General features: G+C 40.9%; 7 protein-coding genes across 7 annotated transcripts; 4 read left to right on the top strand and 3 right to left on the bottom strand.

Annotated features, from left to right (window-relative positions):
- Positions 1–4,453: 4,453 nt before the first annotated feature.
- LOC120225596 (olfactory receptor 52D1-like) lies at positions 4,454–5,410 on the bottom strand. Its single transcript, XM_039223786.1, has one exon. The coding sequence runs from the start codon at positions 5,408–5,410 to the stop codon at positions 4,454–4,456; it is 957 nt and encodes a 318-aa protein (XP_039079717.1).
- A 6,351-nt stretch (positions 5,411–11,761) lies between these two features.
- LOC120225602 (dnaJ homolog subfamily A member 1-like) lies at positions 11,762–13,204 on the bottom strand. The gene is given in 2 exon segments (XM_039223791.1): positions 11,762–13,069; positions 13,071–13,204. Coding segments are annotated over 2 exon segments (1,194 nt in total). The 5' UTR covers positions 13,104–13,204; the 3' UTR covers positions 11,762–11,908.
- A 4,649-nt stretch (positions 13,205–17,853) lies between these two features.
- Positions 17,854–18,801, top strand: LOC120225603 (olfactory receptor 51I2-like). The gene has a single exon (XM_039223792.1). It carries the CDS (start codon positions 17,854–17,856, stop codon positions 18,799–18,801), a length of 948 nt encoding a protein of 315 aa, XP_039079723.1.
- Positions 18,802–28,265: 9,464 nt separating this feature from the next.
- On the top strand, positions 28,266–29,213 carry LOC120225577 (olfactory receptor 51I2-like). The gene has a single exon (XM_039223761.1). It carries the CDS (start codon positions 28,266–28,268, stop codon positions 29,211–29,213), a length of 948 nt encoding a protein of 315 aa, XP_039079692.1.
- Positions 29,214–38,645: 9,432 nt separating this feature from the next.
- LOC120225595 (olfactory receptor 51I2-like) lies at positions 38,646–39,590 on the top strand. The gene has a single exon (XM_039223785.1). It carries the CDS (start codon positions 38,646–38,648, stop codon positions 39,588–39,590), a length of 945 nt encoding a protein of 314 aa, XP_039079716.1.
- An 8,527-nt stretch (positions 39,591–48,117) lies between these two features.
- On the bottom strand, positions 48,118–49,056 carry LOC120225594 (olfactory receptor 51I2). The gene has a single exon (XM_039223784.1). It carries the CDS (start codon positions 49,054–49,056, stop codon positions 48,118–48,120), a length of 939 nt encoding a protein of 312 aa, XP_039079715.1.
- Positions 49,057–64,634: 15,578 nt separating this feature from the next.
- Positions 64,635–65,579, top strand: LOC120225576 (olfactory receptor 51I1-like). Its single transcript, XM_039223760.1, has one exon. The coding sequence runs from the start codon at positions 64,635–64,637 to the stop codon at positions 65,577–65,579; it is 945 nt and encodes a 314-aa protein (XP_039079691.1).
- Positions 65,580–71,879: the final 6,300 nt, after the last annotated feature.

Here is a 71,879-nt window from a genome sequence, read left to right as displayed (position 1 = left end):
ATCAGGTCTGGTAGGGTTCAGTTGCTGGTGAGGACTCTCTTCCTGGCTTGCAGACAGAGGTCTCCATTTCCTTGACCTTTCCTCTGAGCATGAGCAGAAAGAGGGATCTTCTCAGTTGTATTTCTTAGGACACTAATCCTATCAGCCTAGAGCCTAAACTTCATAACCTCATTTAACTTTAATTATTCTTCTAAATGCTAACTTCCAACACAGTTACATTGGGGGTTAGAACCTCAACATATGAGGGCTTGTTGTTTTTGTTTTTTGTTTTGTTTTTTGGATTTTTTTTTTTGTGGCATACAATCAATACCAAGTAAATACTATGGATAAAAATCATAAATATCCACAAATTAACACAATGAATATCCTTGGCCTTGTTTGAGCTTTGCCTTAGCTTTGTCTAACAATCATTCTCCTTGCTCTGTTAATTTCTCTTAATTATCTCATTAGGTGTCATCTCAAACACTCATTGCACCTTGGGAATTGCTGTCTGACTTATACTGAGGGTGTAAAATATTTAGAGTTTGGTGACTACTGGAATGGATATGAGAAACAAATGAGAAAAATATGTGCAGAATGACACTTGGGTTTTTGCTTTAGTCTGTGTGATAGTTAATTTTATGTGTCAACTGACCGGTTACCCTAGTGCCTGGAGAGTCGGCTAAATAGTTTTCTAGGTGTCTTTGTAAGAGTGTTTCTGGATGAAATTAAGGTTTGAATTGTGGACTCAATAAAGCAAGTTGTCTTTGTCAACAGCTGCGAGCATCATCCAATCCACTGAAGACCTGAATTGAGCAAAGAGTTGGAGGAAGAAAAACCCAAGAGCTTCTTGTCTGTTCGCTTCAGTTAGGACATCTTCTTGTGTCCTTGGTGCTCCTGATACTCGGGCCCTCCGATGTGGACTAGAATCTCTGCCATCAGCTGCTCTGGTTTACAGGCCTTCAGATTTAGACAGCCTTATGTCACTGGATTCCCAGGGTTTCCATCTCTCATGAAAAATCATTAGACTTTTCAACCTCCATAATTACATGAACATAGGTCAATTCCTTAATATAAATCTATCCTTATATCTATATCTATCTATCTATCTATCTATCTATCTATCTATCTATCTATCAATTCTGACTCTTCAGAAAAGCCTAGGTAACACAGTTCAGTACAAAAAAATATCATGTTATTTATTGAGAAAAGGAAACTATCAAGAATAGGAATGCATTCATATTTGGCACGTGTTGACTTTCCAATTCTATGCAGCAACCAACTGACTATAGATGCCAAACATTAGTTGGAAATACTATAAATTATAACTAAAGATGTAGATTTGAAATCTGATATTTCTAAGATCATTCAGCAAAAATACAGAGTTAAAATTAGAGCAGACTTTGAAAAAAAGCTGTGCAGAATGTTAGTATTTAGGAAGAAAAGTTGAAGAATCATTTGTAAAGGAAACTGAAGAGAGGTGAACATGGAAATAAGCTTAGGACCAGGGAAATGTGGCTCTTCCTAATCAAAGAAAGGAGAAAGAATCAAGAAATAAGGAACAGTCACCTATATCAATCTCTCTAGTGAGAATCCAGCATATTCAGTAATGATGAGGTCAGTGGTAGCAGTAGAAACACAGTTTTGTGACACGATGTTACTAAAGTATTGTCCATGGGAGTGAATGAGAAAAAAGAAAGAAGACAAAAGGGGATCTTATGGCAAATAACCATGATCTTGAGCAACAACTGGTACACTGACTTGCACCAGGCTGTACTATACACATTTCTCTTTTTACTGCTCAAGAAGTAGAAAAAGTTTAAATATTTCATCCAAAATCAATGAATAGAAGTAGAGACATGAGTTAAGACCAATTCCCAAAAGATGATACATGCCTGGGTCATTTCCCAAGTTTTAAACAAAGGATAATGTGTATATTTTACAGAACTTTACCAGGAATAGTTGGAGCTTAGAGTAAGCACAGTGTAGATCAAGGGACTCATTGATGCATTCTGGCAGAGTTGTACAGGGAAAAATTAGGAGATTGCTTTGATAATTCAGATGGTGAAAGTCTAAACTCAGGCAGATATAGTACATGAAGGGGCAGGAATGTTTGTAGAAAGGTTATGAAACTTGAAGACTAAATGGGCATGGGGGTGCGAGTAATAGTCAAAGAGGAGTGGAGGATTTTAAGCCAGAGCTGAGAATGACAGTGCCCTTAGGAGAAGAGTGACAGGAAGTCCTTCTTCTGTGATGTCAGAAGTTCCCTTCTTAGCCCAGCATTCCTGCCTGAGAACATCCATAACTGATGGAAGTCAAGTTCTCTGATTTCTACCCTGTCTGTCCTATCATTGTCCGAAAAGTGGGGGAGGTAGATGCTGGTGAAGGGAAATAACATCTGTTGCACTCCTGCCATCTTGCAGTCTAAGTAAATAATCCATAAGATACTCACAACTGCACATGGGTTTTGTAAGATATCTATTCCTAAGAATGAGGAAACTAAGGTTTCAATCATGGTTTAGATAACATCATACAACTGATAAGTGATTGGTCTGGTCTTCATAACAGATATGATCTGAAACCATTTTCTCATATATAACACACTTCCTTCCTTTTTCCCTAATGGATTTCTTTGCTCTCATGGCTTCCAGCAAAGAAATAATACAGAGTACTGTAGTGACATCTGTGAAAATAGCCGAGTAAAGACCTCGGAAATTTTCCTCTTCCATGGAAACTGTGAGAAAACAACCAAAGCAATGGTCCAAACTTTTTCAGAATTCTAGACATTAAACCAAGGCTTGCATCTATGCAGGCAGTTTGTATTTAGGAAAAATGGTTGAATTTTTGCAAGATTGGTGGCTTTGTGTCATTTTGATTTGTTCTAATCTCATTCCCTCACTCTCTAGCTCTACAGCAGCCTTAAAAAAATGTCAACCTGTGGGGTACCTGGGTGGCTCAGTCTGTTAAACGTCTGACTTCAGATCAGGTCATGATCTTGAGCCCTGTGGCAGGCTGGAGGTCAGTCTGTAGCCTGCTTGGATTCTGTGTGTCTCTCTCTCTGCCCCTTGCCTGCTCACACCCCGTCTCTCTCTCTCTCTCTCTCTTTCTCTCTCTCTCTCAAAAGTAAATAAACATTAAAAAAAGTTTTTTTATTTTTTTAATTTTTTTAAATTTTTTTTTAAATGTTTTATTTATTTCTAGGAGAGAGAGAGAGAGACAGCGTGAGCAGGGGAGGGTCAGAGAGAGAGGGAGTCACAGGTTGAAAGAGACTCCAGGCTCTGAGCTGGCAGTCAGCACAGAGCCCGACACGGGGCTCGAACCCATGAACCGTGAGATCATGACCTAAGCGAAAGTCGGACGCTTAACCAACTAAGCCACCCAGGCGCCCCAAAAAAAGTTTTTTTTTAATTGTCAACCAGTGTGCACAGTGAAAACCACTAGCCCCGTGGCATCAGGAGATAGCCGACTGGGGCTGGACTTCTTTCAAAATGTCCTTTAGAAACTTGTGATTATTTGGCCTGTTTGATACTTCCTGTGAAGACCACTTTTGCAAGGCTGTCGCTATTTGATCTGATCTATAGCTCTCAATAGAAATATCCTTTTTTCCCTGTGGGCATTTGCTAAAAACAATTACACACAATCAATTAACTTTGCAGCTGCCTGTCATAGTGGATAACAATTACAATCAGAAGGGGAGGTTAGGAGAGAAAATATGGTTTTACTGAGTGCTAATCATATCCCAAGTACTGTCTAGCTTTTATTAACAGTTATAATATGTGAGCTCAGATAATACAAAATAAGTCTTATATGAAAATAATAATGTCTAGAAAAGTTACAGAACATTTACATCTCATATTTATTTATTGGGTATTTTATGTTTCAGATATTATTCTCAGATTTCTACATACATTCAATAATGTGGCAATCCCCACCACAACCTCAAGTGTTAAGTGTTATCATTATCCCCTTTTACTGTTGACCAAAATAGAGATAAAAGGATTTAGCAATATGCTCACACACAAAACTAGTGGGCAGAGGAGCCAGCATTCAAGCACAAGCACCCTCGTGTTAGTTCTTATGCTCTTGGCCATTGCCCAGTCTTCTGTAGTTCAGATCCAAAGCACTCCAAATGCTCAGGTTTTGGTTTGTTTTTCACATCATTTCCCACTGGAATATTAGTATTATCATGAAAGGCAGTATGAATTCCAGACAAGAATGCCTTTCTTTTTGGTAAATTATAGTCCCTACTGAGATGAGAGAAAAGACTTAATCTTGTTCTGGGCAATTCAGAATTGCCCAAGGAGCAAATTCAATGTCATAGTCAACATACCCAATTTATCTGACCATTTCTCTTCCCATGCTTCCTGCCATGTCACTGCCTCTCACATCATATGCTTCCATATATGTAAAGGCTTCTAGACAATTAATCTTGCTCATTTACCTTTGTTTATCATTTCCAATGGCTGCTTAGAAGTCATACTGAGACCTTCCTCAAGTGAAGCAGTCTCAGAAGTCTGCTTCGAATCTCCTTGGTCCGAGCCCCATAGATGATCGGGTTGAGCACGGGAGGCACCAGCACGTACAGGTTTGCCAGAAAAATGTGCACATTCTTGGGGACTCGGTGCTGGCCAAAACGGTGGGTGAGGAAGGAGAAGAAGGCAGGAATGTAGAAGACCAGGATGACCCCGAGGTGGGAGCCACAGGTACTCAGAGCCTTGTGCCTGGCATCTTGAGATGGAAGGCGGAAGACAGCATGGAGGATGAAGCCATAGGAGATGGCAATGAGGATGGAATCCAGACCCACGGCCAGCAGGGCCACAGTCAGCCCATAGACAATATTGACAGTGATGTTGGCACAGGCCAGGCGAGCGATGCCCATGTGCTCACAGTAGGTGTGGGCCATGACATGGTGACCACAGTAAGGCAGTCGCTTCAACAAGAAGATGAATGGGGAGACAATGGCTATACTACGGAGTATGCTGGCAAGGCCAATTTTGCCTATGACGGTATGGTTGAGGATGGTTGTGTATCTCAGTGGGTTGCAGATAGCCACATAGCGATCAAAGGCCATGGCAAGAAGAACTGAGGACTCCAGAGCATAGATAGAATGGACACAAAACATCTGGGCCAGGCAGCCACCAAAGGAAATCTGTCCAGCGTGGAGCCACAAAATGGCTAATGTTTTGGGCACAGTGGTGGAGCTGAGAGCCAGGTCGGTGAGTGAGAGAAGGCACAGGAAGAGGTACATGGGTGCATGAAGAGTGCTGTCTGTCACAATGACCAGGATGAGGGCAGCATTCCCAGCCAGCGCTACCAGATACATGGCACAGAAGGGGATGGCGATCCAGACGTGGGCCCACTCCAGCCCTGGGATCCCCGTCAGGACGAGAGTGACTGGGAGACTGTCATCACTGGTATTGGAAGCTGGCATTCTGCTTGGAAATAAAGGGCCCTATCCAAAGGATGATGGAAAGCCTGCCCAGTAACATCATATATTTGGTTCATTCATCTAAATTGGTGACCTTTCTGTGAAACAATCTTCTTTACATTGAGAAAAACATATACTGTTGTTAAATTTTCCAAATCTTAAAATAATATATCACATACAGTCCATTTTTTCATCTGCTATTTTTGTTATTCAAAATCATGTTTTGATTTTCACATTCTAAGCCCCAAGCATACCTAAAAATCCTTTGTAGGATTACCTGGTCTCCTAAACTTTATTCCTGACTTGTCACAAAAATGATGCACAACCTTGAGAAAAATCTTTTCCCTTCTCTGTGCAGTCTCCAGTTATGAAAAACAGTGAGACTGAAATTCTCATCACAGCTTTTCTACGTATTCAATGCTCAGTGTTGGTTAAGTCCCACAATATTTTTGAGACTCAATTTTTTCATTTATCTGTTGGAAATGACAGCACCTGGCTTTTATATCTCACATTTTTGTGGGTAAGAAGGTGTTAAGTATATGGGATAAAAATGTTTGGACACCAAAAATAATGTTTTCCCCATTTGTGCAAGCTCTTTTTCCTGTAGCCACATATTGGAGTGATAAAGAGTATCATACCATCATACCTATTTTACCAAGGGGAAGTCCAAGTTCAGGTAAATAAACTGATGCAGTCCAGATAACAAAGCGTGTCACTATCAGGACTGAAATTATGTCTCACATCTCATGATTCAACATCTGATGTTTTCACCTCACTTGGGTGTCCATTTATATGGCCAATATTTGAATTCCTATCTTTTTCTTGCCAGATACTCTAATATTAATATCTAATGTTGTAATCTCTTTACTCATTATCTGGATTTCAAAGAGACAGATACAATGAAAGCTCTTCTTATTTGCCTGGAGACTTCCACTGTTGGAAGTCCAGCCAGTACAGAAGAAAAGTGTGGTGATCGAGTGGAGAGCTGGAGTCACTACCACCTTCTCGTGACCCCTCTTCCCAGCCTATTGCCAGAGAAAGATTTCAAAGATTACTGTAAGGAAGCTGCTACTTTGTAAACTACTCTGCTATTCTATGTGAGTACTAGAAAGGTCTAAGCAAAGTTGTTTCCCAGGGAAACGTGAAAAAGACTTTGAGCTGGACACCACTTTGAGTGAAAAGGGGGGAGTTCTCCCAAATTCATCCCACTCAGCCTTGGCTCTGGATCCCTATGATGTCTTAGAGACTAGGCTTTAATCATTAAATCCTTAGTTCTTTATGTGAGCATAATATATATTTTTTTAGAATGTGATTTCAAAAACATACCTGTGTTGAGTGTCATGTGTTCACAAGTTGAGCATGCCAAGGCTGGAGCTTGGTGACGGGTGTCCCATGTGAGTGTGGGGCTGTGTGGGGAAGTATGCAGTGGAGCAATAGCTCGTGCCAATGTATGCCGAAGGCAGTGGCTTGTTTAGGGATGTGAAAGCTGTCTTCTTGTGCAGGTTATACAGATGTGATTTGGAGGATAATGAGGGCTGAGTGTGGAATTTGAGTTCAAAACTCTGAGCTGTCCTTAATTTTGTGAGCTCATTTAGTATCTTCGGCTTAGTGCAGATTTCCAGCATCCTCTGGTTAAGGGATTTGGTAAGTGAGGCTATTTATTGACTCTCTGTGATGCTGCTTGCTCTAGAGATTTGATCTGTGGTGCTCATTCCTAGGGAGATAATTAGGAGGGGTTGAAAAACAAAAAGAAAAGCATGAGGAAAGAACATTTTCCATAGGATATTTTCAAGGAAAGTAGAAATAAAACCTAGTAAGTTTTATGTTCTTTTTCCCTTCTCTTCTCTTACATCCTCTGTTCTTTCCCTTTCTTCTTTTTCTCTGCTTTCCCTTAATTTTGTGTATCTCACTGAATTTCCATGTATCATGGTCCATGGTATTCTGTGTAGACAGGGCATCACAAATGCTATATGTGAATCTGGTGGTAAGAAATGGTGGTGGAGATGCTCTGTTGTCCCATTAGCCTTCATAAGTTCAAAAATAAATTATTAGTAATTTTAAGAACATGGCATCAGAATATTAAGTCAAGCACAGGACCATTGGAGCATGGACCTTATGCTACTGTGCAGGTTTCACACCCACAGAGCTTGCCCTGGAAGTGGAGCAATCAGTCTTTTAGCCAGATCCCCCCAGATCCTTTGACATTAAGCCATCCATCAAACCTTCCAACCAAGGATTCTTTCCACCAAAGCTTTCAGAGTACTGCCTTCTTTTCCTTTGTTCATGCTTATTTCCTTTCATGTTAATACAAACCAGTGGTGTTCAAAAACCTTTGCCTGGGAACTTGACAAAAGAATTTTGACATAGTATATGTTCCCTCAAAAATATTAACTTGACATCTAAAAATTGTCATTTAATACTTAAGCACTAGAAAAGGATATGATGTTTGGTACAGTGTAAATATCAACATTTTTAAGATAAAAAAAACACATTAGTCTTTTAAATCCTATGGAATATAAGCAGCCTTGAAATTTTCTTCCCCCTTTTATTAGCCATTTAAAAATACATGAACAAGATTTCCGTAACTGTCATAAATTTAACATTATTGCTTTGTCTCCTTGAAGTTGGTCCATTTTCCTACACATTAACTTTTATGCTTAAAAATCTTGTGATGGGGGCGCCTGGGTGGCTCAGTTGGTTGAGCGTCTGACTTCGGCTCAGGTCATGATCTCACAGTTCGTGAGTTCGAGCCCCGCGTCGGGCTCTCTGCTGACAGCTAGCTCAGAGCCTGGAGCCTGTTTCAGATTCCGCATCTCCCACTCTCTCTGACCCTCCCCTGCTCATGCTGTCTCTCTCTCTCTCTCTCTCTCAGAGATAAATAAAAACATTAAAAATTAAAACAAAAGAAATAAATAAAATATTAAAAAATTTAAAAAGATCTTGTGATGTCCACTCTTTCATCATTGTTTGCAATAAAAATAGGTATGCAAATTATGATGATTAATTTTATTTTCTTTAATCATTTGTCTGTGAGTATTAAAATGTTTGATAATTATAATATTTTAATTATACATTAATACATGCAATATAAAGAAACTTTAATTTCATAAATTACTAAATATAAACCAGTTCTTTTGAAAATCAAGTTTTTAATAAGATTGCTGGTGTTTTTCTTGTTTTTCCTTCAATGAATTCATATATTCAAAAATCAGTACTGGTGGTATGAGACAAGTTTCACCCTCAGTTATCTCCATTTAATTTTTATAAAACTAAGCTCTGAGAACTCTTGTTTTTATATAGTTACAAATGGAAGGAGTTTGAATTGCAGGGCACACTGACTCCATAAAGATTTGGTAACTGCTGGAATCAATTTCTGCTGTAAGAAAGATCCTGGTTATAGAAGCTTCAAGGACAGTACCAAGAAAGCTGAGGCCCAGACTTCTAAGAATGGGCCACCAAGAGCTGGCACTGGTATATACAAGTTGTATCACAAAGCTGTTTGGAGGTAAGAGTGGGAAAAAAAAAAAAAAACCCACCACAAACTTGAACCAGCTGCTTTTGTTAGAATCAACTGCCGTTGCCAAGGATAAAGCAGTTGCTTGGGTGACAATGACAGGAGCAGAAAGCTAACAAGAAAAGTACACCCCTTACCCTTCTCCCGGCTTCCAGTCTACATCTAATGACTCCTATTGACAGGGCCTACCAATGTATTTAATTTTAAAACTTCCAGATACTGTCAAAATACTATAATCTAAAGCCACATATTATTCTTAAAAATAAATATGTATAAGGCAGAGAAAGCAAATCCTTGGCAATATATGGTGATTTAATTAATACAGTGGCTTCTTCTGAGTCAGTTATTGAAATTGTTCTTCCACTTGCTGCTTAGGAGGGGCAATGCATCAGAGAACAACATGAGAAAGAATAAAATTGAAATTTAGTTTTCAGATTACTGAATGTTTATAGCTAAGTTTGTAGTCTGAATCCTGACAAAGTTAAAATCAATATCTATCTATCAAACTAGCTCTTTGGTATCTATCCTGAATCAATCTTAGCATCTAATTTCCCTGATGTTAGCCCTAGGACTGCTTAACACTAGAAAAAAATCACAAATATCCACAAATTAACACAGCGTACATTCATGGCCTCACACTTCAGCCTTATCAAGCAACTATTCTACTTGATACAGTTAATTTTCTCTTTCATCCTTTTTACCTGCCATCTCAAACATCCACTTCTTTCCAGAGCTTGCTGAACTACTTATACTAAGTGGTAGGATATTTAGAATTTGGTGACTACTTAAATAGATATGAAGAATGCATGAAAGAAAGGATGTGTGGAATGATAGCTAGATTTCTGGCCTAGCTACTGAATTTCTGTGACTCACTGAAAAAAAAATCTAAAAAGAAAAAAATTATATTCATATTTTGGGCATTTTGATTTTAAAGTTCCTATGAAACAGACAAGTGAAGGTCTCAAGTAGCCAGTTGGAAAACAAGAAATAAATGAGAGAAGAAGATGCAGATTAGTTGATCAGCATGTTTCAAAAATAGTGGAAACCTGATTTTTCTTCCAAGATCATTCAGAGAGATCATATGGAGTCAAAACTGAAGCTAGCTTGGAAAAGAACCATGGATAATGTTCATATTTAGGAGAGGATAGAAGGATAGCCATTTGTAAAGGAAATTGAAAAGAAAGACATAGAGATAGGTGGAAGCGCAGGGAAGAGTGACCTTACTGGCCCAAGAAAGGAGAAAAAAATCAAGAAAGAAGTGAAGTCAACTGTATCAATCTCTAGACTGAGAGTCCATTTTATTTAGCAATGTTGAGGTCAGTAGTGACTTTGGAAGCATAGTTTTGTGGTGTGACATTACTAAAATATAATTCATTATGGAGTTAATGAGCAACAAGAAAGAAGAGACAGTGAAAAGAGGTGGTGGTCCATGAACATGTCCATTAGTAGGTCACGGTGCATCCACTCACCCCAAGTCATAGAAAGTACACTTCTCCTTGTAAGACTTGAGGGGTAGAAGGGATTAACTATTCCACCTAAAAAGCAAGTAGGTCAGAAGAAGTAGAGAGGTGAGTTAAGACCAATTCCATCATTGTTTAGTTTTTATAACAGGGAGATCTGTCTATTTTGAAGAGCTTAAGCAGGAAATTTGGGGTTTAAAAATCACTCTCAGTAGAGGGAAGGAATGGCTGAGTGCTGGCAGATTCGGTGCAGGGGCCAATAGAAGTCTCTTTTAGGAATTCAGGTGTTGGAGGTATACTCTTAGGCTGATGTGGTATCAATGAAATGGCAAAACAATTTGAAGAAATGTTACAATATGTGACAACTAATTGGACAACACAGTTGAGAGAAAATAGTTGATGATGCATAGGAATACAACAAACACAGTTGATGATGTATAGGAATGTTCAGGCCATGGCAGATAATGTCAGTGGCCTTAATAAGAAAGCTGGAGGAGAATATAGTGGGCCTTTGCCAGTCCTTCCTCAGTGAAATCAGAAGACCTCTTGATTTTTATTGTCCATGCCTGAACATTATCCAAAGTCCTTTAAATGATTGGAAACAGTATATCAGATTTCCATGCTGTCTGTTTTCTCTTGTGCAAATCTAAGCTAATTGAGACAGTATGGGACTAATATAAGGAGCAAACATATAGGCTAATGGAAGAAAACTGGCAGTTCAGAGGTAAACCCATACGTCTATGGTCAATGGATTTTCAATAATAGTACTAAGACTGTTTAATGGGTAAATAATAATCTTTTCAACAAATGTCGCTGGGATAGTTGAAAATCCACTTGAAAAAGACTGAAGTTGGACCCTGCTCTCAACTTATATACAAAAATTAACTCAAATTAAAAAAAAAAAAAAATTAACTCTAGGGCACCTGGGTTGCTCAGTCAGTTGAGTGCCTGACTCTTGATTTTGGCTTTGGTCATGATCTCACAGTCGTGAGATTGAGCCCCCCGTCAGGCTCTGTGCTGAGCAAGGAGCCTGCCTGGAATTTTTTCTCTTCCTCTCTCTTTGCCCTTCCCCAGCTCATACTCTCTGTTTCAAAATAAATAAATAAACATGTAAAAAAATTGACTGAAATAGATAAAAGGGCTAAATGTAAGTTTTGTAAAACCATAACATCTTTATACTTGATCTTAGCCATAAGGCTGAGAAGTGGTAAAACTATAACACCTTTAGAAGAGAACATAGATGTATTATACAATTGTTGTTTTGGTTAACATGAAAAGGACAAGCAACCAAAGAAAAACTAGATAAGTTGGACTTCACAAAAAAAAAAAAAAAAAAAAAAACAAAACACCTTTGTGCTTCTTTTTTTTTTTTTTAGCTTTTATATATTTTATTCTTCATTTAACTTTTAAAACACTACTATATTGAATATTAAAACAAAAACAATAGCAAGTAGTGAGCTATGATTATAGTCCTTCACTTGTTCACTACTGCACATAGAATGCCAGCAGTGTTGTTCACTGGCCCCATTAAGAGGTTTGACACTGAACACCTCCCCTAGGGTGATGTTCATCATCCTCATATGCTTCTCCATTGTAATGGCGCCGTCTTTCCTGATTTGGATCAAAGTCCACCAGTTCTACCTGGTCCATTTCATCAGTCTCTTCTACTTCTTTCCTCTCAGGTAGGAGTTTTTCCAGCAAAGAGAGTTTATCAGGAGAGAGAAAGCCATTCTCAGGGAAGTTTACCTTAAATTCAATGATTAGGCGTCCTTTTTCATATGGTCTACGATAAATTGGCATGCCTTCATTCAGCACACACTTGATATCTCCATGCTTGACAATCTGACCTGGGTGAGAGGTGATGACAATGGTTCTGTTGTCAAGAGTAGATATTGGCTTTTGGAAGCCGCACAGTGCTTCAACCAGCTGTATGTCCATACACATGAAAAGATCCTCTCCTCGCCGAGTAAAAACAGCATGGTCCTTCTGATCTAAAACAATGATAATATCTCCTGGTTCCAGTCCAGGTTCTTGGTCTCCTTCACCATGGAATGTTATCTTCTGGCCATCTTTCATGCCTTTGTCAATATGAACTTCTAGAATCTTCTTTTCTCGAACTATCTTCCTTCCATTGCAGCTTTTACATCTATCTTTAGGACTGATCCTTTCCCCATGGCCCTGGCACTCCATGCACACAGACTGAATTTGCTGAACCATTCCAGGTCCTATCTGATGAATTCTTATTTGCATTCCAGTACCTCGGCAATTGGGACAACACTCTACTGCTCCTTTCTTTCCACCTCGGCCTTCACATTTGTCGCAAATCACATTCTTTTGCAGAGCTAGTTTTCTTGTTGCACCATTATATACATCTTCTAAGGTTACAGAGAGCGGATGCACAACATTTTTACCTCTCCTTTCTCTTTGCATCCTTCCTCCTCCTCCAAAAAACATATCAAAGATGTCCATGGGGGAGCCAAAACCACCACCTGCTCCACCTTCTTTAATTGCCTGTTCTCCTCCTTTGTCATATAATTCCCTTTTCTTTGCATCAGAGAGCACTTCATAAGCTTGAGAAATCTGTTTAAACTTCTCTCCTTCATTTGGATTCTTGTCAGGGTGGTACTTCAAAGCCAATTTCCTGTAAGCCTTTTTCAATTCTTCCTGGGTGGCATTGGGTTTGACCCCCCAAAACATCGTAGTAAGTAGTTTCTTTCACCATTTTCTACAGCCGGTGAGCGGGCCGAGGCCGGTGTGGGGGAGCGGGAAGCAGCGCGTTGCTGGGCGCAGCTCTGGCAGCCGCCGCTCCTCCGCTTTCCACCGAGCGTTCTGGAAAGTTCCCAACACCTTTGTGCTTCTAAGGACAGTGTCAAGAAAGTGGAAAGACAACCCACATGATGGGAGAAAATATTTGTAAATCATATATCTAACAATAGTTTCATAGCCAAAATATATAAAGATCTCTTACAAGTAAACAACAAAAAGTCAAATAAACTAATTTAAAAATAAGCAAATGATTTGAATAGACATTTTGGCAAAAACAGACATACAAATAGCTAATAAGCACATGAAATGAAGTTGAGCTTCATGGATCATTTGGGAAATGCAAATTAAGACTGCCATGAGATACCATTGCACTCATATTAGCAAAACAAAACAAAACAGAAAATACCAAAGTTGGCAAAGATGTGGAGAAATTGGAATCCTCAAACATTGCTGGTGAAATGTAAATTGGTGAAGCCACTTTGGGAAACCTTTTGGCTTCTCTTCAAACAGTTGAACGTAGAGTTACCAAGTGACTCAGCAATTTTACGCCTGGGTACATACTCTAAAGAACTGAAGATATATTTTTACACAAAAGCTTATACATTAATATTCAAAGAAGTATTATTTGTAGCCTCAAAATGAGAACAATCCAAATATCCATAATGTGACTAATAGACATACAAAATGTGGTCTATTTATACAATGAAAAATTATATCAGACATTAAGTACTGATATATAATGAACCTTGAAAACGTGCTAAGTGAAAGAAGCCAGACACAAAGAATAGCACATTTGATTATATTTAGATAATATGTTCAGAAATAGTCAAGTCCAAAGCAACAGAAAGTGTATTAGTTGTTGCCAGAGGCTAGGGTAGATGAGAATGGGGAATGACTGCTAATGGTCAGAAAGTTTCTTTTCAGAGTAATGAAAACATCCTGCGATTCGATATTGGTGATGTCTGCACAACTTTGCAAATACAGTAAAGATCACTGACTTGTATACATGAAAACTGAATTTTATAGGATGTGAATTATATATTAATAGCAAAATTTTAAAAAGGAAATCATAGAATCATGTAATCTTTGAAACTTAAAAGTTCAAAAGTTTTAAACTTTTAAACTGCCTGGGCCCCTGCTTTATACGTGATATCATAGATGTGACACCATGCATAAAGCAGATACAAGCCCTGGGTTTGGTTGGGGGCACTGAGGAAGGAGTCAGATTTGTCTCCCAGGTGTTAGCTAGTAGTCTTATGGGAAAGCCAGACATTTTCAGTCATAGGATGAGAGAGAATAATTTTTTGTTAATTTTATCCTTTTTTGCCTCTCTCTTTTCTCCAGTTATTTTTGAGGGAGATTGCATAGAGAAAGACAAAGGCAAGAAAGGCAATCAAATATGAAAGATAGGAGAAACAGGGAAAAAGATAAAGACGGTAGTGATTAGCAGACATATGAGAATGTTTCGGGGTCATTGTTGGATAATTTTTTTTAGGGTTTCTGACAATGTTAACTGAATAAATGAACAGTCTACGTTTGGACATAAATAGCTCTGCCACTCGGTGATATAATTTTGGATCTAATTTAACCCCTTGGGCACCCATGTGTCTCATCTGTAATATGAGAAGTGAGCATTTAGATCTAAATGTGGTTGCTGGGATAGAAAGGGACAATGTTCGTGAAGCTCTTGAAGGAGTTTTAGAGCATTGTAAACATCCAGTATCATTGATGGTTATTTTATTTCTGTCACCTATGACCCAAGCCAACCCTACATTCTGGCTTCTGAAAGTCCCCTAAGAAGAGGGCCTTGGAGTAGGGACATGGTTTGGGGAAAAGAAACTCTGGAGCTGAATATCAGGAAGAATGAGTTATATTCTTAGCTTACTGTTTATAATCACTGGGCCCCCTGGCACTCGCACTCCTTATCTCCCAGAGCAGCCTTAAAAGTCATCCCTAAGAGATCTCAGGAGCCATGAAGACATGATGTGGAAGCAGGTAAGCCCTGCTCAGCTGAGAGGAGAGGAGAGGAGATGTTTCCATGGTCTTCTCAAATAGGTCTGAATCACCTACAGGAATAGACAGCAAGCAGAGTCCACTGGGATGCTGCTGTGAGGAATCTATTCCCAGCAAGGATTGACTGGAGGATATGAATGGCTTCCCATAGCCCCTTCACTGTCCAGGGCCTGACAGGCAGCTCCTGTGAAATGTGGTGTGTCTACGGCCTTCTCCAGCCTTGGCCTAGCTTGGGGAAAACCTAGCCCACCCTCGTGGAACAGCTGGGACATCACCTTGCAATGTTCTCAGTGTTCTTAAGAGGTGTTCTTGGCCTTATTTGTCTTCTTTCTTCCTCTCCATCTTTAATGTTCTAGTCACTATCTCCCTAAGTTTGGCACCCCCTTTCCCTCACTTGACTCTCCCATTTCTTTATTATTTCCTCTATATTCTTTATCCCCTCCACTCTGTCTCTTCCTTGCCCATTAGTTCTTCTCTCTTTGTCAAGTTATCATTTCTGTCTTCATCTTCTGCCCCACTTTTTGCTTTACATGAATACTGAGAAAATAAGGAAAAGACAGAACATTCAGCTGAACTCTATCATCTCTAATTAGAAAAGGGAGAAGGTACTAAAACTGACCCTCTGCAGGAGCAGGCTTTTACTGGGGACAATTTTAGACGTCCTTAGAGTGGAACATGTTGCATGATGGATGAAATTCAGGGGTGAGTGCTCAAGAAGAGGTGACCCATGCATCTCCTTAAGACCATCTCCTCTAAAATCCTCAGTCAGTTTCTTTGTGTGGTCCTAACGGGAGCACATTATGCTGGACAGATTTCCCAGGGCTTATCTGCTCCATCCTCTTACCTCTTCAAGTCCAGTGCTATTGCTCAGCATCCATGTCTGCAGCAGTAGTTCTCTGAAGCTTTGTCTCAGACCCTTATCTGTCTAGCAGGGAATTTCTCTCTGATTTATGATTTGATTGTTCATTGATATAATACATGCCTTATAACTGAGCAAAAGCAACTTTCTCCCCAAAGGTTACATAAAATAATAAATTACTCAACGGTGAGTAATTTTGCTCAAGTGTTAGGTATCATCCATGAGAAGTAGTGGGCATTTAACATCTATATCCCCAAACCAGCAGTTAAAGCCACTTATTACAGGGCATGCAAGGTTTTCTGGTCATGCCCTAGAGTCTTATGAAATATTCCTAAATGTGGTTCCCTCCCTAAATGGTTGTTTCTGAAATTCCACAGTGCAGGAGACCAGAAAGGAAGATGGCAACTTCATACTCCTTTATCACCTCTCCTTGCAACCTGCCTTGGGCTAAGGTCAGGCAGTATTTCTCATTTTTTACTCCCTTTTGAACTTTGACAGTCTCTGAGATGGAAAACAATGGTCTGTTATGGAAACAAAAGAATGTTACTCCTTAACATAGGAAAAAATAAGGTAATGGATAGAATGTTTTCAGTATTATATTTTTTCTCTCTTAATTTTCAAGCTTTTGCAATTTACTTCTGCTTGTCTGTACCATGATCTATTATGCAATAACAAGTGATTTAAAAATACATAGTTAAATCTAATATAAATACATTTAGTGACTTTTGTGCTTTTGGAAAGCACAATGAGCTATTTATTTTCCATCTAAATATGCTGTTAAAATAATAAATTTTAAATAATAACATTAATAGCAGTGCTTATATAATGCTTACTGTGGGGAAGACCTGTTCCAAGTCCAAGTTCTCTCTCTCTCTCCCTCTCTCTTATTCTCTCTTTCTATCTTACATATGCATGCATCCATATCCATAGGGCAAATTTCTTTAATCCCTGCTCTAAATGCAAAGAAACAGGTGAAGAGAGTTTAAGAAACTTACCTAAGGTCACTGGACCTCAAACCCAGGATGTTGGAGCACCGTGTTCTTAACTAGTAGTCTCCAATGCCTCTTCAGATATTTTGGTTTTCCAGGGGTCCTGCATGGACTCTTCCAGTGTGACATGTAGGACTGTAGAGCATGTAAGTTCCTCAGGGTAGAGATTGGATTACTGAATTTTAGTTCTAGCCATGTAACTGCCTTCCAAGAAAACCTGGACTAATTCTCTCTCCTTTCTTGAACACTTGGTTCCTCATCTGTCAGACTGGATGTAAGTGTGAATATCTCTTGGGGTTTAGCTAAGATCATGGCAATGAAACTTGAGGCATTTGAAGTACAGCTGTGACGGCGACCACATTGGAGGTATCCAGAGGGTATCAATGACACTTAATGAGCTAGTCAACCACCCTGAAGAGGAGTCCTAATCTACTCTTTTTCTGAAGGATGTCTAAGAAAGAAGTCTTTCTGTTGATGGCTAGCATTTCAATACCTCCTCTTCATCCTCCCAATCCATCCTCTTTTTTATTTAAGAGACAGAGAGAGAGAGTGAGTGCATGCATGCACATGGGTGAGGGAAAGAGAGAGGAAGAGAAAAAATCCCATACAGGCTCCATTCTATCAGCGTGGAGCCTGATGTGGGACTCCATCTGATGAACGATGAGATCATGACCTGGATGCTTAACTGACTGAGCCACCCTGTCACCCCAATCCCAGTGTATTTTAGTATTAAAATCTATGTGTAATCACAATGTATTAACCTTTGTGTTGTTTTTCCTCCCCAGGAACAATAGTAGTCTTAGACACAAGTTAGACTGGCTGATAACAAATGTCCCCAGCTTCTCATGGATAACTTCAAAATCAATGCTTCTGATGCTCCCACCTTTATCCTGACGGGCTTCCCAGGAATGGAGGCCATGGAATCCTGGCTATCCTTCCCTCTCCTTCTGCTCTATACCTTCTCCATTGTGGGAAACATCCTGATCCTCCTTATTGTGAAGGAGGAGCAGAGCTTGCACCAGCCCATGTACTACTTTTTATGTCTTCTTTCAGTCAATGACTTGGGAGTGTCCTTTTCCACATTGCCGACTGTGCTGGCTGCCCTCTGCTTCCGTGCCCGGGAGATTGCCTTTAATGCTTGCTTGGCCCAAATGTTTTTTATCCACCTCTTCTCTTGGACAGAGTCTGGCATCCTTCTGGCTATGAGCTTTGATCGCTACGTGGCCATCTGCCACCCACTGCGCTATATTACAGTGCTCACTAATGCCCGCATTGTGGCAATGGGACTGTGTACTGTCCTCCGAAGCTTTGCTCTCATCCTCGTGTTCCCTCTGCTGCTGCACAGACTGCCCTTCTGCCACCCCCGGAACATCCTCTCCCATGCCTACTGCCTTCATGTGGATATGATAAAGCTGGCATGTACTGATGTCTCCTTCAATAGTCACTATGGACTGTCCATTGTGCTATTCACCTTTGGCCTGGACTCTGCGCTCATTCTCATCTCCTATGTACTCATCTTGCAATCAGTGCTTGCCATCGCCTCCAGAGAGGAGCGCATCAAGACCCTGAACACATGTGTGTCCCACATCTTAGCTGTGCTCATCTTCTATGTGCCCATGGTGAGCGTGTCCATTGTGCATCGTTTTAGTGCTGGCCTGCCCCATGTTGTCCATATCCTCATGTCTATTCTCTACCTTTTTGTGCCTCCCATGCTCAATCCTATCATCTACTCCATTAAGACAAAGGAGATACGTCGCAGGCTCCTCAAGATGCTCTTTAGGGTTAAGTCCTGACTCTTTGGTAGAGTTAGAAACCTTGAAGGATTTTGTCTTGGAGGTATAACCATCCAGACACCATGGGATAGGAGGTCAATGAAAAGAATGTTAGTGCTACACTTTAAGGTGTAGGATCAGTGAACAATTGCTTAGTCTGGTATATTGGGCCAACACCTGTCAAGACCCTCTTGGATCTTATCCACAAATCAATGATTTAAATGTCCTTTAGAAACAGAAAAATGGTTTCTTTTCAAGAATAATTCATAGAATGTCAAATATCACTACAGAGTGACATTATTTTCTGAAGAAGCAGGGAACTATTTTCAGGATACTTGGTGATGTGGTTAGGACTTCTGGTTATGGGCCTGCACAATTCTGAAAAAGACCAGGGCAAAGAGGGATTAATTATGGGCTAGATATCACATTTTTACCATGCAAGTTTAGCTTGTGTGATTAGTTTCTGATGTTTCCAGGAGACAGAACTCTTCCCAACATGCTGTTTGAAAAGCCAAGTTTTAGAGTTTCACAGCTATGATGGTTAATATTACATGTGACTGGGCCACAAGAAGTCTGGGTATTTGGTTAAACATGATTTCTGTGTGTATCTGTGAGCATGATTCTGAATGAGATTAACATTTGAGCTGACAGTCTGAGTAACGAATATTACCTTCCTCAGTGTAGGTGGGTCTCACTAATCCATTGAATGCCTGAATAAAGTAAAAGTCCAAGAAGAGAAGAAAGACATCTCTGTCTGATTGTCTGAAAGTAGGGATGTTAGTTTTCTCTTGCCTTTGGTCTTAGACTTGGACTTATCCCATTGGTTTTCCTAGTTCTCCGGTTTTCAAATCTGTACTGGAACTATACCAGCAATTCTCCTCGGTTTAGACTTTGGGATCTCCATAATAGTGAGAGCCAATTTCTTATAATAAATATAATAAATCTCTTTATTGGTTCTGCTTCTCGGGAGACCTCTGACTAATTGAACCAATACAATATTTGAATAGTCAAATTTAGACTTTAGGATTCCTGGTATATTCTTTTCACACGGGAGGTGCTGAATTATCCAGGCACTTGCATTTCTACTGCATAAATCAATATGATGATTTTTTTGCATGTATGTTTTGTGAAAACATCATCACAATAAGGTGACTTAACCCAATCAAAGAGGTGACTTCTTGAGTAAGTGGGCTGAACTTCTCAGTCTTAATTTCCTCATCTGTAAAATGAGACACGAATCTCTGATTTATCTACTTCATGTTTGTTTTGAAGAGGGAATAAAATAAACTGCTTTTAAAATTATATAATAATACATACAGTTTATTTGTTCATATGATTTTTATTTAGCAAGAATAAATACAAAATACAGTGTTTAGCTTCAAAGCATCATGGGTATAAACCAGAGTCTGAATAATATTTTGTCTAAGACTTTCTTGAACCCTAAGTAGCAGTGTTCTATAGCCCTTTCTGTTCCCACTGTCCTTGGAATGTACTTTAATCATATCCATTAGTTGGGGTAGTTTGTTTCCTCCACCAGACTGTAAACAACTCATGCACAAGGACCGTGTCTTATGTATGTTTATACTCTTCAGTCTCTAACAGAGGGCCTGAAATATACCAGACATATTTAAATAAGTAAAGAAATAAATTAATAAGTGATTATATTTTCATATATTTACCTACCAACCATCTCTTTATACTTCAATGAGTTACCATATCCTAAAATATAATCTAAAATAAATCATAATTTTATTAAAGAGCAATTTTATATCAAGACATATTATTCATAGTCTAAATAACATATGCATTATGGATCTGGCCAGAGTAAAAAAGAATCAATTGTACTTGCAATCTTCAAACACACCACAAATGTACCTTGCATATTTATATTGCTCAGACCTTAAATACTGTATAGAGATTATACCTAGAGCAATTTCAACAGAGTGCCAGCATGTGCTCGACTTTAGCAGGTGCATAAAGAAATATTTTTTGAAACAATATTGCTGTTTAATCATACTTTCTCTGTCACAAATATGACAAATAATGAGGTTATTGCCTTAATAAGTGTACGATATATGCTTTCAGTGACAGTACTTTTGCTTGCTCCTTTAAATCTGATGGACTTTGAAGAAACTATTTGGCTCATTTCCATACCTGTGAAACGCTGTCTAGGGTTATCTGGGCTATTTTCCACATCACGTTCTATAAGTGAAAACACTCAGTACTCTTCTCTTGACCTTAGAAATCTGCCTAGTCTACAAGAAATTCAGCTGGTGAAGTTTTCTACTGTTCATACCATTAGATAGAACATTCATGATCTGTCAGAACATGATCATGATCAAAACATTCCGCCTGCATCTGTAACTAGCAAGTATGGTAAAGTGTCAGACTGTGACCTGGTTTACTGAAGAGAATTATGATTACTCCAAGTGCACTCACAGGGCTCTGGGTATCCAGGTCATCAGATACATCTGATCTGAGCTCTTGGCTTCTTTAGTTTCTTCTTGTGACATGAATTGCTCCTGGTCCCTTTAAGCAAAACCAAAGTCACCCACTTGTTATGAGCCTGAAGTACGTCCAAGGACCATCCAAGTCTGTGTCTTCTTGAATTGTTGGAAGCAAATGCCAAGATATTTACTTTATAGAACAGAAGGTTAAGACATTCTCCACGTTGGTGCTAGTTTAATGAGAACCTTGCAGATGCACACAGTGGAGGAGTATAGGACACAGGAACCATCACTGTATGGGATCTGGGTCCCTTCTACACATTTTAGAAGCTCCAGTTGAGTTCTCAGAGTCCCTTTCTACCTCCCTTAGATTCTACCCAGCACACCTCATACTGCTATGTGAGTATATGTGTGGCTATACCTTCATCTCATAAAGTGCTTCCAGTGTGGACCCTCACAAACATATAGCAAGGAACTCCTTATTTATCCCCCTGCTTCTAACACATCCAGGGTGGACATAGGGAAATAAAGATCAGGTCTGACTTAATGATTTTAGAGCAATTAAAAAAAACCCAGTCATATATAATCTTTTCTGCTTGCTATTTTCTGTTTCCTAGATGAGGAAATGTCCATAAGTAGCCCCTTGAAAAATATGTGATTATATTTCTACCCAGGAAGGTGAAGAGGATCATGACTTGCATATCATTTTATAGTTATGTATCCCAATATAAGGTATGGATTTTGTGAGGGTGTGTAATATTGTGATTTATAAGAAATACATATTGGTCATTCAGATGATATATTCTCATAGATATTCAGTCTTTATCCATAGCTCTAGGTTCACAGCTCCCCAAACCCTTGGAATTTCCTGAGGGATAAGAGCAATGGAAAGGAACATCTTTTGTTATAGCATTTGCTGTTTTGTTCTCAGTTCCTGAAAACACTTCTGAGACATAAAAGTGAAATGGATGTCTTATTAATAGAAGCTTCTTTTCACCAACAACCGTGCTTGTGTTAATGTGGTGACTGGGGAAGGCACATAAGGGGAAGAGCTGGTTGCCAGAGGAAACAACCACAAACAGAAGAGTGGCACTTTCAGTCTCACCATGTAATTTCTGAGGAGGGGAGAAGGCTGGAAGCCAAACCGATCACCAATGGCCAATAATTTAATCAATCATGCCTATGTAATGAAGCCTTCACAGAACTCCCAAAGGAGGAGGCTCGGAGATCTTCCAGATTAGGACAAGAGTATATTTCCATATGTTACTGTGCCAGACCCCAAACTTCCTGAGGATAGAAGATCCCTTGTTCAGGACCTTGCTCTATGTATCTCTTCATCTACATATGGATTCACTTAACATTATTTAGTATCTGTTGTAATAAGCCAGTAATCTAGTGAGTAAATGGAGTTTCCTGAGTTCTTCGAGGTGCTCTAACAAATTAATAGAACCTAAGGAGGAGGTCATGGGAACCTCTGATTTATAGCCAATTTCTCAGAAGTATAAGTAACAATCTGGACTGGTGACTGGTGTCTGAAACAAACAAACTTGTGACTGGTGTCTGAAGCCCAAGGAGCGGGTCATGGGAACTCCAATCTGTAGCCAGCCAATCAGAAGTACAGGTGACAACCTTGGCTTGCTACTGACATCTGAAGCAAAGGGCAGTCTTGTGGGACTGAGCTTTCAACCTGTGGGATCTCAGGCTATGTCTGAGTAGACAGTTGTCAGAAGTGAGTGAATTATAGGACACCAAACTGATATAAAAGAATTGTTTGGATATTTAGGGAAACCATCCCTCCTCACACATACATGCAGTGAGATCACTACCAAACATTTAGTACCAAACATTTAGGGTACTAATGGATGGCATAGGAAAGTTTTTCTACAAACATAGAAAGGAGAGAAAAACAGTGTTGCATAGAAATGAAAAAGTGGTATACAATTTAGTGTTTTTCTTAAAATAAAGTGTAAGGAAAAAAGACCCCCATAAACAACTGTGGATGCTGAAAAAAAAGGAAGATACGTGTTCCAGGATATGGAATTCTCACCCCAGGAGAATAGTAGAACACATTTCTTGCTGCTATTTGCATGAGAGACTTGAAAAGCAACTGATGTAGACTGAACCAAGAGAAGAGAGGGCTTCAGGGAGAACTTACCAAGAAGATTAAAAAGCATTTAACAAAAGAGTAGTGTGATGAAGAGGGTGGACAGATTCGAGGCAATGATAAACTCAATGGCTTCATTAATTAGCCCCAACTGTAATAATGCTCACCATTGGTCATAGACGCTATTATGTTTCCTATCTCATACTTTCTTTCTTCACAAATTGCTCACATCTATTACCCCAACCTCTTACTCCCAGTTGATGATCTTACTTTCATTTCAGAAGAACGTTGGTGGGATTAGACAGAAACTCTCAACGTCCTATCACTGAATTTGCACTTACCTTCTGTGAAAAGATAAACCAAATGAAAAATTTAAAACTTCATTTGAGCAAAACTCAATGTAAGTCAGGCAGCATTCAATCTAGCAAATAGAAAGGAGCTCCGAGGAGCTCTACAAAAGAAAGACTTGTATAGGCAGAAGCGAGAGAAAATACGGAAGTTTTTGTTTTGTTTTGTTTTGTTTTGTTTTTTACAAATAGTTTATTGTCAAATTGGTTTCCATATAACACCCAGTGCTCATCCTCAGAAGTGCCCTCCTCCATGCCCATCTCCCCCCTCCCCCACATCCATCAGTCCTCAGTTTTTGTCAGCATTCAAGAGTCTCTCATGGTTTGCCTCTCTCCCTTTCCTCCACCATTTCCCCCCTTCTTCTCCCCCATGGTCCTCAGTTAAGTTCCTCCTAATCCTCCTATACGTGCAAACATATGATATTTGTCCTTCTCTGCCTGACTTATTTCGCTCAGCATAACACCCTCAAGGTCCATCCATGTTGCTACACATGGCCAGATTTCATTGTTTCTCATTGCCATGTAGTATTCCATGGTATAGATAAACCACATCTTCTTGATCCATTCGTCCATTGATGGACACTTGGGCTCTTTCCAGGTTTTAGTTATTGTGGAGAGTGCTGCTATGAACATTGGGGTATATGTGCTTCTATGCATCAGCACTCCTGTGTCCCTTTGGTAAATTCCTAGCAGTGCTATTGCTGGGTCATAGGGGAGTTCTATTGTTAGTTTCCTGAGGAACCCCCACACTGTTTTCCAGAGGGGCTGTACCAGTTTACATTCCCACCAACAGTGTAGGAGGGTGTCCGTTTCTCCACATCCTCACCAGCATCTAGAGTTCTCTGATTGGCTCATTTTAGCCACTCTGACTGGCGTGAGGTGGTATCTCAGTGTGGTTTTGATGTGTATTTCCCTGATGAGGAGGGATGCTGAGCATCGTTTCATGAGGGAACATGGAAGTTTTACAAGGCAAAAAAGTGGTTTGGTTATTGAAAGGTTACTTTCCTTGAGGGGATGATGAAGTCCATCAGGTGGATTGCGTCCCAAGTGCCAGTCAGGGGATTCCTGATGGACTGGTCTAAGATTCCATTCCTGGAATAGCAAATCTGCAACTAAGTCTCTATTTGGTGGTGTGGGACGTAACATAAGTGACTCAATGTTGGACATGGTGTCTTGTTTTTAACTTTTCTTTCTCCTGTGTATAACAGTGGCATAAGCATCACTCTTCTTCAAATTTCTTGGACTCTCAGTTGAGACTATATATTGTCTGGCTGTGATGAATTAATTTATCACTCATTTCCAACTTATTTTTTACACTTCCTAAACCCTTCTTTGTTCTGTCTTCCATTCTCCTCTCCAATGTCGCTTTTCAAGCCTTTATACTTGTGTTTGTGTTTTCTCATCTGCCAGACATGACCCTTCTTTTGTTCTTTCCTCATCTTCTCCCTTCTGCCTGAGACTTATTGTGTTAGTTTTATCTGACTGCTGTCAGAAATGATCACAAACTCAGCAGCTTAAAACAATAAAAATGTCTTATCTCATAGTTTCTGTAGATCAGAAGTCCAGAAACTCTGAATGTTTAGGATCTCTTAAGGTAATTAATCACCATGATGGCAAGGCTGAGTTCCTTACTAAAGCCTCCGAGACAGAAGCTGCTTCGAAGCTCATTGAAATTGTTGGTTGAATTTGGTTCCTCATGAAAGTAGGACTGAAGTTTCAGTTTCCTTGATGGCTTTAGCCAGAAGCTGGTATTTGCTCCTAAAGGCTGTTGGCACAACTCTCATGCTATTCATTCCATAACTGTGGACCAAGTGCCTCTCATGCTTTGAATCTCTCTGACTTTTTCTGCCACATTTTTCTGACTCCAGCCTGAGAAAGTTCTTTGTTTCTAAGGACCTATGTGAATCAGTTGGGTCTACCTAAATCATCCCCCCCCACACACACAAAAAAATCCTTAAGGTCCATAATGTTAATTACATCTTCAAAGCCTCTTTTGCCATGAAATGTACTTATTCTTGATACCGAACTTGGACATCTGTGTGGGGGCATTCTGTCTACCACATTCACTTAAATAATATTTGCTCATAATTTTAAAACCAAGCGATAGATCTGAAAATCTTCTCTGGCTGCCCTACAATATTGCAAGTTCCCCTCCTTTATTCTTTCTTAAACTCCACCCTGTACTTTTTATCATTGCTTTCACTGAAATATTGAAGTGTTTCCTTAGGATTCTCCCCAACTGGACTATGAATTGTTATACTTATTCATCTACACAATCCTCAAGACTACAATCATGTCCACTGTTGAACAAATGACTCCATTTATAGTTACGTTTGTTAACATACACCTTATACCATAGAACTTTAGGGTAAGAATTGTTACCTTGCTTTAAATGAAAAGACAGTATTTTTTTTCTTTTCACATGGGAAAATTTTAAGAGACTTATGACAAAGGGCCAGTAGACACAAGATACTGATAAACACATGAGTATTGATCAGGGCTTGGGTGATTTTCTGACCTTTTCCCATGACAATCAGTGTGAGTGAAAGGAGGTCTAGGAATGCATTAGGTAAGAAACTGAATCCTTTGGTCTGACTCATGTAAGAGTGGGGATTTTGAAAAGTTACTGCATTTTCAGCCTGGTTAGTTCCAGACAAACATTAGGTATCTGAGGGGTTCTTTCTAAACCCAATTTCTTTCACTGCAAAATAGGTGTATGCATGTTCCATGTTCCCAGCAGGCCATGAGTACTTGAATTGACACAAGCTCAAGGGACTTCCTGGATGCAGCCTTATATTGTCAAGCCACAGAGCTGACACAGGTAACAGGTTGGGGGTTAGAGAAAGGAATGTAGGGAGGGCCCCCAGCACTGCTCTTCCTTCCTTTGCACCTTCCATATGCAGCGCTCTATCAGGTAGGTACATGAAGTGTCAGATGCACGAATCTCAAGGCTTAAGGCACTCTGCCTCTAACTTAAAAATCCTGAATGCTATAATATGACAGTTGGAAGGAGGAAAGGCTCTCCGTTATTTGAGTCAGGTTGTTTTATTTCCTGTACACTTTCACCCTTGCCACCTTCCCAGTTCTGTATTTTCTATCTGTAGCTCTTGTTCTCGAAAACCTTGCTGTGTTTTCTGCTTCAGACACGACCCCATCAGGCTATACTCTGATATTGATGACTTGGTGTGAACTTTTCTCAGAATAGCTAGTATGAGCTGCATACATAAGAAGACACTGGATGCTTTGGATACCACTTTGCAGCATGTTACTTAGTGCTAAGAAACTCTAAAATCAAGGGTGTTTACACATTTCATGCAGAGACAAACACAAATGTTTAGGAAGAGTGTTCAGGTAGTGAAGACAAAGTGATACTAAGAATATGGAATAAAGGGGGAAATGTATCCTGAGAAGAGAGGATAGAGGAGTCCTGAGTCAGATGGAAGTTTGGCGAAGGCAAATGAGCAGCTGGAGGTGAGAACAGACAGCAGGCTACTGAACTCAAGTTGCAAAGTCCTGGAAGTTTTCACAACTGTCCACTTTTGGATATCCACAACCCTGTTAGCTCAGTCTCATAGTTTCTCCAGTTTACAACAAAGAGAACAAAAACCCAGAAGGGATTGGTGACTCAGTGAGTACATCTGTGCAAACCTTGCACTAAGTATGGAAGGGACTCAACAATGAGCGAGAGTCACGGATGAGTTCTTGGAGCTGGTGAGTCAGGAGAGAAGACAGAATTCACAAAGCTATACTGCAGGGTGGGTAGAGAAGTGGGCATGAAAGGAGACTCAAACCTATAGCTATGAAAGTGGTAGCAGGGAGACAAGTGACCTCTGCTGGCCATGACCAGCAAATATCTATGGCAGAAGGCATCGCTTGTCCCCGGCCCTGGAAGATGGATTGAATGAGTATGTTCTCTCATTCAGGGTTGCCTCAGGAAGCTGAGGAGCTGTGGTTCTTGTTTGCATAGCAGCAAACAGATCAGTCTGGGTATCCTGAGGTACAAGGAGGGAAATTTTGAGGATTGAAACCAGAACTACGGATTTAGTACTGACCACCTCTTTCTAACCATCAATGTTTTGTCGGGATGGATGGATAGAACTGACAGGCTATACAGGAGTGTAGAAGTTGGAGAATCATAATAAGGTACTAAATGTTCAGGAACATGAGAGGGTGGAAAGGAAAAGCTTATGGTTTAATAAATAAGTGATATGTTCAGGAAGAGGGCAGAATAGTCAGGGGAGTAGTGATCAAGACAGTTTGGTCTTAGGTCTTCAACAAAGCGATGCCCAGAGATTGATGAAAAGAGTTCATGGTTTTGAATGTGAGAATGTGGTATTAGGCACAGGTATAAAGGCAGGCAGTGTAACCTTATTTAGCCAGCTGGATAAATGAGAACAATCAGACAGTTCCAGAGATCTTGGTGACAATAAGAGAGGATGAATGATTGGGTGAACAAGATTGATTAATGCTACAAAGGGCTGGATGATATATGTGTGTCTGAAAATATTAGGTCTAGGTCATGAGTTAAGCTGTATGTTTATCTTCTTTACAGGACAATGGTCTCAGAGTCTAAGCAGTAATGCCAACATGGGAGGTAACCCCCACAACAGCTCAGAGTTGCTCCCCTTCACCCTGACGGGGCTCCCAGGACTGGAGACCTCCCAGCACTGGGTGTTTCTGCTTCTTGGTACTCTCTACACTGTCTCCATTGTGGGCAATGGCCTTACCCTTTTCATTATCAAAGAGGAACAGAGTTTGCATCAGCCTATGTACTATTTCCTGTCCCTACTATCAGTTAATGATCTAGCTGTGTCCTTTTCCACACTGCCCACAGTGCTGGCCACATTTTGCTTCCACTTACAGAAGATCAGTTTTGATTCTTGCATGGCTCAAATGTTCTTTATCCACCTCTTCTCCTTCATAGAGTCTGGGATTCTGCTGGTTATGAGCTTTGACCGCTACGTAGCCATCTATAACCCACTGCGCTATGCCACAGTTCTCACTGGCTCCCGTGTGGTGCACATGGGCGTGGCTGTTATCATCCGCAGTTTCTGTATGGTTTTCCCATTGCCTTTCCTTCTGAAGAGGTTGCCCTTCTGCAAGGCCAATGTACTCTCTCATGCCTACTGCCTGCATCCAGATCTGATCTACTTGCCCTGTGGTGACATCACCATCAACAACATTTTTGGTCAATTCATTGTCATCTCTAGCTTTGGTCTGGATTCTGCATTCATTCTTCTCTCTTACGTGTTCATACTGCGCTCTGTGCTTGCCATTGCGTCCTGGGAGGAAAGACTTAAGACACTCAGTACGTGTGTGTCACACTTGTGTGCTGTGCTCATGTTCTATGTGCCCATGGTTGGTGTGTCCATGGTTGCTCGCTATGGGAGGCATGCCCCCCAGTATGTGCACACGCTCATGTCCCTTATCTATCTCTTTGTGCCTCCATTGCTCAACCCCATCATCTATTCCATCAAAAACAAAGAGATTCGTCGGAGGCTTTGCAAAATACTACTGGGAACAAAGTTTAAGTAGGAGACATGTTGACATTCCAAGACTCAGAGGATATTTATAGTTAGTCCACAATTTTGAATTTTTAAAAACTACTTTGACAAAGCTTTTTACATTTCTTTGTAGTCACTAATCAATATTAGGATTTATGATACCAGATGTTTGATGACTGCCTCATAATAGTTAAGACCTAGGCCAACAGGTTTTGCCAAGATAAACTGGGTCAGAATTTAGCAAAAACAAAATGAAACAAAACTCCGTTTTCCTTTATTTAAGTACAAAAGTATACATCTTCATAATCAGTCTCTCATTTTATTGCAATTTTTTTTTTATCCTTGTTGAAAGTGAATCATCAGAAAGGAAATTGCTGAGTACCACGGAAATACTGTCACAAAGGGTAAAGAAGTCATTTCCCAAGATTATACCAAAGGTAACTAACTCTACTCTTAATTTTTTGAGGAATCTCCATACTTTTTCCCACAGTGAATCAATTTTACATACCCAATAGTGTACATGGGTCCATATTTCCCTATTTCATTGCCAATACTTTTTGTCTTTTGCTTTTTCTTAGTAATAGCTGTCTTAGAAAGTAGGAGGTGATATATCATTCTAGTTTCAATCTGCATTTCCCTAACGATGAATGATGTTGAGTCATTGTATGTTCTGTTGATCATTTGTAGGTCTTCTTTGGAGAAATGCTTATTCTACATTTTATACCATCTTAAAATCAGATTATTAGTTTTTATGCTATTAAATTGTAAGAATTTCTTATATATTTTGAAGATTAACTCTATCAGATAAATGGTTTACAAATTTTTTTTACAAATAGTTTATTGTCAAATTAGTTTCCACATAACACCCAGTGCTCATCCCCACAAGTGCCCTCCTCCATGCCCATCCTCCCTCCCCCCCACATCCATCAGTCCTCAGTTTTTGTCAGCATTCAAGAGTCTCTCATGGCTTGCCTCTCTCCCTTTCCCTCACCATTTCCCCCCTTCTTCTCCCCCTTGTTCCTCAGTTAAGTTCCTCCTAATCCTCCTATATGTGCAAACATATGATATTTGTCCTTCTCTGCCTGACTTATTTCCCTCAGCATAACACCTTCAGGGTCCATCCATGTTGCTACACATGGCCAGATTTCATTGTTTCTCATTGCCATGTAGTATTCCACTCTGCTGATGCATAGGAGCACATGTACCCCAATGTTCATAGCAGCACTCTCTACAATAGCTAAAACATGGAAAGAGCCTAAGTGTCCATCAACAGATGAATGGATCAAGAAGATGTGGTTTATCTATACCATGGAATACTACATGGCAATGAGAAACAATGAAATCTGGCCATGTGTAGCAACATGGATGGACCTTGAGGGTGTTATGCTGAGCGAAATAAGTCAGGCAGAGAAGGACAAATATCATATGTTTGCACGTATAGGAGGATTAGGAGGAACTTGACGGAGGAACAAGCGGGAGAAGAAGGGCGGAAATGGTGGGGGAAAGGGAGAGAGGCAAACCATGAGAGACTCTTGAATGCTGACAAAAACTGAGGACTGATGGATGTGGGGGGGAGGGGGGGATGGGCATGGAGGAGGGCACTTTGGGGATGAGCACTGAGTGTTATGTAGAAACTAATTTGACAATAAACTATTTGTAAAAAAAAATAATAATAAAAAATAAAAATAAAAAAATAAAAAATAAAGAAGATGTGGTTTATCTATACCATGGAATACTACATGGTTTACAAATATTTTCAAGGGCACCTTTACAATCGATTGTTTCCTCTGCTATGCAGAAGCTTTTTAGTTTGATGTAGTCCCACTTGTTTATTTTTGGTTTTGTTGCCTGTGCTTTTTTGTGTCACAACCAAATGATCCAGCAATCTCACTTTTTGGTATTTATCCAGAAGAATTGAAATCAGGATCTCAAAGAGATAACACACCTATGTTACAGCACTATTTATGATAGCCAAGATATGGGTACCTGTGTGGCTCAGCCAATTAAGTGTCCTACTCTTGACTTCAGCTCAGGTCATGATCATGATCTCATGGTTTGTGAGATCGAGTCCAGCATTGGGCTCTGTGCTGACAGTGCAGAGTCTGCTTGGGATGCTTTTTTCCTCCCTCTCTCCCTTTCTCTACCCCTATTGCTCAAGTTAGGTCTGTCTCTCAAAAATAAAGAAATAAACTTAAAAAAAAAGTTGGTGGTATTTTTTATGACAGAAAAGATAAAGTTAATAAATTAAGCATTTAATTTAAGACATTGTAAAAGAAAAAATACTACATAAAATCCGTAAAAGTTGTTAAAATAACTGAATGATCTGGATGGGAAAGGTTGAAAATAATCCAATAACCAATCTTTTAAGCTCTCAAAATAGACCAACCTCTAAAATCTATTCAAGTGGAAAATAAACTCAGGAATCATATATAATACTTGATTTAAAATACTTTTAAAATTACAGTAGCATGTTCTATAAGTAATCCGAAGTTTGGAATAAATTGGTATTCAAGGGAATAACAAAATGTAAATACATGGGGGTGCCTGGGTGGCTCAGTCAGTTGAGCAACGGACTCTTGATCTGAGCTCATGTCATGATCTCACTGTTGTGAGATTTAGCTCCCATCAGGCTCCATGCTGAAAGTGGAGCCTGCTTGGGATTCTCTCTCTCCCTCTCTCTCTGCCCTTCCCCAATTCATGTGTGCATGCCTCCTCTCTCAAAATAAATAAATAAACTTTAAAAATGTAAATGCATGAAGAATGAACTGAAAATGGAAGAAGAAATTAAAACGGAATTATACTCACACCATCTCCAACATATTATAGTATGTATCTGTACATATTATAACATAGTTGTATATAGAACAAGATCTTTTTCTTTGCTTTTCTCTCCACATTTCAAGAAACAGATTATTCTTTTTATTCATCTTTTCTTTAATATTTATTTATTTATTTTATTTTGAGAGAGAGAGGCTGCATATGAGCGAGTGGCAGAGAGAGGGGGAGAGAGAGAGAAACAGAGAGAGAAGTGGGGCTCACCCAAAGCAGGGTTGAGCTCCCCTGATGTGGGACTCAAATTTATGAACTGTGAGATCATGACTGGAGTAAAAGTCATATGTTCAACTGGCTAAGCCGCACAGGTACCCTCTTTTTATATATCTTAAGTCATAAATAAAACTGGAACACTATCCAAAAGAGCAAACATAATCTTGATAAACAATACAGAAAAAAATGTATATCAGCAAACAATCTTGTAGACAAAACACACTAATGAAAATATATGTGTAAATACTAAAAGTTGTGTGTACAATTAATAATATAGACAAAGAATAATCAACGTATATTCTAGAATTGAAAGAATGACTCATTTTTCAGGAGTTCATCATTGTATTAATTAATGGGTGAAATAATGAAAAAACTATGTAATCAATAGTACTTTCCAGAATCTACTAATGAAACCTTATGTATATTTTCTTAATATATTGTATCATATACTTTCCGGTTAATTTTTTTAAAATTTGCTATATATTTTTATTACTGTATCACACACACACACACACACACACCCTTAAATATCTGGTTATCGCTTATCATTTTTTTAGGAATCTTTAAGCAATGTTGTGAAACTTGAGACTGAAACGACTATTTTAATTTACCCTATATCTGTAACTCTATAGTAAACCTTGAAAATACCAGATTTTGATTTTTCCAAACTTTGCCTCTACCTCACCACTGTTGCTACCTTATGTGGGGCCTTCATTACCATCCCTTACTTCGACTTGGCAATAGCTTCCAAACTAATTTATCATTTACTGATTTTTTTTCTCTCCTTTTCCTACACCACAACCAGAACAATGTTCCTGAAGACTCTATCTGATTATAAAACACTCATAGCCTTCAATGTCTCTTACTGTCTATGGATAAAGTCCAAAAGCTTTAACATGTCCTTTAATAATAACACCAGTGTATCTTATATTTTGCTCTTGCCATATGGAACTCCATGTGATTCCTGAAGAAACAAGCTGCTTTATATCTATATCCTTTTTCTGTGAGACTACTTAGAATATCTTGTCCATTTTTATCTGCATGGAAAATGTATATCATTCTAATTATTCATCAAAAATATTTATTAGACAGATATCATGGGCTAAACATTGGTTTAGCTTTTAAGTAATCTTCTCCCTGCAGTATTTTAAGGAACTGCTTTACTACCTGCCTTCTAACCATCTGGTCCCCTCACCTCCAATAGCAGTACAACAGACATTTTATTCTTTTTATGCTTCAAATCGATTTGTGTAGAATTATACCACAGCAGCTACACAGCCCTCTGTGCTACTACGTATAAACTTCCTATTTGAATCCTAAGCTCTTGGAAAGAATGAACTGTTAGAAAGAATATGAACTTGGTGCACAGTAGGTCATGGCTCTAGAAAAATCCCAACCTAGGACTTCTGGGTGACTCAGTCAGTTAAACTTTCAACTTCGGCTCAGGTCACTTTTGGTGGGTTCGAGCTCCGTGTCAGGCTCCGTGCTGACAGCTCAGAGCCTGGAGCCTGCTTTGGATTCTGTGTCTCCCTTTCTCTGCTCCTCCCTCTATCATTCTCTCTCTGTCTCTCAAAAATAAATAAACATTTAAAAAAGAAAAGAAAAGAAATAGACTAGCCTGGAGTACTTGTTAAGTGTCTGACTCTTGGTTTTGGCTCAAGTCATGATCTCATGGTTTCTGAGTTCCAGCCAATTTGGGCTCTGTGCTGGCAGTGCCAAACCTGCATGGGATCCTCTCTCTTGTTCTTTCTTTGCCCCTCCCTGCTATCTCCCTCTCTCTCAAAATAAATAAATAAAATTTTAAAAAAGAAATAGACAATCTCATTTTCTGGATCTCCATTGGAGCCATGAAAGGTTTTATATATACAAATGCCTTTGCATTTATTATTTAAAATATATTTATGCATTTTAGTATACAAAATCAATGTAATGTTTATTATTTAAAAGACAGTATGTGATATATATACCTAGTGCTTTACTTCTCTGTTGCTGTAACTCTGTATGTATAGTCTGCTTACTGAAAAATCCAGGACTGATTTTAGGCATATTAAAATGCATTCATCTGTTTCCTCTGAGGATTAAATGAGCTAACCTTTATCAGGAAACTATCATGGTCTCAGACACGTGGTAAAAGCTCACAACATACCAGTTATTCCCTCCCTCTCCTAACCCTGGTAATAAGAGACAGCATGACTGTGAGGATAGAACTGGATCAGGACAATTCTGTTCACGTCCTGCCTCTATAACACTCTCCATCAGCCAGCCTCTTCCTCGTTAGAGCTTCAGTGTATCCATTATAGAAGTTTGGGTGCGATATGAGATGACCAAGGACTCTCCTTGTTTAAGACCTTTGAATTAGTGTCTTGGCAATGTGCTTGTCCTCACGGTCCCCAGGGCCCCCATAGGCCACTGGTTATCCCATCTTCTATTCGAATTCTTTTCTGGCAGGCGAAAAATTGGTAAGTCGTTATGCTAGGTCTTGTTTCAGAAACACTTAGCATGTGATCTTAAGTTTCATAGTCAAATGGGTCTATAAGAATCTGTACTGTAATTTCACATATGAGTTAGGAACTTGAGCCAATTAAATACTTCTTTTAGGGATGTGTAAGAAGTCGGCTTTCAATCTAGATGTTGGGTGGCAAACTGTTACAGTTCGCAGAACTTAGGGGCTTCCCCCCATGCATGATTTTCTGTGCTAAAACCAGTATACTTCCAGGCAAACCAGGATGGTCACTCTATTTGCTGACTATAAGTAGGCTCCATGCCCAATGTGGGGCTTGAACTCTCAACCCTGAGATTAAGAGTTGCAAACTCTACCCACTGAGCCAGCCAGACACTCCTCTATTTGCTGGCTATAAATTATTAGGCTTTTAGTGGATATGCTATTTTGCATTTTGAAATCTATTTGGGTTGTGGGATAGTTAATACAAAGAGCTCTAATTTGGGAATCAGTGAGAGTCAGAGGGTCTGGGATCAAATCCAGCTCTGTTTGTTGGCTTCCTGAATGGGTTCCTTCTGGGCTTCACTTCCTCTTGTATAAAATAAAGAGCAACATACTTCTAACTCTTAATTTCTTCAAAATCTCTAAGGAAGAGAGATTCCAGGGCACAGGGGAGCCATCCATTTAAGATGTTGTGCAATGCCTGCTGCCCCAACCCCCTCTGAGCCCCAGGACTAACTGGATCCAAGGGACTCTTAAGAGGCAGCTTTATAGAGATCAAGGCGGGGAGGTTGTGCACCGAGTGTGTGCCCTGCTAGACCCTTCACACACCACTCTCTTCCATTCCAGCAGAGCTTCCCTGGGAAGGTAAGTTGGGACTTCAGCTCTTCCCACATAGAGGTCTGTAAGAACCTCATTACAAGCTTCAAAATTCTAAGGCAATCAGGGTACAAATAGTTGAAGAAGAAGGCTGTTTGTGATCTAAATTTAGAGATTTTGCCTGCACTCCTCTTCCCCAAACCCATACTTCCTGTATGCAGCCCTTGGTGCTTGAAATCTTAGTGTCCTGGCCTCATTCTCACAGATTTACTCTACAGCTCTAAGCACGTGTAGACCCAGCCAGGCAGCCTCTTAAGCTTTTCATTTAGCTCAGATGTTTCAATGTAATTAACTCACACTCCAGTATTCTCCCTGGGTGGTGGATAAAGGCTGAGACAAAGATGTTGGGATTTTGAAAGTGGGAAGACAATGTGGAAAGAGGACCAGGGGACCCCAGCCCCTAAATAACCTCTCTCATCCATTCTCTCTTGGTTGCCATTTATTCAGTACATAACTTACACCAGCATCCTGAATATGAATTTTAAATGTTTTACTCTGGTTTTTTTTCCCCTCCATACTATAGATGTAAAAATAAGGTGTGAAGACATAAACTAAATGCACAGCTGGCATATGGCAAAGGTGATATAAAAAGTGAGTTATTAGATGTTAGGTGAGTTATTTAACTTACCAAATTCATTTTACACTTGAGAATGTATAGCTTCTTCCTCACAAAATGTATTTATCTACTTAATCAGTACTTACTATTTAGAACCAGAATCGGTCATCTTTGAGTCTTAGCCCAGGGCTCTATGCCCAGTGACTTGGCTAGACACCAAGAATAAGATGAGAAGCAAAACAGACAATTGTAGCAACATGGATGGAACTAGAGGGTGTTATGCTGAGTGAAATAAGTCAGGCAGAGAAGTACAGATACCATTTGTTTGCACATATGGTTGGATTAGGAGGAAGTTAACAGAGTACGAAGCAGGAGAAGAAAGGGAAAAATAGTTGGGGAGAGAGAGGAAGGCAAACCATGAGAGACTCTTTTTTTTTTTTTTTTTCAAATAGTTTATTGTCAAATTAGTTTCTACATAACACTCAGTGCTCATCCCCAAAGTGCCCTCCTTCATGCCCATCCCCCCCTCCCCCCCACATCCATCAGTCCTCAGTTTTTGTCAGCATTCAAGAGTCTACCATGAGAGACTCTTGAGTGCTGAGAACAAACCGAGGGCTGAGGGGGGTGGGGAAGAGGGGAAGGGGGCTGATGGGCATGGAGGAGGGCACTTGTTGGGATGAGCATTGGGTGTTATATGTAAACCAACTTGACAATAAACTATAAAAAATAAATTTAAAAAACCAGACCATTATGGGAACTTACAATTTATTGGGGGAGAAAGATACTAATCAAATATCCAAACAAATACATAATAGTTCTATGATTCTAAAGTGTGATGAGTCATGAACAAAAATATGTATGAGATTTTGTAACAGTGACATACAACCATGAACAGAGTAGTAATGAATAATTCAAATAACTAGAAGATAACACCTTCCCAGGTAGTGCTGATGCTGCTTCATTGTAAGGATGTATGAATTCTTCTTTCTAAAAGTAAAAGAAGCCACTGGAAGATTTTCAGTGGGAGTGTAACACCATTTTATTTACATTATAAAGAAATAAAATGGCTGCGTTGTGGAGAATGGATAAGAGAAAGGCATGACACTAAGCTGGGTAATCATCAGGGAATGTTCTGCAGACATCCTGGTGGAAGATGTCGAGGGAGATGGATGGATGACAGTTCGAAGTGGGAGGAAAAGAAGCCAATGTTAAGCATAGTCTGGAAAGATGTTAATGGGTTAATCAGATCTTGGCATGGGAAAGGGTGAGAGATGCCTCCTAGGTTTTTCTGGCTTGAGTGCATGGGTAGATGGAGATGGGCTTTTGTGAGATGTTAAATATTGGAGAGGATCAAATACAGTGATTAACATAAAAAAGTTCAACTTTGTCCATTACATTTGGGTTGCATATGAGCTATTACAATTGATGGTCCAACGGGGAACTGAATGCTTGTGTCCATAGCTAGAAGAGAAATCTGAGTTACATAAATTTGGGATCATTGATGTATACAGAAGAGATAAAGAAAGACATTATAAATAAAAAAATACTTTCGAAAATTTTAATTATGAAAGAGGAAAGAGAAGTGAATGGTTACTAGAAGATAATTATTGTTTGTTTATTTCTCATGACAGTAGATCATGAAATTGTTACTCAACAAAGAAGCTGAGGTGAGAAAGGACATAGCTAAGCTTATGGGAGTGATCTAAGTCCGTGATTCTCACACGTGGCTGCCTATCACGATCACCTAGGAAATAGAAATATATATACTGATTTTTGAGTCCCACTGAGAGAGATTCTAATTTAATTGATAAGAGTGTGACCCAGACAATGGAGTTTTTTAAACCTCCTCAAATGAATCTAACATGCAGTACAGTTTGAGAATGCTTCATCTAAACAGAGAAGAAAAAAATGTAAACAGGCAGGAGAGAAAAATCTAAAGGAAGCAGATGTGGGTGAACCAGAGCTTCTGGACCCTTGGCGAATAAGTGAGGGGCTCAGGCAACAAAAAGAGGATGAGCAAGGAACGGGAGTGATGACTGAGTGCAGACAAGAGAGGAGAAACGGTGCAGACTATAGATGGAGATGTCGTCACGTTCACAAGAACTAAAGTATCAGTAAGCAGGGAGGATTAAGGAAGGACATCCGGTACCTGACTTCTTGAAGAAGGTGGTAGCTAAGAACTGGTAGGAAGAAAGGGTAAAATCATGTTCCGCTATTGGAGAAAGACTTGAGTCTCTCTGTAAAGAACACATAGAGACAACAAAAATAAGGGATAATATCTGACCCTCAAAAAAGAGTCAAAGGATATGTGTAGAGAAGGATTTGGAGCCCATGACCCATCTGTGGATATGGTTCGACTATAGAAGTTCTGAAGTATAACCAACGGCCTCTAACCTGTTCCTTCCTGACCCTTTCATAACCTATCATGGACTCTCAGTGTCATTGCCCCTTCCATCCTGAGGACAGTGACCACTCCCGATCTTCCTCGGTCTGATCTCACTTTGCTCTGGTTGTCTTTCCCCAAAAGCCACTCGGGGACCTTCATGGGAAGTATTGGGACTAACACCTCTAGCACTACTAGCTTCACACTAACAGGCTTCCCAGAGATGGAGGGCCTGCAGCACTGGTTAGCTGCCCTCCTCTTGCTTCTTTATGCTATCTCCATCCTGGGCAACATCCTAATTCTCTTCATCATAAAGGAGGAGCAGAGCCTGCACCAGCCTATGTACTACTTCCTGTCTCTGTTGTCTGTCAATGACCTGGGTGTGTCCTTTTCAACGTTGCCCACTGTACTGGCTGCCTTGTGCTTTCATGCCCCGGAGACTGCCTTTGATGCTTGCTTGACCCAGATGTTCTTCATCCACCTCTTCTCCTGGACAGAGTCTGGGATCCTGCTGGCCATGAGCTTTGATCGCTACGTGGCCATTTGCAACCCCTTGCGTTATTCTTCAGTGCTCACTGATATCCGTGTTGCTCACATGGGCATATCCATCGTCGTTCGCAGCTTCTGCATGGTCTTCCCACTGCCATTCCTTCTGAAGAGGCTGCCTTTCTGTAAGGCCAACGTGTTAACCCATTCCTACTGTTTGCACCCAGACCTGATCCGCCTGCCCTGCGGAGATACCACCATCAACAACATGTATGGCCTGTTTATTGTTATCTCTGCCTTTGGCGTAGATTCAGTGCTCATCCTCCTCTCCTACGTGCTCATACTGCGCTCTGTTCTGGCCATTGCCTCCCAGGAGGAGAGACTTAAGACACTCAACACATGTGTGTCACACATCTGTGCTGTGCTCATCTTCTATGTACCCATGGTTAGTGTATCCATGGTTCATCGATTTGGGAAGCATCCCCCTGAGTATGTGCACAAGTTTATGTCCCTGGTCTATCTCTTTGTGCCTCCAATGCTTAACCCGATTATCTATTCTATTAAGACAAAAGAAATTCGTAAGAGGCTACACAAAATGCTTTTTAAGCCTAAACTCTGATCAGGAAGAGATCTTCCGGGAACCTAGATACCCTAGGAGTGTGTTGTTATTGCTGATTTTGACCCTGGAGGGTTTCAATCTCCTCCTGTAAATGGACCTCTGCTCGGTACCTGCTGTTAGTTTTGTGGGACGGCCTGGCTATAACCCATTAACTCAATACATCAGCCTGCCTTACATTGTAATTAACCATGTCACATGTTGCCACAGATGGCTTCTCTCAGATCTAACAAGGAAGAGGGTCGTCAGACTCTTTTGTTTATCCCAACTAGTTACATCTGTGCTTTCAAAGAAGTCTCAAAACTGACACACACTTATGTAAACCATGCTATACCTGAAGATTGTTACTTGAGATCAAAGATATCACCTAATATATTTTAAAGGAATAATACTTTGAATATCTTTAAACTTTAAAAATTAAAGACACATAGTAACTGTGACCACTTTTTCACTTTTAAAATCAATAAGACTATTTCTGAGTCTTATAGAATGGAACCTATATGCTTAGCATTCTGACTATACAATGCAAATGATGTTTACACCTGAACTTTACAAGTTAAAATCAGTAGAAAACAATTGTGGAAAAATCATATTTTGCTATCACTTGGGCATGACTTGGGGGTGAGTAACTTTTTTTAGAGAGCTAGTAAGCACTGTAAATGGAAGGAGAATGATACCAATGACTGCTGGTGGGACAAGTCTGCTTCAGTGGCAAAGCAGCTGGGCCCACAATTTGCTGGAATATGGACTTTCATGGCTTTATGAGCACCTAAGCCGAGAGACTTCAGCACATGCTATAGCAGGGAAGATGTAGCTGAAGAATATAGGACATTCAGAGAGCATAATCCCTGAAGAGTAACAGCCATGAGGAGAAAGTGATCATCGCAAATTCATGTAAAACACACAGAGCACAACCCACCTTGGCCACGTGAATCCTTGACAGAAGTAAACACAAGCATGGCAGCTTCCACTGGACAATGGGTAGGCTATGGCATACTTCAGCTCTGTTGGATGACTGGGGAAAGCAGACACTGAGGCAGAAACATATCACTTTTTAAAGAAACATCCTTTTCCATATTTGTTTTCTCATATCATCATGAAATGACTTTTCTAAAATAAAGCCATAAGGACTAAGTGACATGATGTTGCCCTAAACATAGCAATAGTATATATCTGAATCTTCTCTGAACAACTACGGATGCAAAATTCACCATCTGTTACAAAAAAATGAATCCGAATAAAATCCAGACATAACATCTTCAACGGTATTAGATGACAGAGAAATGACAAGTACCCTGGAAGAAGGTAGTTATGGAGAAAGCACAAAGTTAGAACGTATGTGGTAAGGACCAGTGGAGTGAAGGGGAATAACCAAACTTATTCCAATAAGAAATGCCCCCCCCCCCCCATCACAAACATTCACCTCCAGTAGGAGAGGATGGTAACCTAAACAGAAACCTGGGCAGGCAACCAACCTTGAGATTGGTGAAACTGAGACCAAGCCTTACAAGGTCTAAGTCCTCATGCACCTGAGAGGATGAAGCAATGCTGTGGTGCTCCTAAGCATTGGAGAATCTCAGAAATGTTCAACAAATAAGCTTTTCCAGGCGGTTTTAACCTCTACCTGAAGGAAACCAGAGATAAACAGATAAAGATCACTAAGAAAGATGGTGCTGAAGACAGATGCAGGCTACAGAGGAAGCAGGTGCAAAACAATGCCACAGTACTGAATAAAATTCTCAACTGCGTGCACCCCTTGGACGGAAGGCTTGGAGAGCTCTAGAGTCGGAACAGAGGGAAGGAGCTAGACATCTTCGAGAAACAGTCTTAGCTCTGAGACACACAAGTGGCCTCAAAAAGAGGTGTTCCTTTGGGGCGCCTGGGTGGCTTAGTCGGTTAAGCGTCCGACTTTCGCTTGGGTCATGATCTCGCGGTTCGTGGGTTCGAGCCCCCCGCTGCTGACTGCCAGCTCAGAGCCTGGAGCCTGTTTCAGTCTGTGACTCCCTCTCTCTCTGACCCTCCCCTGCTCATGCTGTCTCTCTCTCTCTCCTAGAAATAAATAAAACATTAAAAAAATAAAAAATAAAAAGAGGTGTTCCTTTGAACTGTTTGCACAACACAGGGTGCCTGAGAGCCACAAAGCTGGAAAAGTTACCAGCCATCTCTTCCCAGTACAGAGATTCCCCCTCCCAGTCACCCTGGAAAACCATCCTTCTGTATATATGGGACCAAAAATTGGATATGAACTCTACACAGTTATGAGCAAAAACAAAAGGAAGGAGAAAGATTAGCCCATGTCCATTAAAGTCATGCTTACAATTACAATGGAAATGTTTCTTCTTCTTTTAAAAATGTTTTAATATTCTAATGCTTCAGTATCCATTACTGAATATCAGAAACCATATGGTTGACTTCAGTATTTCATAGGCTTCGTCAACCACAGCATTGAAAGTTAGAGAAAAAGGGGCAGAGTGAGTGCTAGGTGTAATACAAAGCGTTTCTGTCATCAGTTTGTTCAGTGATGCCTTATTTATTCCTTTAGCAAACATACATGGAATGACCTAATCTGTGCTAAACCCGGGGATGGGGGAAGGCATAGGGGCAGTGATAAGCACTAGTTCCTGATAACAAAGAGTATGTGACACGGGGAATGTTTTCTTGTGTGTGTCTCACAAGTTGAAAATAAATGTGCTGAGTTAAGTTTTAAATAAGTAAGAGATCACTACTCAAAAAAGTGATAGAAATTCCTTTTTTCTGGGTGTTCTATACTGCTGAGCCTCCAATCTTTAGTTGGATAAGGACCACTGGGGTGTACACGCATGTGAGTGCACACACACACACACACACACACACACAGAGTAAATATAACCTATGACAGTGACTGTGAATTAAAGAGAAATATATTGAAGAGGCAGAAAATTAAAACTTTTTAATTTATTAATATAGAAAAAATCCATTACATTTAGGCATGTATATATGTATATGATTTACTGCTGCCTAAAAAACATTGATCAAGTTTCTAATTAATAGTATGTTAAAAGAAGGCTTTTCTTTTGGACATAAATTGCATCTGTTCAAACTGGTAAGATTAGTATTTAATGTGATATCTAAATGTGCTGATATCTAAATAAATGATACATTTATAAAATGGTTTATATTTTGTGTGGTTTGAAGGCTGACACAATATAATGTAATATAATTAAGAAATTAATTAAGTATAAAGCAATTATATAATTAATTATAATTAATATAATTATATTTACTATAATTAAGAAATTATATTGAAAATAAACCAGGATCAATTTAAAACTCACATACAATTGTCCAATTTACTCTTGAGATGTGTCTTTTAACTTTCTTTCCCCCCAGTAACTGTAAACTTGTTTTTCCACATTATTTGTAAAAATGTTCTTGCACATATCTGAATGCTAAATGTTGGATGATAATGGAATGTAATCATTAATCTCCATCCTTTCTGAGTAAATGAAATGAGAGCTATTTCCATTCCAGTGTTTGTAACCCAGGCATATAAAGTTTTGGATATATCTGTTTCTCAAGAGTTTATTTGAGTTTCAGATATACTTTACTTGTGTTAAAATCCATGGTAGATTTAGTTTACACAAAGTCACGTCAAATGTCAAATACAAAAAAAAAAAAAGCCACTTAACATTCTATCGCTTCTAAGTTGTTTAATATTCACAGAGGACTTCGTCTCAGTCAGGGACAATGTGCTTGACTGCCAAGACTAATATTTAAAGTTGACTCAGAGCCCTTATTGCTTATAGGATGCTTCTGTGGTAAAAATACAGATGGCCACTCAGGAAGCTTCTTACTCCCAGCTTGTAATATGGGATATTTCCCTTAAAAAATAGCTGTCTGGTTCCCAGGCATCATGCATGTGTGCTAGGGAAAATGGAGGTTGAGAAAGAAATTTTTATAAACACCATTACTGGCCGTAAATGATATAAGATCAAGATTGCCCCATAACCAGCTCTGTTTGTTGCATTTCTATTAGTTGAGATCTGTTTATAATCTAAATTTTTAATAAAGCTTGCCACACATCCATGATTTGAGTGAGTGATGCATGACTCCAGAAATGTATCGGAAGTCTTGGCTGGGGTTTATACTTTCTATATGAAGAACGTTTGGGGGCTTAAGCAACGTTCAGTGAAATAGCCAAAGTTTAGGTGGTGTCAGCTGAATCCTGAGGGATGCATGTACAAAACAAAGAGACTAAATCAAATACTCATTTAACAGATGAAGTATCTCTTCTATTTTCTTACATATATTTGATAAACAAGTTTTCCATGGGTAATAGAAGGAAAGAAAATAGATTCAAAACACTTTATATGAGAAATATGAACACAAACCACATACACGTACACCTAATGTAACAAATCCATTAAACAAGCTGTCGGCTTCTGATTTTGGTTTGAAGGATCCTCAGGAGCTTCTTCAGTATTATCTGAAACTGGCCGTGATATTCTGAAGACAGGAAAAACCTGGAGAAATGGGCATGCCACCCCAGATCTGTAGCTGACAGATTTAACAATCAAGGAAACTTACATACTAGGTTTGTCCTGGATGACCCAAGGTCAAGACCCAAGCTGCCAGAAGCTTAAAAGTTTATATAGAGAGGAGCACCTGTGTGCTCAGTTAAGTTTATATGGAGGCTTTATCTGGGCTCAGTCATGTGTATTTTATAGAAGATTTCAGTAAGACATGACTATCTCAAGGTCATGTCCTTGGAGCTGCTATAGGGAGTGGAGAGACAAACTGTACGTACATTCCAAGGACAGAGTCAGGGGTGAGGGGCCCTGAGTCCTGATGTCCAGCTCATGGGTCAACCAGCAGTCACGACTTCTCCATGACCTTGCCAACAGACATTCATGTCCAGGTACTGCGTGATAAGCAGCTCTCCTCTTCCCCTGCATGGGGTAATTGCTCAGCAGGGACTCAATTACTTGTTTCAAGTTGGGAAGAGGGTAATTCACAAAATGACTGCTGACTTCATGAGCTATTTGTTATTTCTATGAAACTTGAACCCTCAGGGCACACACCCCACTGAGCTGTCTGGAGGGCATTCCTGTGCTTAATGCACAGCCACCAACGCATGGATCCCCTCTTACCTGAACATGAAACAGAGCAGTGCAGGGGCCTGAGACCACCCTGCGTTAGCACAGTTAGAAAATGTGTGCAACTGACAAAAGAGGATTGGATATCCTCCGGAAGAGGCAATGCCCTTCCTGGGGAGAACCATACACAGAAGAAAGATCGTCTAGTGCCCCTGCTCCTATTTATCCTTCTGTAATACAATTTCTGAGGAAAGAGCTCTTCTTATCCTGCTGAATCACAACTACTGCAGCAGCAAAGCTGTCCCATCCTAGCAGAGCTGATCAGGTGTGGAGATGGTTTCCTGGAGGTGGGATGGACCTCGGTGGGACTGAGAAAGTGGGGCTGATGGTCAGTCATGCCCAGGGGTCTGTTCATAACCTGCTGCCCCACTCTCATTTCTGAAGGTTCTCCAACTTCCTGGGCTCACACAGAAATTAATTCCATGGAAGGCCATACAACGTGGATGTGTGTTTTCTCAATTCTGCATCCCATTCTAGTTGTATTGATTTTACTATGAGGCTTACAATGAGGCTGAGGGGTTGGGAATCCTACCCTACCGTAAGTCTTGTTCTAGTTCCATCTCTTCATTGACCCACCCAACGCAGGCCCTGAAGGATGAAATATGCACCCCTTAGAAGCAATGCAAAAACATGACCTTTATTACTCAGACATTTTCCCCCACAAACCTCAATATCATCCCACTGCAAACTTAGCTGAGCCAAGTTCAATGTTTAATTTTTTTAGGTAACCTAATTTTCTTTTTTCTTTTTTTTTAAACTCACACTTGTATTTTTTTTAATGTTTATTCGTTTTTGAGAGAGATAGAGGCAGACTGTGAATGGGGGAGGAGCAGAGAGAGGGAGACACAGAATCGAAGCAGGCTCCAGGTTCTGAGCTATCAGCACAGAACCCAACATAGGGCTCGAATCCACAGACTGGGAGATCACGACCTAAGCCAAAGTCGGGGGCTTAACCAACTGAGGCACCCAGGAACCCTATGACCTAATTTTCTAAGGCAGAACTAAGGGGGCATAAAATAAAAGACGTATAAAATATTCTTTTCTCTTTTTAGTTGGCCAAAATTCAGGTATTTCCCAGTTCAATAGGGAAAAAGTTTGAGTTCAAAGAAAAGCTTGTTAAATAAAGAAAGGCAAAAAAGAAAGTTTCCACTTTAGCCAAAAGCAGGGCTCAATCTCCACCTTCTTAGGATGGAAGACACAGTGGCGGCCCTAAGTTCTTCCAAGAACATCACAAGAGGAGGAGAAACATAGAAATGCTTCTTCCCTATCCCCTACAAACAGGCCACACTGGTAACTGAAAATGAAGAAAGAAAGGAGGAAGTGAAGGGGAGAGGAGACAGCAGCACTTATAGGAGTCTCCTATTCCAGTGCTCCTTGTCCTTTCTCCTTTATATCCTTAGCTGTCAACGTTAGACCTGTGGTCAATAGGTTGTCCTCTTCTTCTCCTTGGTGTGGTAATCAGAGAGTGTTTCCCTCATTTTCATATATAGAAGGGTCCCCAGCCTTGCCCTTGCATCGATATGAAAATTTAATCTGACTCTCAAGGCCTAATAAATTATTATTCTTATTGTTAATTGATGTAGCACTTCTTGTATGAATCAAAAAGGTCATTATTGGGGTGCCTAGGTGGCTCAGTTAAGCATCTGTCTTTTGATCTCAGCTCAGGTCTTGATCTCAGGGTTGTGAGTTCAAGCCCCACATTGGGCTCCACACTGGGTGTGGAGCCTACTTCAAAAATAGAAAAAAAGTATTATTTAAACTGATGACCATAGTCTGACTCATTATTTTCCATTTGAACTCATGCTTAGTTATGTTACTCAATCATGTCCCTAAAATAGTTTATTTAGTGGAAAAAGGCACTTACATTCTGATTCTCTTATTTCACTTATGGGCATATATGGAAACTGGGATCCCAAATGCTTATATCATTCCTATTCAGAAATAGTTCTTTCCCAGGGTGCCTGGGTGGGTCAGTCGGTTGAGGGCCTGACTTTGACTCGGGTCATGATCTTTTACTTCATGGGTTCAAGTCCCACGTCGGGCTCTGTCCTGACAGCTCAGAGCCTTGAGCCTACTTCAGATTTTGCATCTCCCTCTCTCTCTGCCCCTCCCCTGCTCGGACTCTGTCTCAAAAATAAATAAATATTAAAAATTAAAAAAAAAAGTTACCTCCCTCTGGCACCTGATACTTCACTTTCATATTCCCTTAGAAAACTATAGATAACTTTATGCTCAGCTGTGCTGGGGTATCTGGCCCAGTTTTCCTTGTGCATAGGTCAATCTCAAGAGGGCATCTCTGTTAACTTAGTCTAAATGTAAGCCCAAACCGCATTTGAGAGTACTCTACTTCTCCCAAAGACTTTCTTATTATATCCTACCTCCATGGTATCAAAGAAAGAGAATTCAGGAAAACTGGTCTAATAGAAGGTCCAAAATAATTATTTTGTAGTGTCTAAATCATAAATTCTCCATTACATATACCAGGGCTTTTTAGCTAGAAATTCTAGAAAGACATGATTTTTGACATCTGTTATCACATCATTATATAGAAGAAAATTAAAATCCCAAGAAAGGAAGACAGAGAAAAATCATATTCTTAGTACAATGTGAAAAAGAAAAAAAGTCTATGGTTCAGATACTGAACCTCCCTGTGGGAGGATGGATTAGTAAGCAGATGAAGGAAGCAGAGAAGAATCTGGAGTTTCTTCTAGATGTCCGCCTCTTTCAGTTTTCTGGGGTCATATACTTATAGCAAGTTCTGATAATACATCAAATTTCACTTTGTGAAGTTGAAACACTAACGAATGTTCCAGATGACAGTGAAGGGAAGGGATGGACAACTGTGGTAATGTTAATAGTGAGGTCACTCGTCAGAAGGGTGGTACTTGTTGGGTTAGATACACAGAGTGGAGACAACAAGAACTGAGTCTCATCTGGATCACCTATCATCTATATTATTCTGAAAAACTGACTTAATTCTCCACACCTAATGAGATTGTTATGAAGGTTAAATGAATTAAATCACATCAATTTCTTAAAGAACTTGACACCTTTAATGATGACACTCAATGTATTAGTTATTATAACGTTGGTGAATAGTTCTGTTATAGAAAATGATTCCTAGCTTACATCAATCTTCCTCAGGAAAATGTTGTCTAATCACCAACATTTACCTCTCTATGAATGCCACTGAGGTTTGCTGATTGTACTACCATTTGTTTTGTGTTATCTCCACTTTCTGATCTTATACTTCTCCCACACCATACACATCTATCTCATTGTTTGTGATATGAAGATGATGATGATGATGATGGCAATGGTGATGATGGCAATGACACCACGGAGGATGACCTATGGCTACAGTCAACATCAGATATTAGAGGTAAGTGTGAACATCATGTTTTCATGCGGTGAAACATACGGACAATGGCTCGGCGGATCTCCTTTGTCTTCGCGCTGTAAATGAGAGGGTTGAGCACAGGAGGTATGAAGAGGTAAATGTTGGACATGAGGACATGTACATAGCGTGGGACATGCTTCCCAAAGCGGTGCACTGTGGAGACCCCAATCATCGGCACATAAAACACAAGTACAGCCAAGATATGTGACACACAGGTATTGAGAGCTTTCAGGCGTTCCTCTTGGGAAGTGATGGCCATGACTGAGCGCAGAATGAGCACGTAGGAGAGAAAGATAAAAACCATGTCCATGCCAAAGGTGGACACAAGAACAAAGAGTCCATAGATGCTGTTGATAGTGATATCAGCACAGGCCAGCTTCATCATGTCTGGGTGCAGGCAGTAGGAGTGGGAAAGAACATTGGATCTGCAGATAGGCAGCCTCTTGAGGAGGAAGGGAAGGGGAAAGAGGGTGATGAAGCTCCGAGCAGCCACGGCTAGGCCCATTCCGACAATGACTTCACTGGTGAGCACAGTGGCATAGCGCAAGGGATCACAAATGGCCACATAGCGGTCAAAGCTCATGGCCAGTAGAATGCCTGACTCCATCATGGAGAAGGAATGAATGAGAAACATCTGGATCAGGCAGGCATCGAAAGGGATATTGTGGGCATTGAGGCAGAAGGTTCTGAGCACGGTGGGCAGTGTAGCCATGGACATGGCCACGTCACTGAAGGACAGCATGGACAGGAAGTAGTACATGGGCTCGTGTAGGCTGGGCTCCACTCGCACGGCCTGCAGGATCACGGCGTTGCCTCCGAGGGCCACGGCATACATGACACAGAGGGGCCCTGCTAGCCAGGCGTGAGAACTCTCCAGACCAGGGATGCCGGTCAGGAAGAAGGAAGCAGGATGAGTGACATTGAACAGTCCCATAGTGGGAGGAAGCCAGGACACTTTTCAGGATGGGACCGTGGGGACTTCTGAGAGTTGCCCTTCCTGGAGGGCAAGAAACCAGGGATAAGACACACAGGGGATGAAGTCTACACAGTTGGAAACGGATGCCTTCCTGAAATCACTGGTTAAGGGTAAATGTAGGCAAACTTTCTTTCTTCATTTTATGATCAGTAGACCCCAGGCAGGGCTAATATCCCCTCTATTTTATGAAGAAAATTAAGATATTGACAATGCTTCAATAATATTACTTAGATACAAAGAAAATTTTCTATATTTCCATTAGTTTTAAGAGCATTATTGAATGCAAATATGTCAAGTATAATCCATAGATTGTCATTGTGAAGACAATCAGGAATTTGAGTTACAATAACTCTTGGAAGTATTAAACATATCCCTGAAAATGTTTAATCAGAAGTATCACCAACTAATGAGAGCATTTCTGAGAGCTAGTTTGAATGGTGATGTGCTTTGTGAGAGAGAGGAAGGGTCCATGGGATGTGGAGGAAATGGACCACCTCTGGACACTAGCTTTTTTTGACAGAATTGTTCCAAAAGAACAAAACAAAGAGAACAAGACAACTTTGTGGAAATGCACAAACGTGTTCCTCGTTTTGGAAACATTATTACTTCTCTCCTGAATATTCTATAATTATGCTACCATTCAGCTTGTGGAAGGCCATTGCCCCAAACACCATGCTTTCACGCCTCTTACATAGTCATTATACTCTCAAAATATCCCTTATCTCAGAGACACATTCATTTACCTTCACTACAGCCTCACCTGGATCCCATTCTTGCTCTTAGAAAGAGCACCTTGCACTTGCACCGCTGTCTCTCACACACTTTCTTTCTTTTTAAAATTTTAAAATATTTACTTATTTTTGAGGGAGAGAGAGAGAGAGAGAACATGAGCCAAGGACAAGGAGAGAGAGGGAGACACAGACATGAAGTAGTCAGCACAGAGCCAAATGTGGAACTTGAACTCATGAACCATGAGATCATGACCTGAGCCCAAGTCAGACGCTTAACTCACTGACCTATGCAGGTACCCTGCACACACTTACTCTTATTGTACAGATACACTCAACTCTCATTCTTGACATTCACACTCTTGAACATGCATGTGCCCTGTGGTGCTCATACACTCAGTCCACATTGACAGATATGCAGATTTTGTATGTGTATAACATGCAATGTACACGCAGACTTCTACCCTCAATAGCATGTCACTTACTTGTGTGTAGACTGCTGTGCCCACATTAGTAACCCCTTGCCACATAGACACAGCCCCATGGACTGCATTACTAAGCTTTTCTACCATGACATGTGTTCCTGACCTCACTCCCAGAGGCTAACCCACAACTTTCTCTGTGAGAGTGATCACATTTTGTAATCTCTGGTTATTCTGATGTTCTGGAAATTCTTTCACCTTCAGTCCCTCATGATGAATGAAGATAGAGAGGGCTGGAAGACTTTTCATCTGGCAGAACTGTGTCAGACTAAGGCACCCTCATATGGGAGAAAACTCCAGAAATAATTTGTTTCCCCCTCCTTTCCCAAACCTAACCAAGCAAGGCCAGAGCATAATATCAGAATCCTTGCTGATCAGGATGGAAGAAGAGGACCTGGGAGTCCACGTATATGAAGCCCACAGACATGCTTGGATGACCGCTAACTCAGCATTATGACTCAGGGAACATTACAGACTTTCTGGGAAGTTTATAATTTGGATCTTCTCACAGTTCCTAGGAAGTATGTGGCCATTCTCTGTATGACTGATTACATCCCTTCTGGTCCTAGAGCTCAGTCTGTGAATTCCTGTCTCCCTCCAGACGTGTGATGCTTCGGATCCAGGACTGACCAACCCCATTCATCTCTTTTTTCTCCCACCTGATTGCCATTACCATTCTTCACACAACACTCATGGAAGGAGAAAAAAAAAAAAAAAAAACAGAAGGGAAGTGAGCAAAAGTGAAAAGAAACAGAGAAGGGAGAATAAAATGGGTTTCAATGACACGATTCTGTGCAGGTCAGGGCCAAAGCCATCATGCTTGTAGGGATCTGAGTTGTAGCATTTGTGGGGAGAATGACTGCCCAACAGTCCCAGGAGCACCCCCTTTTTCATTCCCAGTAGTGACTCACCTTGGGGGGGATGGTGTTTGGATGCACGTGAAGAAAAGAAAGCAATGAGAGAAAACCAACACTTGCTGAGCACATTACATGCCAGAGACTCTGCAAGGAACTCCCATCTGTGTTGATAGTGAATCTGTGACAGACCGGGAGACTCCCTGAGGTGAGCCTGCCTCTTAGTGGAAACACCTCACCTGACTAGAGAGCTGTAAGACCCTCTAATGTCTTGTTCAGTCTTTGAGACACCATTAAGTGCTGGAGAAAATGTGGAGAAGGAAAACCAAATGCACATTTCTGGATGGATTTCAAAGGTAGTCTTCTACAAAGGGGAAGATGAAAAGTCAATTCCTGTGGCAAACAAGATGAAGAAGTACTTGTCTCCAATGCGGGACCCAAGTTCCTCTGCCACGGCACTCAGAGACCCCTAGGGACAGTAGATGATTCATTATTCGTGTGTTTCATTTAACTGCTGCCATGTTTAGTAGGTGTGTGAAATGTTTAGACCTGACCCTTTCATTTTGTCTCCTAGATTATCGAGGAATCTCTTTCCATGTTTTACTTCTTCTTCACTTGGTTTAAATTAATGTCCCTTTACTCCATATGGCTGCTTGTGACCTCATCCAAGCACAGATCAGCCTTGATCTGTGGACTGTTCTGGTGGACTTGCCCTGGCCATGGGAGCTTGGGATGGCCTACTTCTCCTTCTAGATCAGTCTCCTTCCCTTTATCACTGTTTTTCAACATATTATCCTTTACGACTCTGAAGTCCTTTTACTTTGTACTTTCTAGTCAAAGAGGGCACGCCTGTGAAGGTTTGCTACAGAGTTTCAAAAAGCCGAAGTGGAGATGGAGTTGGGGGTGAACAGAGAGGCTCTGCTGATGATCAGCGTTTGTGGTCAAGGGCAGGAATAGAAGATTAGTTTGGCTAAACCCAGCTCCTGTAAAATGTAGGACTAGCTGATTTCTTTTCTCTTAATCTCCCGGGTGACTTTTATGTTTAACGATGTGTTAACTCAGGTGTTAGTTTGATTCATTTTGTAGACTGAATTGTTTGCTGCTGGGTTTCTGAAATTTGCCTGTGCCCAGATCCTGCTTTCCTCTCTGACCTGCTAATATGTCAATGATTCATAGAAACATGGATCCCCATTCACTGAATCTGCAAAGTGAGCTCTTGGTGGAAACACTGTGCATAACCCAGAGTTATAAGCTAGTGGCAGAGAGAGAACAGGAGCCCCCAGTCCAGGGGCTTCGTACCTGCTCTGCTCACTCTAATAACAAGTGCCATTCTGCTAAGCTCCAGGCACTCTCTCCTTCTTCATCTCCCCACCCCTTTCTAAGTTTCATCCTCTCTTAGAGCAGGCTTTAGGAGACTCTGCTATCTACCCACTACTGGGTTGCAAAACTCACCAGAATCCAGACAGAGGAGACACTGGGGAAATGATACATCCTCCTCTCCATCTGCTAGAGTGAATTCATGCCTGCTCCTTTTGTATTAATTCTAAGCCTTCTGAGACAACCAGGGATGCTGGCTTTGTGTCTGAGACTCATCAGGAAGATTTAGTCTCTAGAGATCCTTAAAGACCATGGAGAATAAAGCATGTCTTCTGTATCTGAAGAAGAACTCAGCAATTATTTAGCCGGCCCAATTGTCTTCCCAGTGCAAGGCACTGTCTGTGATGAATGGGCAGGTGTGTTAGAGATGAGCTCATTGTCCTCTAAGGGATCCCAGGATTTGGTAATCTGTTGACCAAGTCCAACAAATAAGATATAAGCAGAAAAAAAACAAAACAGTTTGCTTCTTGAACCCATTTAAATAGCTTGAATTGGGCTAGTTCTTTCCATCCATCCTGGAGGAAAACTGACTTTCCTAAGATCTCTGGTCACCTGCAGACGATAACACAGGCTGTGGTCAGCCCGGTGTGTATCGACAATGCCCAGGCTCACATAAGAGTCAAACTTTTCAGGGTTCAGAGTCACCCCACTTCTCTTCTCCCATCCCTCACTCACTAACCATGGCTTTTGACATGATCTTCTGAAAGGAGAGAGAAGGGACAGTAGATGATTCATTATTCGTGTGTTTCATGTAACTGCTGCCATGTTTAGTAGGTGTGTGAAATGTTTAGACCTGACCCTTTCATTTTGTCTCCTAGATTATCGAGGAATCTCTTTCCATGTTTTACTTCTTCTTCACTTGGTTTAAATTAATGTCCCTTTACTCCATATGGCTGCTTGTGACCTCATCCAAGCACAGATCAGCCTTGATCTGTGGACTGTTCTGGTGGACTGGTTCTCAGACAGCATCGTGACAGCTCTCTCTGGCTCACAGCTCATCTGCCACGTTTCTCAGGAAACGCTCAGCCTGCCACGACTGCAACAAATAGCCTCCTCAGAATAGCACTAGTCTCTCATTCAAACAGTTAGGATGTAAATCAGCAGATTTAGAGGCATGAGTAAGGAACCAGCTGGCCATGTTTACTCTCCCCAATTGTTGGTGGAACATAGGTTTCCTGAGTGGAATCTTTGAGGCCTCTCTCTGTTGACCCAAACAAAGTGGAATGTTCCTCCCTGTCCCTTTCTCTTTGGTGTAGGTGTGGGGCTGAAGGCTTAGCAATCTCCAACAGATCTCTCTAGAAATGTTTATTCAAACCCTCTAATTCACAACCTTTTTATAACTTTAATTAGGGAAGAATTTTTCATCTGACCCATATTACTATATTGGATGACCCTTTGTTTCAGTGTGACATCCTCTGCATTGTGGGGTATTTAGCTGCATCCCTGATCTTCACACAGCAGATGCTCTATGCCAGTTATGTCGCCTCTGAGGGAATGAATTACCCCAGTGGAGAAGCACTGAATTCTGAGAAGGAGTTTGAAATGTGGCTAACGGGTTCTCTGAAAATTAAATCACAATCTCCCCATGGTTTTTCATTAAGGATATAGAACCCACTATGCTCATGTATTAGCCATTTTGAGATATGAAGAATTCATTTCAAAATTCTGCTCCGTGTATACATGTACATCTCAAAGTCCTGGCAGATTGTAGTTTCTTTCCTCAAAGCACCATTTTCTGAGCTGAATTTATGCAATTTGGGATTTGCCTATTTTTTTTATCACACCCTTCCCTTGGCAAGGTTACAGCTAAGTGCGACCAATACCTTTGCTGCTCCTCTATCTCGCCATCTCTTCCTACTCCTCACCTTATGACATTGTTCAGAAAGAGTTGTTACCACGACCTGCTGCAGATTCTGAATCACTAACTACTCACTTTCATGCTTTGTGCTTCTGTCCTTGTGGCCACATCATTTCCTCTGCATGGAATTCTGCCACTTAACCCTGTCCTGCTGAATCCCGCAGCTCCAAGATTCCTATAAGCTTTAGCTGCTCTGTGATTCTTTTCTCAACGTGTTGACCTTTTTCGTAACACTCTAGGTTCTTTCATTTCTTCATTAGAGAATTTATCAAATATTACTGAAAATCTCTACAATTAAAAAATTTTTTTTAATGTTTTATTTATTTCTGAGAGAAAGAGGGAGAGAGACAGCATGAGCAGGGGAGGATCAGAGAGAGAGGGAGATACAGAATCTGAAACAGGCTCGAGGCTCTGAGCTGTCAGCACAGAGCCAGACATGGGGCTCAAACCCACGAACTGTGAGATGATGACCTGAGCTGAAGTCAGATGCTTAACTGCCTGAGCCACTCAGGCGCCTCTTAAAAGCTCTACAATTTTATATTCATTATGGTCTCCATGCTATATTCATTGCTTTATCCCCAGTACCTGTTTGGTGCCTGGATCTTAATTGTCCTTTAGAATGAATGAACAGTAACATGATTGTCAATGTCATAATCACAGAAACCATGTCTTATCCACTCTGGCCTGGCTTTGTGTGATATAGGAATTTATCAGCTGTTGTCTTAGCAGTTATCACATGTACTCTCAGATGGTATCATGTCCACTTATTATCATTTATTGGTTTCAAAGTTTCTTTAAAACTAAATTGAGCAATATTTTCTGAGATGAAATATAACAGGTAGTGAAACCAGCCATTGTCAGAATTATACATGGGGTTTGGAATCTTTCACCCAAAGATTTTGAACCTACCTCTGGCACAAGTGGATGTTTCCCAATTATTTCCTTTTCCTTTATTATACCTGAAAGGTTGCTGGTGTTGTCAATGAGGGGATTTACTCACAATTTTGTCAGCCTCTTACCACATAACTCTCTTTGGGAGTCTATAAAGAAGGAAGGAGTCTGGCCTGTGTTCTCCCCCTACTATATCTTGGGGGATCAATAATATTTGTTCAATAAAATGTGAAACAATAAATGAAGTATACAAAGACCATTGTTATGTGTCTAGTCTACATGGATACTTGATTAAATCCTTCACACTCTGGAATTGAAATTCTGCATCCATATTAGTGCCTATTGATAGGTAAAAAAATTACCAAAATGCCCTCAGCATATTAAAATAAACACTCGTTATCTCATTAAATTATGAATTCAATGTGGCAATGAGACACATCATAAGATGCTCAACATCACAAATCATTAGATTATTGCAAATAAAAACCACAGGAAAATATCACTTTATACCTACCAGATGGCTAGAATTAAAACGTCAAGAAATAGAAAGTATTGGTAATGATGTGGAGAGAAAGGAAGCCTTGTGCACTGCAGGTGGAAATGTAAATCAGTGCAACCACTGTGGAAAACAGCATAAATGTTCTTCAAATATTTAAAATAGAAATACCATATAATTCAGTAATTCCACTACTACTTACCAAAACCAAACCAAAACAAACAAAAACACTAATTTTTAGAACTATATGTACTCCTATGTTATTGCTGCATTATTTAAAATAGCCTATAGGCACCTGCATGGCTCAGTCAGTTGAGTATCCAACACTTCATTTTGGCTCAGGTCATGATCCCACACTTCATAAGACTGAGCCCCACATCAGGCTCCACGTTGACAGAACCGAGCCTACTTGAGATACTCTTTGTCTATCCCTCACCTGCACGCATGCACATACTATCTCCACTTTGCATGCTCTAAAATTATCTTATTGCTCTTTTTGCCTGTCATCTCCATTAAAACAGAAACCCCATCAGAATAATTCTTTACTAGTTCGTTCACAGTTGTCTACATTATTCATTTATTCATTATTCATTTATTATTTATTTATTTACTTTTTTTCATTATTAAAAATATTGTAGCACACCAGTAGGTACTCAGTAAGCATTTGCGGAATGAATGAACTCATGATCTGATTCCTACTCTATTTGATGAAAATATTGTGAATGTAATGTATTTCTTGTTTAAGCATCTTAAACATTTTAGTGTCTGTTCTGTTCAGTTGTTTCTGGTTAATTGTATAATAAATGCATGAGTACTCACACATGACGCCTTACTTTCTCATAAGCGTCCTTTCACAGTGATGGCAATGGAATCACTTGTATTTCCAAATATACTCCAAGTCCTCCCAGAGAAGGATCCCAGTGCTCCTAATCAGCCCTGCTTCTCCATGTCATAGCATGGGCCTCAAAATGCAGTGCTCAGTACTGAATTCATATGTATTAGCCATAATCTAACCCAGGAGACAAAGACCTGGATCCAGAGACAGTACAGTCAGAATATGACCACATCATGTAAAAGTTTGTTAATCAATTATTAGAGAACCCATACAGAAAAAAGGAATGGGAAGGTGTCAATTCCAGAAATCTCTTCTAACCGTAGTGCTGGGGAATAAAAAGAGGAGATGAGAGTATTAATTCTGATCAGACTGAAGGAGGAGAGCTCCCCCTGCCCAAGCTGAAACAGATTTTGAACAGTGGATGCTGTTTAGAAGTTGCTGGGGTCGGGGCGCCTGGGTGGCTTAGTCGGTTAAGCGTCCGACTTTCGCTTAGGTCATGATCTCGCGATTCGTGGGTTCAAGCCCCGCGTCGGGCTCTGTGCTGACTGCCAGCTCAGAGCCTGGAGCCTGTTTCAGTCTGTGACTCCCTCTCTCTCTGACCCTCCCCTGCTCACGCTGTCTCTCTCTCTCTCTCTCTCCTAGAAATAAATAAAACGTTAAAAAAAAAAAAAAGAAGTTGCTGGGGTCTCAAGAGTTCAGAGAAGAGGCCTGTGTACCTGGGACTCACTCTTCTGAGATGCTGCAGTGGGAGATGGAGGGCAGGCCATCTTTCTGGCTTGTTCTGAGGTCTTTAATAGGTCATGGTAAGCCTGGTTCTAGAAGCGTGGAAAGCTGCAACATGGAACAATAACCCTTGGAATTAACCTGCAGTGCTTAACAGGCAGGGTTAACCTGCAATTAACACACAGGGGTGTGGTTGGGCTGCCGCCAGCAGGGACAGAATGCAAATCTTACCACTGCTGCTTCTAGCTTCGCCATTCCTGCATTTGCAGATTTGGGAGCTGGCTGGCAAAGTGTTACTGGAGGGTGGAAGAGACACTGGTCCTTGTCTCACAGTCGAAGAATGAATCTCCCAAACAACCAAGAGTGAGCCAAGCAATAGTTTATTGAGGGAAAGAACAAAGCTCTCTAGAGTGAGAGGGGTTCAACTGGATACCTACCAACGATTTTTGTCCCTGACTTTTTATTGGGACCTTATCAGAAAGTTTGTGAAGCTCCACTCATGCACCTTACCTAGGCAGGTCTGAAATACCTTCATCTTCCCACCGCTTCCCTTTACCGCCACAGATCTGCTTCTTCAGCTTCCCACTTGAAGCTGCTGTCCACCCACCCCTCCCTCCACCCCAGGCTCCCTTATCTCTCCCTGCCTAATGTTAACCCTTTTCTTATTCAAAGGAGACATGCCTTTCGCAGAGGTTCAGCCCCTGTATTACAAAGAATAGTATAAAATGGGCTTGAAATTGAGAAACAGTAACATAATAACCATACAATATAACAATGAGCTGAATCCTGGGAATTGTTTACACAAGTTTCAAAAGAGCTGAGAAACTGACCAGCATAAAGGAACACAACCTAGAGATTTGCAACAGCAGGAAGCCACTGCAATTCCCAGCCTGGGGAGTCAAAGGTGGCCATCGCTGGAGCCACAGCCAAGATAACTTCGCCCAGCAGAAGCTGGAGCCTCGATAGAGATGCAGACCCAGGTGGGAGACTCTGCTTCAAGGCGGGAGAGCAGAGTGAGTGACATGCCCCTTGCCTGCCAGCGCTCCCTACACCTGAGCCCATCTCCTGCTGGAGTATGGGGTATTCAAGTAATTGGTCCCCTGTAATAGGGGAAAGAGCTACAGAAGAGTGAGTGGTGGATCTGAGGGTAAACATGGGTATCCTTGGTACTGGATAGAAACATAAATGATTCATTCTTTGCGATGTGAAACGGTTTCACGGTCACATTAAGATCCATGATCTCTCATGGACTAGCCAGCAGCACTCTGTAAGGGGTCAGACTCACTGGAAGGGGAAGGTAATTGAACTTGTAGCATTCTGAGGAGTAGAAATTCTGTTTATAAGGTCTTTTCTCTCAAAGCCAAATAGCCAGATTTCTCTGGTAACTACTTCAAGATTGACAATCAAATCAACCAAAATTCTGAAAAACCGTACCCATTCAAGTAGAACTCATGACTCTCTCTTTAGGGCATTATGTATTTGACCCTGAAAACAGCGATCACACTGTGTTAATGGTTGGCTTTGCCTGGTTCTGCAGCCTCCACTGCAGAGAATAGTCTGGGAAGAAACCAGCTTCTCCTAGGATGGGGCACAGAGATGGCGGGGAGTGTCTTTAGTAAACATAAGCGGCTGGCCTTGGGACAAAGCAAGCCGCAACTGAGAAATTTGATTCTTGTCTTTAACCATATGAAAGGCATCCATTATCCAAATAGATAAATGTATCCCATAACACATAGGAGTACCGAGTTTATACAAAAGATGGTCAGGGTTGGTTTCAGTGAGGACTTGAAATCATTTTGCACTAAGCTGCATTTTCATTGCGGTTCTAAACGTGGTGTGTGCTTTCGGGAGGATGGTCTATATCTGGCTCCACTTGCTTTTTAATTTTATTATTTATATTATTTATAGTATCACCATCGGGCAAACACCCTTTGTCTCAGTTTCCCGCACCTCCATCATTCTCTTTCCATCCAAGGGGCAGGGAGTCAAAGCTAGTGGGCGGAGCTGGGGAGGGAGAGCGGTGTTGAGCAGTCTCTTGGGAGAGACCTGATTTTCTCTGACCCTCCGCTGGAGGTGCTTCTGTTCTCCAGTGCAGGACACCTGGCTTCCAGTTGCCTTCTCGCCCCAGCTGGGTGGTGGGCAATGGTCAGCTAGGCCAGAGCTGGGCTAGGTTGACCCTTGGCCCTCGCTGAACTTCCAGCTCCTTCCAGTGATCAGGAATTGGGTGGGGGTGTCGGGCCTGGTGCTGAGGTGTGGGGGATACCCCCGTGCCTCCTGCTGTAAGATTTCTAAGGAGGATCGGCATACTGGAGATCTCAGGTTGGAGCGGGCTACTGCCCAAGTCCTAAACAAAAATTCCCAATGTTTTATCTTGTAAAATTTCAAACACAGAAAACTTGAACTAATTTGACAGTGAACATCAGTCTACTTGTCACAGATCACTGATATTTGATTCTGCTTGCTTTATCCTGTATCTACGGACATATCCATTCCACTATCATCCATCAGCCCATTTATCTTACTGAGGCATCTCCCTTCTCCCTAAATATTGCATCATTCAGATCATTAATTGAAGTTTGATATTTTATGTTGTTCTTTGATTTTGTTCAAGCACATAATGCACAGATCTTATGTTAGATACATTTTGACAAATGCTTCGATTTCCTTGTGAAATATGTTTCTGAGATATTTCTAGCTAGTCTCTGAGGCGTATTTGTCTGCACTGCTGAAAGGATCAGTTTTCCAGTATTTATCTTTGCAAGAATAGGCAAGGTTGCTCTGTATAATATACACTTTGAAATAATACCTGGAGGAGAAAAATGCTCAGAAATGTGGTTTTTAATTTTTGTCTTGGGTTTGAGTTGAATTGAATGAAATTTGTAATTTTTAGTTTCCATGCAGTGTTGGAGTAAAGGAATGCTTACATAAGAAGTATGTTTGTAGGTGCTGACATGCATTTTTACAAAAAATATGCAATGCATTTAAACTCCATATGTGAAATCTGTGAATAGATGTGGTGATGATGTAAAGTCCTTGGATATTTTGTTGGTCTCTTAATGAGAATGTGGATATGTTTGTAATGTATACTTTTGGATATGTGATCACAGGAATATATTTGCTTGTTTTTTCAAGTATTTATATGAGTCTCCAATGACCCTTATAATCAGTCTCTATAATCTCTATAATCAGTGTAAGAATACAGAGATTGCAGTGTGTGTTTGATGTGTCAAGATATGTGATTGGTGATTAGAGCATTGAGCAACTGAGTGTATTTGTGTTTTTCTGTTTGTGTATGGATCAAAAAGAAGCAGTGCAAATGTTGGTAAAGAAATGGCTAACCGTGTCTAGAGTTGTGTCTGTGGGAGTCTCAGAATGTCTATGACTATGCATATTTTGCATACATCTGTTTTCATCCTCTGGTCAAGGAAAGGTTAATTAATATAGTAACGGATATGGATGATGACATCAGGGCTGATGAGGCCAAGAACGGGATTCTCTTGGGAGCAGTTCTCAGATGGCCCAGCTCACTACCCATGGATACCATCTTGTCCATTGTTTCTGCTTTCTCCTCCTCCTACCACGGATGAACGAGCTTTGGGATTCTAGGGTAGGCATAAATTTTTGAGTCACAGGAGAGTGAGTTGCTGCTGCTCTGCCAGCTGGACTCCCAGACCAGCGCATCCAGCTACAGGGAAAAGAACCGTCTGACACCCAGTGAGTGCCCTTCCTTTGGGTTGCCCATGTGGGCCCCATGTCTGGAAGTTGTCCCAAGCTTTAACACTCCTACTGCAACCCCAGGTGGACTCTGACCCTCACATTTCTCCTCTGGACATGAACCAAATCTTCTGGCCTGCAAAGTCAAGGATCACAGCTACTGAGGCCAGGTTCCATCTGAACCAAAACCCTGATACCAAACTGTAAACCTCTAAGGCTGAGGAGATCTAGAGGTATCAGATCTAGATTTTGTCCATACTTTCATTTGCCTGCAATTTGAATTATTGCCTCATACACCTAACCTTTTGGGTATGCAGCTGGAGAAAAAAAATCACAGAACCAAATGAATTGAAGTCATTCAGTCATGTGGCATTCAATCTTAGCTGGGAGATTAGTATTGAGTCTGTCATGGCAATATAATTGGTAGAGATATTACTGGGGGTCTGTTATTACTGATGTGTTGTTTGTGGCACCGTGTGTATATGTGAATGTGTGTGCATGTTTGCAAGTCTGTGTTCTGAAGCGTATAAATATGAGAGGATATTTCGCACATACTGTATAATGTCAGTGAGTAGCTTGGAGTCTTCCTAACGTCTGTGGTTGTGATCATGTTATGTGTGACCAAAGGAGTGCATGATAGTTTCTGTCGGTGTGATATGAGATAGTCTTTCTGAATATCTGAGTACCCTAGTATGTGCAGGTGTGTAAGCATGTATATTTAATGGTACTTTTGTGTGACCACGCATGTGTCCATGCTCATCCACATCCTGCTCAAGAGAACCACCTTGTTGTGTCTTTCTCTATCCTCCTGACTTTTCTTTCTAGGGGAATCACATTTAGGCACCTTTAACTGACACACTTTCCACCCATACAATGAAAAGCGTTCATTATGTGGTGGCAGAGCATGTTTCCTTTGGGGTACAAGTTTTCAGGGTTGCTCTCTAGACTGAGGAAAGTCTGGAGCATGGATGAACTACGCCCTTCTGGTTTACCTAAATTTGCATACCTGGATTCAAGGACAGTGGGGTATCTCTCTGTTGTGAGAGAGACCTTAGTATCTGCTGGTGCTCTGAAGAGTCTTTCCATTTCTTCAGTACGTGGAAGTAATAGTGGAGTGAAGATGATAAAAGAACAAAGCTGGATAGGCTAGATCTAAGAAGACTTCTTAGAGACTTGGCTTTTAAGCCTGGGTAAGGGAAAGAGAGAAGTTTATAGGGGGAGTAGGGAAAAGAAATCCTACCACTTCACTTCTTTTGGATTCTTATTTGGAGGACAGAAAACAAAGGAAGAGACAAATTCCTTCTCATGGCCCTCATACTTTCAGCACTAATACCTGGGTGTTGTCCAGTTGCCAGGCATCATCTAATTTCACTATATTCACTAAGAGGACTAGGAAAAAGATGAAAACTCTAGAATTTCCAAAGAATAAGGAGTTGTTAGAAGAAAATAAGGGAGTAATTACCCTAAATTCAAAAGTGGAAATTTATTTTTGTTTTAAATTGTTAATACAAAATTTTCCAGTTTTATTGTGATTTATTGACATTTAACATATGTCAGTTTAGGGTCTATGAGGTGATGATTTGGTATACATTTATATTCCAAAATGATCCCCACAATAAGATTAGTTCACACCTCCATTCCCTTATGTAATTTTCATGTTGCCTGTATGTGTGTGTGTGTGTGTGTGTGTGTGTGTGAGGTGACATTTAAGATCTACTCTTTTGACAACTATCAAGTATGTATTATCACAGCACGAGTTAGAGTTACCATGCTGCAATTTACTCATTGCAGAGTTGGAAGCTTGTGCCCATTGACTAACCTCACCCCGTTTCCCTCCCACCCCATCCCTCAGCCCGTGGCAACCACTACCCTATTCTCTACAGAATAGAGATATCTGTAAGATATCAAGTATCGTACAAAATACAGTTACAGAGATATTTTGGATAAAGACTGAGATGAAGCCCTTAATGGTATGGTTTCTCATTCTGCACCATTCCAACTATTGTTTACTCTTTCTGGAGTTTGAGTGACATGGGTTTCATGGAGTTAGAGTGTCTTTCTGGAGAAAGACAAAGAAAGAGGAGTCAATAAAGAAGCTACAGAAAGATATGCCAAGGTAGAAGAAAACAGAGTTGCCAACAATGTTAACTTTGGTAGAGAGCTCAAATGGATGAAGCAACAAAGGGCTCTCCAGTGAGCAGAGAGAAATTCACTTTTTGGGAATTTGGGAGGGGGAAGTGTGGACACCACAGCACAGTAAATTGAAAGATGATAGAAGGTAAGGTCAACCTTGACTCTCAGGATCTCAGAACGGAACTGGAAAAGCAGACATGAACAAACTCCTTTCCATGGCATCCAGAAAGACAGTGTTCCAGGAAGTTTGACTAAGAATTAAGGAAGGTAATAGATTGACAGCAAGAGAGGAAAGGATATGTCCCCTTGATGGGCTGGTCTTGCACATGCTTATTGCCTGAGAGGAAAGAGACAGAAATGGAGAGGCTGAAGATACAATGCAATAGACTAATGGAAGTGGTCTCTGAAAGAGATAACAAGACATCGAATGCTGAAGGTGGAGGGCCTGGCCTCAGAGAAGGTGAGACATCTCTTTCTCAGAAAGCCAAGGGGATAAGAATAGATAAAGATGTTGAGTTTAAAATTTAGGTAGCGGTAAAATCAGTCTGTCTGTCTGTCTCTCTCTTCTCCAATCAAACACTTGCTTCTTTGGTTTTATCCAGCTGTACACCTGGAAGTTTGGTTATAGAATTTATTAAAGGTTGGGGTTTCCTGTGTGATCGTGAAAGAGAAGCAAAGAGAAGATGAAGATACCAGTCCCAGTGTGAGTAGGTCAGAGAAAAAGTGAGGAGGGGCTCATAGACAAATAGACCAGAAAAATATGGAAGAATTATTGAGACTCTGAGAGCAAGTACATGGGCATGAGAAGGTAGGAGAGGTTGAAGGTAGTAGGCTATGGTGATAAAGAAAAAAAATCTTTAAGATTTCAGAGGTGGGACCGTTTCTCGTGATGACATGTTTGGGGTGTGCCATGAGATTGTGAGCCTGAGAAGTCTGAGTAAAGCTTATTGAAGCTGTATGTTTACAGCGGGAGAGGTTTCATCTACACCATTGACGATATGGCTCCCAAAGGAATGGGTGGTGTTTCCTTTCCCCTGTTTATCTTAATTTCTATTTGTCCCGATTTTCCAGAATATGGCTTCTGGGGTGAGACTGGGGACAGGAAGGGATGGTGCACTTTAAGGGGAAGATGAGGGAGCATCATTGCTGTTGTCTCCTACCTGGTTGGCTTGCCACGTCATGGGCACTCACCTGATCATCACACCTTCATGGAGCTCCTACTATGGCCTAGACTGGGTGCTGGGCACTGATGATTTAGAAAAGAGTAGAACCCAGTTACTATCTTCAAAGAGCTCATAGTCTGATGGGAGAAGCAGGAACATAGATCAACACTTTCCACCTCTAACCTTTTGTGTTGGAGACAGGATGTCTGAAAGAAAGTGAAGAGCTCCCCCAACGCACCCTCAGGGGCTCATCCCCCATCTGTATTCTCCCACCTGCCTGCCATGTTGGGCCTCAATGGTACCCCCTTCCAGCCAGCCACACTCCAGCTGATAGGTATTCCGGGGATGCAGATAGGCCATGCCTGGGTTGCCCTGGTTTTCTGCATTCTCTACCTGATTTCCATCATAGGCAACCTCAGCATCCTCACTCTGGTGGTTCGAGAGCCTACTCTGCACCAGCCCATGTACTACTTCCTGTCGATGCTGGCAGTGACTGATCTGGGCCTGTCTGCCTCCACGCTGCCCACCATGCTCCCCTTCTACATGCTGGGTCTCAGACAGGTGGCAGCAGATATGTGCCTGGCCCAACTCTTCTTCATCCACACTTTCTCCTTCATGGAATCAGGCATACTGCTGGCCATGAGCTTTGATCGTTTTGTGGCTATTTGTGACCCACTGCACTATGCCACTGTGCTCACCAATGGCCGCATCCTGGCCATGGGCCTGGGCATCCTCACCAAGAGTTTTGTCACTCTCTTCCCTTTCCCTTTTCTGGTCAAACGGCTGCCCTTCTGCAAGGGTAGCATTCTGCATCACTCATACTGCCTCCATCCAGACCTCATGAAAGTGGCGTGTGGAGACACCCATGTTAACAACATCTATGGGCTGTTTGTGGTCATTTTCACCTATGGCGTAGACTCCGCATTCATCCTGCTTTCCTATGCGTGGATCCTCAGAGCCGTGCTGGCCATCGCATCCCAGGAGCAGCGGCTCAAGGTACTCAACACCTGCATGTCACATATCTGTGCAGTGCTGGCTTTTTATGTGCCCATAATTGCTGTCTCCATGATCCACCGCTTCTGGAAGAGTGCCCCACCTGTCGTTCATGTCATGATGTCCAACATCTACCTGTTTGTACCCCCCATGCTCAACCCCATCATCTACAGTGTGAAGACAAAGGAGATACGCAGAGCGGTCCTCAAAATCCTCTATAAATTGCAGTGCTGAGGAAGGCTACTGAAAGAAAAGATGTGGACTTGTTTGCCAGCTTGAGGAATGCTAAGACATGGGGACGGGAACCAGGATCTTGACAGTTGTGAATATACAAATAAAAGAACAGCTGACTCAATAAAAGGACATAAATATGTATTAAACATTAACCATGTGAAAAAACTAGTGCTAGTCGCCAAGAATGTTGCAAATGGCGAACAAGGTATATTGTTAAGTAAGAGATAGACATTTCAAGGATAAAACATAAAAGAGTAACAGATGCCCTGAAAAATATTTGACATATGGAAACAATTGAAGTTTTATGGAGGAAATAGGCTAAGCACAAATAATTCTACTCCTACCTGGAGTGGGGGAAATAATAAACATTGGAGACAAAATTCTGTAGAGGCTTGGTGCTTCATGCGAGAGAGAGGAGCCATTTGGTTTGTGGAGGTCAGGATAAGTGTGTGTGTGTGTGTGTGTGTGTGTGTGTGTGTGTGTAAAGTAGCTTGTGAAGGATGAGAGGTAAGGTTAGCATACTTGGTACAGGGTGGCAGGAAAAAAAGAAGATAATGATCTTAGAAAAAAATAGCATAAAGAACTGCTTGAGAAGACATATTTAGGCAAAAGAAGGCTAGAACCTTCCTTTTCCAAGTGTGGCCTACTGGACAAGAGCCATACTGGTGTACCTGGTAGCTTTTTGGAGAAACAGAATCTTAGACCTCGCACAAAACCTACTGGATTCAAATTGTATTTAATAAGACTAAATATAGTCTATTCAATGGCTAAAGCTTGAGAAGCACAGTGCTACTCTTTCAGACATCTTTCAGGTAATGCCTATCTGATATGTAACAAAAAGAGCAAGACTCCTGAGTTACAAGAATCTGGAAAAGTGTTTCTCAAAGTGTGATTGCCAGACAAGCATCATCAAGCCATGATTGGGAACTTGGTAAGTATACAAATTCTCAGCCCCTTCCTCAGATCTCCTGAACCAGAAACTCTGGGGGGTGAGGTCTACCAGTCTGTGTTTTTAATAAGCACTCCAGGTAATCCTGATATACGTCAAAGTTTGAGAGAAGCTTTAACCTAGAATATTGGTCTAGGGTATTTAGGAAAATTGCAAATAGCTTTGTTTAGACAAAGGGGAAGTTTCACATTGAGAAGCTTGGGAAACACGATCTTGAGAGATCGCCTAATCAGATCATGGGTGGTTTTTAAACCTGGGGAGGGCGTCTGGGTGTCTCAGTCAGTTGAGCTTCCTACTGTTAATTTTGGCTCAGGTCATGATCTCGCAGTTCGTGGAATCAAGCCCTGCACTGTGCTCTGCACTGACAGCATGGAGCCTGCTTGGGATTCTCTGTCTCCTCTCTCTGCCTCTCCTTGCCATACATCTCTCTCTGTCAAAATAAATAAATAAACATTTAGAAAATAAAACTGAGGGAGACTGAGTGCAGGACAACTAGTCATATGGTGCTGGTAGTGAAAAGAAAGGCAGACTTACAGCTTTTTATCTCCACGAAGTGGGAACACTGAAATAGATTCACAAAGGATTTGATGAACAATCACCAGCCAGCCCATAGTCACTCTGAGGCCCCGGTTCCATCCTGTGAGTCTCTTTGTCCCCATGCCATCACAACTTATCTGGAACCCAAAATTCAGGAAAGCTCCAATTTTAAGGCTGCCCTATAGGCAGTTAGAACCCGGTGGGGGTGTGTGTGTGTGTGTGTGTGTGTGGAAATCACTTGGCTCTCACAGTAGTACGTGGGACCTTGCAACTGTTCTGTGTCACTGGGATTTCAATACGTCCAAGTTCCCTGTCCAACACATCTTCTGAGGTTTCTCTCTCTTTTCTACTAAGTCTATGAACTTTTTTCTGGAGGGAATATTTCTATTTTTAGAAGAGATCTGCTTAATGTGGTTATAGACTTCTACACCAAACATTTACCTGCATTGTACCAGTCTTTGCTTCGTTATGCTCTGGAAAATCTCACTTCCATTCCACAGGGTGAATTGATTCCTCTCTTTGAGTTTTGTGGGGGAATGTGTTTCATAATTTCCCCATAGATGACCTTTAACACTTATACTTCATAAGCCCCTTTTGTTATTTGTACAGATGTTATATTTAGTATGATCACTCTGAGCAAGTACTTAAAGTTTCTCTTGACTTTTCCTGTCATTAAATGGAGGCAGAAACTGATTCTTAAAAACAGGACTTTTCAAAAGTCAAAACAAGAGAGACAATGGCAGTCAAACCTAAAATCCTACACCTAGCACAGTGTTGCTACACCCTATACATGTTAAATAAATGAACAGCCAAGTGACTAGTTAAATGAATGAATTGGATCTGATCTGATACCTGTTCCCCATTATGTTGTCCCTAATGACATAACTAGAGTCACTTTGCTGTATGACTTTTGAAAGCCTGTTCCCTTCTCACCAGGGACTAATGCCAAGTCTGAGGCATTTTAAGGTCTCTTTTTCCCCTGTGATTCTGTGACCTTATTCACAAAGCTGTCATCTGTGTTCTCCTGAATTCCATCTCCAGGTTCCCAACTCTTTAATCTAATGCAAACAATTCTACAATAACGGGAAAGTAGGAGTCACTCTTAAACTGACTCTCTGAGACACTTCAAAGTTCCATGTGGGGAAGGGAAAACTTACTCTATATCCATATTCTCTTTGCTTTCCCTATGCACCCTACCTCTTGATAAAGAAAAGGGAGAGAGGGGCGCCTGCGTGACTCAGTTGGCTAAGCATCTGACTTTGGCTCAGGTCATGATTTCACAGTTTGTGTGTTCCAGCCCCACATCAGGCCCTGTGCTGACAGCTCAGAGCCTGGAGTCTGCTTCTGATTCTGTGTCTCCCTCTCTGTCTGTTCCCCCCCCCTGCACTCTGTTTCTCTCTCTCTTTCTCAAAAATAGATAAACATTAAAAATTTAAAAAAAAAAGGGGAGAGAGTTCTCCTGCTCTTCCTCCCTGAAATACACCTACACCTATTTGAAATTGAAATAAGGAAGAGGTCAACTGAAATACTTAATGAGAAGTCTAGGTATTTGGGGGAAAGGATTTATGAGAGGGATCTGAAATTTGGGTCTCCATTAGAATTTATAATAAGGATAATTATCATGTGTGGTACAATCACATTAAAAATGTCACTTTCTTCTTTTCATTAGAAAGTCTACCCCTATAGATAGGTACTATCCGCCTTGTAAATTAGGTTCTGAGTTGACAAAATGCTAGTCTCTTGAAATATGAAGGTGATAGATGGTAAAGCTTGGACTTAAACCTACATCTGTGTGAACTTGAACCCTTTCAAGTATCCTGGGATCGTCTCTCCTGGAGGAGACCTTCATCTTGTGGAGCTTGGTGAGAGGTTGAGTAGTAGGGACAGGAGTGAGAATTGAGTAAGGAACAGTCATGATAAATGGTTAAAGGAAGCTTTGGTTATATCCCCTATTGGTGGAATCCTGAGCTCCAAGATCTCTTCTCTTGAGCTCTGAGTCCTGCAGTTTGTCCACTGGGGTCTAAACTTTAGGTTCTGCCTGCAATATAGTTTTTAAGCCCAGAATTTAGACCCTGTGTTCTGGGCTCAGAGTTCCAGTTTTGAAATTGGATAATTGAGGGCAGAGGGGATGTTGCCATGGAGCTCATAGGAATTTGTCTCCATCTTCATCATGGGGAAGGAGTTGGGATTTTATTTTTGGTGTGGGGAGAGGAAAGGATCTCTGCGAGTTATGTTTTTCTTTTCCTTCTGTTCCCAAGGCAAGGTCTCATCTCCCTCCTTTCCCCATCACCAGTTCAGCATCACCCTCAGGCACAACGAGGACCCCAGGGTCCTGGGCTCTGGGGACTCTCATTCAGAGACATGGAATCCACCTAGTTTCTTGGCTGGTGCCTGCCCCAGGCTCATTCCCTTGCCATTGTGAGTTCTGGCCCACCCTCTTTCAATCCAGGCTACTTCACAAAGCTCTCTCAGGTGAGTGTGAGTCTATTTGCATCTCCTAGGTAGGTGCGCAACAGTGTTTCTGTCTGCAATTCCATTTGTGCCCCTGACGTTCTCTTGGTCTCTCTCATGTCTCTGTATCTTTGAATGAGTCTCTGTTAAGGTACATGTGTGCTGTAAATTCACCGTGATTTGTTTGGCCGGTGGTGGAGTATTTATTGATTCATGATTTCTTAAGCATGTCTTTGTCTTAAAATTCTGTGAAGTGTTAGGAAGACAAGAATGAACTAGGCACAGGTCTGACTCTAAAAGAGCTCAGAACAGGAAGGACAGAGGCATGCATGTAATTCTAGCAAAATGGGAATAGTCTGTACAGTTATTTTAAAGTCACAGGTGAGAAATTTATTATTTTTGCTTAAATAGTGTTAGCGAAATCTGGAGATAGAATGGAAGTTTTCAGTATGACTATTAGCAGGAGTTAAGGAAACTATCAGAAAAGATAAAGACTAGGTAAGCAGTGGGGGAAAAGTACAGAATTGTACATGTGCATGTTAAGACATATTATCTTCTGAATAAAATACTTCTTTTAGCAAAGACTAAAATCCATGAATTTTTTTAAGCTGCATATTGCACCATTGATTCATATTACATTGATGATCTGTGAGACATGGGGATGTATGGTGAGGAAATGAAACATCAGCTACTTTGAACAGCAAAAAGAATTTAGGAAAGAGGCCTCTGGGTGGCTCAGTTGGTTGAGCGTCTGACTTCGGCCCAGGTCATGACCTTGCAGTTCATGGGTTCGAGCCCTGTGTCAGGCCCTGTGCTGACAGCTGAGAGCCTGGAGCCTGTCTTTGGATTTTGTGTCTCCCTTTCTCTCTGACCCTCCCCTGCTCACGCTGTCTCTCTCTCTTTCTCAAAAATAAATAAAACATTAAAAAAAGAATTTAAGATAGATATTCTGAGTAAGGGAAGATTACAGAATATTATGATTGGCATATTCAGATATAATGTATCCATTTAATTATTTATTTAGCCTGGTATAGTATTTATTAAACATCTGTTATGTGCTTGACCCTTTGCTAGCATTGGGGGCCTAAGGACACAAAATGAAAAAAGTCAATACTCTTCTTTACTTTGATGGAGACTACAGTCTAATAGGGGCTACAGGCATTAAACAATAATTACACAAGTAAATCTATATTTGCAAGTTAAGATATAGTTCGTAAGAAATTAACAGATACCATGAAGAGCAATATTCAGGTGAAATCTGAAAAAGACTGCTGTGCCTCTGTGTCTGCAGAAATTATATATGATGCAGAGGAAGTACCTTTAAGCCTCAAGTAAGAAAGCACTTTGTAAGTCAGTGCACCTAACCAGGGTAGTGGCTTTAGGTACAGTGTACTCACCATCACTGGGAGTATTCAAGCTGAGTGTGGGTGACAGTTTGATAAAGATGACATGGAGGGGGCTCTCTCAATGAGTGCAAAATTTCAGGTTCTAGAGAGGCTGTCAGGTTGGCAACGGAATCCATGGACTTCTGAGAGGCACCACTTCAGAAGGTCATTTAACTCCTGTTCTCTTTCTCATGACTCCCAGTCCACATAGGAGTCTGGGAAAAAATATGTGTGTCTGCCATCCTGTCCTTTTCACTGCCTGCAGACATAGAGAAGTCTATAGCATCTCCCCATTTTTCTCACCTATGTGGCTTCAGTTTCAGAAGCTGCTGCTGGGCTTCCTAGGAAAGACTGCAGGACTTAAAGTTGGAAGAACCAGATTAGCCTCTTACTGGTTCACTTATCATGATTGTTCTGGGACTGACACAGATGGGGCAGTTGGTAATGAGAAAGTGGCCACTCTGCCTATCATCTCTTTTTTTCCTCCACTCTGGTTATCATGTCTATGATCCAAATAATCATAGGAGTCAATTTCCTGGAACTGTGCTCAACTGGGTACTGCCCTTCCCATTCTCCAGCTTGCATGTTCCCGCCTCACACCATGGATGGGTCATGACTAGTGCTTCCGTACCTTCTTTGTTACCTCCTGCCAAAGATGAAGTTTCATCAGGGGCGGGAGCAACCCACAGGTGAAATGATTAGACACAACTTTCAAATGCCCTCTCTTTGGTGCACCTTCATGGGAGCAATATGCTACACCAGCTCCCAACCTAGGTTATATCTGTGGGCAGCGTCTTGGAGATACCCACAGGGCATTGTGAGCAAACCCAAGTTTAGTTAGAGGGGCTCCAGGATGTTGAAAAATCTAGCAGATGATGAGGCACAAGGAAATGTTTAAGTTACAGGCCAGAAGTGGGGTAGGAAGGTGGTCTTTAAAAAAAAGAAAACTTGGGGAGTCCTTGCAAGTTACAATTTTGT

This window comes from Hyaena hyaena, unplaced genomic scaffold, assembly GCF_003009895.1.
Source record: "Hyaena hyaena isolate Hyena2069 unplaced genomic scaffold, ASM300989v1 scaffold_1444, whole genome shotgun sequence".
Classification (NCBI taxonomy): Eukaryota; Metazoa; Chordata; class Mammalia; order Carnivora; family Hyaenidae; genus Hyaena; species Hyaena hyaena.
This window is presented reverse-complemented; position numbering and strand designations above follow the sequence as displayed.

What these genes read in the sequence shown, in the direction of transcription:
- LOC120225577 (XM_039223761.1), top strand. Translation starts at nt 28,266, where the DNA reads ATGGGAGGTAACCCCCACAACAGCTCAGAGTTGCTCCCCTTCACCCTG.
- LOC120225576 (XM_039223760.1), top strand. Translation starts at nt 64,635, where the DNA reads ATGTTGGGCCTCAATGGTACCCCCTTCCAGCCAGCCACACTCCAGCTG.
- LOC120225595 (XM_039223785.1), top strand. Translation starts at nt 38,646, where the DNA reads ATGGGAAGTATTGGGACTAACACCTCTAGCACTACTAGCTTCACACTA.
- LOC120225594 (XM_039223784.1), bottom strand. Translation starts at nt 49,056, where the DNA reads ATGGGACTGTTCAATGTCACTCATCCTGCTTCCTTCTTCCTGACCGGC.
- LOC120225596 (XM_039223786.1), bottom strand. Translation starts at nt 5,410, where the DNA reads ATGCCAGCTTCCAATACCAGTGATGACAGTCTCCCAGTCACTCTCGTC.
- LOC120225603 (XM_039223792.1), top strand. Translation starts at nt 17,854, where the DNA reads ATGGATAACTTCAAAATCAATGCTTCTGATGCTCCCACCTTTATCCTG.